Below are 60948 nucleotides of genomic sequence, written 5' to 3'. Positions count from 1 at the left end.
TGGTCTCGCAACACTCAAAAACTCACACGATTTTCTCACCCATTTGAATGCACCCTAAGACGTCCTACACACGGCAGAGAACAATATCGGGACATGAAACTCAGGCATGTCGGAGGATTGGCAAGTATTTCCACTTGTTTTGAATTGGAAACCTCACATTGCGCTCACGTGCACATTGTACTCCGTGCAATGTGTTTTTTGGTTCCGTTAGAAACACCCAAAGATAGGACATGCCTCGAGTTTTTTATGTATATGACCCCATTAACCCTTTCCAATCCATTTATTTTTTCTCATCCATTCTCCTCGGCTCCAAATAAATTGGAGCTGGGGAGAATGGATGAGAAAAAATAAATTTTGCCTTCACCCTCCTGATCTGACAGAGTTCAGGAGGGTGCAGGTGGTCACTACACCGTGGGCGAATGCGGAAGTATTACTTCTAGAGATGAGCAAGTATACTCGCTAAGGCACATTACTCGAGCGAGTAGTGCCTTAGCCGAGTATCTCCCTGCTCGTCTCTAAAGATTTGGGGGGCAGGGAGCGTCGGGAAAGAGCGGGGAGGAACGGGGGGGAGATCTCTCTCTCCCCGCCGCAACTCACCTGTCACCCGCGCCGGTCCCCGAATCTTTAGAGACAAGCGGGGAGATACTCGGCTAAGGCACTACTCGCTCGAGTAATGTGCCTTAGTGAGTATACTCGCTCATCTCTAATTACTTCCTCATTCTCCCTTCTACCTCCCGACTCGGCGATCATATGACAGCTGGGATCAGGTGACACCTGGCGGTCACATAATCGCCTGTCGGAATGCAGAAGTAATACTTCCGCATTCTCCCTTCAGCCTCCCGGCTCGGCGTTCATGTGACAGCTGGGGGTCAGGTGACACCGGCGGTCACATGATCGCCAGCCGAAATCTCCATGCATTACATAGCGCTAATTGAGGACCAGTGCAGGAGTGCATCTGCACCCGATGTGTCTGACGGTCGGGAGCAGATGCACTCCTGCACTGCAGTGTCGGGCCTGCCCCGACATCGGAGCTGTGGAGGAAAATTATGATGTCGGGGCAGGCCCGACATTGGATTGGAAAGGGTTAAAAAAATGGGGTTCATATCAGTGCAAGATTTGTGCGTCTCGCAACACACAAAACTTGCACAATTTTCTCAGTCACGTGAAAGCGGCCCAAGTCATATGTACTCCAAAATGGTAACAATTGAAACCACAGGTTTTCCCACAAAAAACAATTCCTCACACAGCTGAATTGCTGGAAAAATGAGAAAAGGTTCTGGCGGTCAGAAGATGGTGACACCAAATTCTTACTTTTTAAAAGCAAAATATGATGTAACTTTGCTGTCACCGTAATCATATGAACCCACAGTATAAAGTTATGTCATTTTTGCTGCATTTTGTATGCCATGAAAACAAGACCCCCCCCCCAAAAAACCCCCAAAATGGCGCAGTTGCCTTTTTTCTATTCTTTGCTTAACTTATAAAATTTGTTACAGTACAGTACATTATATGGCACAATAAATTGTATCATTGCAAAATACAACTCTCAGACAGCTTTGTCGACAGAATATCAGAAAATGGCCCCCATCTGTCACCTATTAAAATGAATGGGCAGCTGTTTCAGCGCTGCCAAAAATGTGGCACCTCCAGCAAGAGATTGCTCTGATTAGTTCATCAAGCGCTGGCTCAATCAATCAGAGCTAACGCTCGATGAACCAATCACAGCCATTCAATGAATTGCTGTGATTGGTGCATCAAATGCTGGCTGTGATTGACTGAGGCTGCAAACTCAGCCAATCAGAGCAATTTCTTGCTGGAGGCGGGGTCTTCAAACCCTGGCACTAGCAAAAAAAAAGCTTTGTTGGCGATGGCAAGTGCCCAGAAGCCTGCCCAGAGCTCTGGAGAGCAGTGTCAGGGGCCCGGACAGCGCAAATTAGTTGAGTATTGATTTTTTTTTAGTTTCCTGACAATGTTCTGCAAACACCTGTGTGAGGGAGGCCTTTCTGAAAAATCATCGTTTTATTGCAAAAAATTCAGTTTCTTTACAGAATAGTAGATACTGTGGCGTAGCAATAGGGGTCGTAGGGGTGGCAATTCCTTCTGGGCCCCCCAGCTTCTGTGCTCAGTGTGTAATGTGTCCTCCTTAACAATCCTGCTATATGTGTTATACCTGCTCAGCAGTCCTAGAATGTTCACATTGAATATCCCTTAAAGGGGTTGTCCCGCGGCAGCAAGTGGGTCTATACACTTCTGTATGGCCATATTAATGCACTTTGTAATGTACATTGTGCATTAATTATGAGCCATACAGAAGTTATCAAAAGTTTTATACTTACCTGCTCCGTTGCTGGCGTCCTCGTCTCCATGGTGCCAACTAATTTTCGGCCTCCGATGGCCAAATTAGCCGCGCTTGCGCAGTCCGGGTCTTCTGCTGTCTTCAATGGGGCCGCTCGTGCAGAATGCCGGCTCCGTGTAGCTCCGCCCCGTCACGTGCCGATTCCAGCCAATCAGGAGGCTGGAATCGGCAATGGACAGCACAGAAGAGCTGCGGTCCATGGAGGGAGCAGACCCCGGCGGCCATCTTCAGCAGGTGAGTATGAAGACGCCGTACCGCTGGGATTCAGGTAAGCACTCTCCGGTTTGTTTTTTTAACCCCTGCATCGGGGTTGTCTCGCGCCGAACGGGGGGGGGGGGTGTTTAAAAAAAAAAAAAAAAAACCGTTTCAGCGCGGGACAACCCCTTTAAGTTCATAACTAATTGTACTCACTTCTTCACCTCTGTGTAAGAAGCATGTCATCATCTCTTCAGCAGTGAAAGGGTTACAGAGAGCCAGCTTCTATTCATATATATATATATATATATATATATATGTATATATATATATATATATATAGTAAGTGTGTATGTATTTTGGGGGCCATGCAGAGTAGCTGGGGGTCCCAAGCTAAACTTTTTCACAAAACTTTAGCTATGCCCCTGAGCAGATACATATTTCAGGGGCTAGTGTAACATTACTAATGTGATCTGTCAATGCGCCTCCTGTTGAGGTACCGCCGCTCCATTCACATGTGGCATTCGGGTACTTCGGTCCTTGGATCACTAAAGGCACCAGCACTCAGACCCCCAACGATCTGACATTTATTCCGTATCCACAATATCTTTAATAGGAAAACCCTTTTAACAGCACTTAAAAATATATTTTACAGCTGCCTCATGATTCATTGACTTTTATGGAAACGTATTGTGAGCATGCTCTGTGACCTGTGCTGGGAGGGGAGGAGGTGAGCTGTGACCATCACTTGTTGTGAATGGTGTATCCAATGTTATTTATATATAGCTGTTACCAGTCATTGTAATTCTACCTGTGATGATAATGAGATGTCTGCTGAAAAGTTTTTTCTACAGAACAGGAGGTCAGAGTTTAGGATTTTCTTTTTTAATATAGATCATGACAACCAAAATTGAAAAAAATCCACAAAAAATGTTATATATGTTGAACATAAAAAATTGGTGTATACAAGAGGTCATTAACTGATGATACATTTCTTTTAAACAAATCACATATTTATGCTCGAGTATAATTATGTGCCAATGGCTAGCAAAAAAAAAGATAAATACTGTACTATATATACAATGAATGAAAATGAAGATATCATGCAGTACCACTTCTGGCCAGCAGATGGTACAGCAAACTGTTTTCTGATGTGCAATCCCTAAGGTTTGCATGCTATTTGCTGGCATTAAAGTGCGTTATGTTTGTAGGTGGGCAGGAAAAGTGGCAAGTTTGCTTAGTATCCATTAATCTTTTTCTTCATTTTCCTTGTTATACCAACTAGACTTTTCTGGGAGAACCCTGATGGCAGCAAATTAACCGTCAGCGTATCCGTTTTCGGTATAAACCATGTTAAATCTACTACTGTTTCGGGTGTCCAGCTGCTATGTTCAGTGCATGCTGTAATGTTTTCTACCATGATTTGTAACACAATAGTGCCCTAGTAACCTAACAGTGTAATATCGCCATATACCACACGATGCACAGGATTCCCACTGCTATATAGTGCAGTGATGGAAACACAAAGGCATTTTCAACCAAGACATTGTGATATCTTCTTTCAGGTCACATTTCTATATCTGCAATATCTGTGATCTCTTTCATCAGACGGCAGAATGATGGACGATGCTCTGGGTTCTGTCAAGAAACAAAGGCCAAAGGGAGTTAGTTGTACAGTAAATGATAGATTTTGACTATATTCCCCAACAGTCTGGCGTCTATGAGAACTCGATGATGGACTCTTAAAGGGGTTTTCCAGGGTTAGAAAAACATGGCTGCCTTCTCCGAAACACAGCGCCACACTTGTCCATAAGGTTGTGTATGATATTGCAGCTCAACTCTATTGAAGTGAATTGGAGCTGAGCTGCAATAAAAGACACAACCCACAGACAGGGGTGGTGCTGTGTTTGGAAGAAAGCAACCATGTTTTTCTAACCTCTTTAATGCAACAAGCATCGTACAATGCTGTCTTCACTTTGTGGGATAAGCACTGTCAGAGTTGTCCGTCCAATGTCAACCTTCAGCTAGATGGCATGCCTTGTAGAATTTCTCCCCCCCCCATAGAAAAAAATGTGTGTGTGTATGTATATATATATATATATATATCACTGACAGGCAGCAAGATGGCAACATATCCACACTAGAACAGCCAAGTTAATAAATGTTGTGCAAGAGCCAAGCTTGTATCATAAATACAGGCCCAGAACCAGCTCATACCATAAATACAGCACCAGTACAAAGCTCATAACATAAATACAGCACCAGGACTAATCTCAGTACAAGAACCAAGGTCATAACATAAATACAGTGCCAGAACCAAGCTCATAACAATTGTAGCATAAGAAACAAACTCATAACATAAATACAGCATGAATCAACCTTAGTACATAGATACAATACATAACATAAATACATAACATAAATACAGTAGCAGAACTAAGTAACTGGGGATGAGAAAGAGTCAGTAGGAGAATTATTCCGTTAGCCCCACATGATGCTTCTGCATAGAAGAAGAAGATTATCTGGTAGGGCAGACCTAAGGGGGACAATCACCCCTTCCCAACATCCACCTGGAGCTAGTGGCCGGCAAGTTGTGGAACCAGATGGGTTGCACATAGCTCAGGCTGGCCATGTGTTTGGAGCGCAGGCCGGCCCTGTGTTTGGAGCGCAGGCCGGCCCTGTGTTTGGAGCGCAGGCCGGCCCTGTGTTTAGAGCGCAGGCCGGCCCTGTGTTTAGAGCGCAGGCCGGCCCTGTGTTTGGAGCGCAGGCCGGCCCTGTGTTTGGAGCGCAGGCCGGCCCTGTGTTTGGAGCGCTGGCCGGCCCTGTGTTTGGAGCTCAGGCCGGCCCTGTGTTTGGAGCGCAGGCCGGCCCTGTGTTTGGAGCGCAGGCCGGCCCTGTGTTTGAAGCAGAGGCTGGCCATGTGTTTGGAGCTCAGGCTGGCCATGTGTTTGGAGCTCAGGCTGGCCATGTGTTTATCTGCTGCTTACCTCTCTATTGAGATAAGGGAGTGACTAAAAACTGCCAGATTAATGACTATCTTCTTGACACGTATAACACGTCTATTACTGACTATGAATTAGATTTTTTGAGGTTCACTTTTAACTTTGTGAAATTAAATGGTGGTTATCTTTTCACACAGAGCTCTGTAGTCTTGTTAATTTTTCAGGATTTGGTGGTCCACACACCACATATAATAGAAACATGATCAGCATGAGGACTGGATGGCGTGCGAAAAATGTGTATGGGATGAATATAATGAAGCAAAAGCTGGCACCTGCTTGGTAGCAAACTTCAGGGATTGGACAAACACAATTAGGTATTTTGGATCACAAGTTATTCTCTATCTATTATTGAGTACGTTGAATGGCAGCATTGATAACTGTGTCAGGAGTGGCCAGATGTTTCCAATATGGAGTCTTTTGTATTGAATCCTGAAGAAGAGCAACTTGGTGGCCTAATATCGAGATGACCACCAAGTGTGGTCTGTCGGTGGTTCACAGTGAATGATTTGGCCACCACTAGTATAGAATATGGCAACAAAAGTTTTAAAACATTTCACTTTTTACTACATACCAGGATTCTGGCTGATTCTCCAAAAACAGGATGCGGATGGAAACACAGACTTTCATTGTTCAAACATAGACCAATAAGGTCAGCCTTCCATTTGTACTGTAGAGAATAAAGTGGTTGACCAAGCTATTCTCTCCGGCACAACTCAGAAACTGTGCCAGAACCATTAAGCATAACCTACTCTCTGTACCAGAAGTGTAACCATTAAGCGTGTACAAGTAACCAATTGCTGCTAAAGTCTTGTGTCCTCAATTTTGTAAGTACCATAGAGCCACACAACTACACCCCCAAGTACATTATAGGCTTCGGTATAGTAATATTCACCGTTGGGTAATTCAGTCATCGCATTGGCTTGGAAAGTTTTCACCCATTCACCATACAGAAGTTTGTGCATTATACTTTTCAGTGTATATATATATATATATATATATATATATCTACTCACTTCCTGCCAGCAGCTGTTCATAAACTGGTACAATTTCTCCGATGCCAGCTTCGGTTTGAAGAGTCTCAAGCCATTTGATATTTCTTCCACAGTGTCCGCATTACTAAGGTGTTCAAATGGTGTCTTCCCCTCGCTGAATACCTCCCAAACCAGCACACCTGCACAGCAGAAGACATGCATCGTATTGTCATGCACTTACACAGCCATACCTTCCTATAAAACTGGTGCAGCTGCCAATGACAACCATGAAAATTAATGGCCTTCCAGACTGGGGCATTTTTGGACTTCAGGACCACACTAAATTTTGGTAATTCTGGTCTTGCCTTTTTTGAACTAATACATTTTGTAATTTGTTCATTAATTCAAAAACATGGAGTTTTGTATATTTGCGGAACATGTTGTAGTTTCTATATGTACTATTTTTGGGTACATAAATGTTAACTTTTATATAATTTAGTTATGGGACGACAGGCAAAACACCTCCCACAATTCCGATGTTTCCCCCTTGTAAAGTGTCAGGGTTGATCACTGCACTAAGAGGGTTAGCTTCCAGTAGCAGAGTTTTTTTTGATCCCGGATACCAGATTACAGTCGTCTATTACAGTTGTCTCCCCAGCTTTGAGTGTGTGGTCACACTGATAGTGCTCACACAATCACCATGACATTATAGTACATCAAGGTGCCCTACCCTTGTGTGTGTTGCCCTTAAAGTGGTCGTCTAGTTGCAAACTGCTGATGGGCCCATCAATAGTAAATCAGCAGGGGTCCATCCCTGGAATCCCTGCTGATCAGCTGTTTTCCAGACCAATGTGCTTGTGCACTGAACTGAGCTCCAAAAACATGGCCAGCCTGAGCTCCGTTTTCACTGCAGTGGCAAGTTTTGGTATTGTAGGAGTGCATAAGAGTGAATAGGAACTTTGCCTGTAACATCAAGCCTGGCCACTGCAGTAGGAACGGAGCTGTCTGCTTCTTGCAGAAATTAGCTCAGTGCACAACTAACAGGCTTGGTACACAGCTAATTGGTGGAAGTCCTGGGCAGCAGAACCCCAACGTTCTACTATTGATGGGCTGCCCTGCAGATAGGCCCATTAATAGTTTGTAACTGAACAACCTTTTCAAGGAAGGGGTTAAAAAAGTAATTAGATTGGTATGCTCCACTTTCCCCTAGCATTAGTTTTGATAAATTTGCTCCTTGAAATATGCCATACACAATATACAGAATACAGAAATATCAAGCAACTGACTTGACAATGCAATAATATGGATGAAGGATGAGTAGAACATACCATAAGCCCACACGTCAGACTTGCTGCTGTAGCGTCCAAATCGAAATACCTCTGGAGCTGACCATTTCACAGGAAACTTAGTGCCTGTTGAGGTTGTGTACTGGTCATCAAGGACGAACCTAAAAAGGTAGGAAAATCACTAATATTCCAATGAATACTGTATGTGGATTGCAAATGGTAGCCAGGTGAGTGGGCCTACATGATTATGTATGTGAAAGGGAACCACCGGCAAAGAGACAATGGGCATTTGTTTTAGATCTGTGGCTAGCTGGCTTCTCTTGTCGGCAAAAATAAATGAACCATGACGGAAAACTGGATAAACCCATTAATAACTGGCAGGATTTGTCGATATCCATATAGAAATTGATCCAACATAGCCCTGAAATGATTTTCAGGGAAGGGCTTATATTTAAAGCACTTCCCTGAAAAATCATTTCAGGGGTTGCTGGCATCCCATTGCTTTAAATGAGATGCCGGCAACACATGCACAGTACAATTTCTTTTCAACTACTGCTTTCCCGTGGAAACCGTGGCCCGTCTGCAATTTAATTGCGGACAGGCCACAGATCGGACGGCTTCCATTGACTTCAATGGAGGCTGTGCATGCGGGATCCACACTGAAATGGAGCATGCTGCGATTTGTTTTCCGGACCAAAAGGTCCGCAAAAAAAATCTGCATTCTTTAATGCTAGTGCGGACACTCATGTTTCTCCATGGGCGGCTTGAACTGCGGATCGTCCGCATGGATGCCCTACGCAGATTCCGCAATTCAATTCGACTCAGGGACGTTGGGGCTTAATTTATTTAATGAGCATTATGTAATGCTTTATTTCGCCTGTGGGGTCTATGATCACTTCCTATTAGGTTCCTCTGCAGCAGTATTGTTGCAGAAATATCGATTATGTGCTCTTTTTACATTTTTTAATATTTTATTATACTTTTTTATATTTTTTGTCAGTCCCAGTAGATTACTGCATCACTAATATGCACTGCAATACTTCTTTATTGCAGTGTTTTATTCTTGTCAGTGTAAAACTGCTGTCAGGGCCTAATAGGAGTGCAAGCATGGCAGGCAGCACAGGGGCATACATTAGGGCCTCTGGTATAATGAAAACACCTCGACACATTTGTATAATTCTGGAGAACCTGTAAACTAAAGAAGAAGTTGTGAAATAAAGCCTGTAATATATTTCTCCACATTTCTTCGTTACCTGGTCATGCCAAAATCTGATACTTTAACGACCAATGATTCTCCAACCAGACAGTTGCGAGCGGCCTGTAGACAGCAGATAACAGATGTCATGCATGGATTAATCAGGCATAGATTACTATTCCTAAAGCAGATCATTTGTCACTAATCCATTCATTTCTCGGTTATATGTATGGCACAGGGAACATAATCACTCATAGCGCCCGCTGGGCCCATTATCTTCCGCTCTCTGCTGTTAGCCTATTTTAAGCATCAACATATACTGTGCAATGAGGCTGCCATTTAACCCCGTCCAGACCAGAGACTTTTCATTTTTTTTAACTGTTGTTTTTCATCCCCGCCTTCCAAGAACCATAACTTTTTTATTGTTTCATCGATGCGGCTGTGTGAGGGCTCATGTTTTGCAGGGCAAGCTGTGGTTTTTATTGTTACCATTTTGGACACATACATGTTTATGATCACATTTTTATTTAATTTTTTGGGGAGCCGGGTTAACGCAATTCTGACATTCTGTACTTTTTTTTTACTGTGTTCACCGCGTGGGATAAATAGTGCAATATTTTAAAAGTTTGGAGTTTTACAAACATGGCAATCCCAAAATATGTAAGGGGCTTTCATTGTTACCGTAGATGTTTTCTAGGGAAGGGGGCATTTTTGAAATTATATATATATATATATATATATATATCATATACACACACACACACATATATATATACTATATATATATATATATACCGTATACACACACATATATATATAATATATATATATACCGTATACACACATATATATACTATATATATATATATATATATATATAGTATATGCACACATATATTTTTTCCTCTAATGTTTTGATATTTTGTTAAACGTTGCCTATTAAGCCCTGCTACAGGAGGCAAGGCTTAACAGGCATCCATGCATGGCAGCCCTGGGAACCTCTGGTAGGCTCTGGGCTCTCATGCTAGCTTATCCGCACCCCGCCAGGGTGGGGTTGAGGCCAATTGAATACTGAAGGGACCCCTCTCTGGTTGACAGTTTAGATGTGTAGTCAGCTTTGGCCACAGAATCTAAATAGTTAAGGCTGCATGTCCACGGGTGATGATCGATTTATCGCTGCGGATCACACTGTGTGAAGCTTTCCATAGCGTTGCTATGGAAAGCACAGCGCCAGCGCGGCTTGCCACGATTCTCTGTGGTGAGCCTACCTGTAAGATAGGCTTACCGTTGAGATCTTTCAGCGCTCCCCCCTCCTCCGCCGCGGCTGATTATCGCTTACAATATTCCGTCACGGCCGTGGACAGGGGGCCTAACTGCCACAAATGGAACTAGCTTCGATTGTGGCAATTTTTGGTGGCTGTCAACTGTCAAAAATAGCGGATAGCCAACAGGTATGGAGTGGACTCCCTAAGCCATTCTATACACTTGGTATGCAGTCAGGAAGGGGGTTACATGCTGTCTCAACCCAAGCAACTCCTTTAATTTTACACTCTTGGCAAACAGCTTATGTGGCTAATTTTTCATTAGGGGAAGTTGCTGGCTGCTATTTATTTTGACTGCAGTGACCACTAAAGGAGAGATGTGGTATTACATGCTAGATCGCTGTGACCTGTTAATTGGACCAGGGGCACCAAAAAGAGACGTTGCTTTTTACCAGCTCTTTGCATATAAAGTGGGGTTCAAGTAAAGGGAACCCCACTCTAACAGGGTACGTGGAAAGGCAGTTTGTTGAGATGAGGCAACCTTTACCCTATTGTGTTTTGTAATATGAAGAAAGAAAATTGTAAAGGTGCTTACAGCTATTTCCCTGCCTCCTTTTTGCAAAACAGGTTTAAATAGTTTATGTTGAGGTCTTACAAGGTGAGACTGGAAATGACACTTCTGCATTTTCTGGATTTTCTACTACATTGTAATTAATTATTATAGTTATGTCCGTGGCAGAAAAATTGATCCCTCCTGACTTCTGGAAATTAGTTCCATTGTTTATAACCGATTTAAATGTTGATCTAATTGTTTCAGACCTTAAAGGGTTTGTGCGAAGATACAAAGGATAGGATAGAGGACAGGATTGGGACAGGAATGACCGGTGGGACCCACACGATCCCAAGAATGAGAATCCTGAAGGCTCCAAAATGAAGTTCATGTGCTCGGCAATCTCTGGTGTCCCCAATTAAATGAATGGCAGTGTGTGTTGCCCAATTGCTGCTCTGTTCATATAAGGACCTTCATGACACCCGTTTTTTTGGATTGGGGTTATCCCAATGCTTAGACCTCCCCCAATCAGACAGTTATCTCCTATCCTGAGGATAGGGAATAACTTTCTATCTTGTCTCAAATCTTTTAAGCCTAGGACTACATAGCAACTTTCACCACGACACAAGTCAAAGATCATAGTGTAGACCTGCAACCTCGCAATCTAATCGAAATCAATGGAGTCATGTAGCAGCTTCCAACTAGCCACAACCACAACCCACAGATTGCAGGAAATCAAAAACCTATGGATTTCTTGTGAACTGAGAATCACAGCTACTTGTAAGTCGCAATGTAGCCGCATTGATTTCCGTCAGCTGTGAGTAGTATTCAGCAGCCGGGGATTTAAAATCCCCGCCTGCTGAATGAGCTGCCTCTGATTGGTCACAGCCTGACCAATCAGAGGCAGCTCTCACTCACACCCATTCATGAATGGGTGAGTGAGTGCTGCCTCTGATTGGCTCAGGGGCAGCTCTCAGCTGAATGACAGCTGAGAGCTGCCCCTGATTGGCCCTGCGCTGAGCCAATCAGAGGCAGCACTCACTCACCCATTCATGAATTCATGAATGGGTGTGAGTGAGAGCTGCCTCTGATTGGTCAGGCTGTGACCAATCAGAGGCAGCTCATTCAGCAGGCGGGGATTTTAAATCCCCGGCTGCTGAATACTACTCACAGCTGTTCAGAGCAGTTCAGGAGAACTGCCGCCTGCCGCGCTGAACTCCGTCTGCCGGGACCAGGTGAGTATATATATTTTTTTTATTTTTACACATTTCTGGATGAATTGCAGGGAAGGGCTTATATATTTAAGCCCTTCCCGACAATTCATCCCGCGATCGCCGGCAGCCCATTGCTTTCAATGGAGCCGGCTGTATTGCCGTCTCCATTGAATTCAATGGGCTAACATCGTTCTGCCAGGACAAGGTGAGTATATATTTTTTTTATTTTTACACATTTCTGGATGAATTGCAGGGAAGGGCTGAGCCAATCAGAGGCAGCTGTTACAGCTGTGGCAGAGGAGGCAGAGGAGAATGATCGTTATGCTGACAGTGCGGCGGAAGGGGGGGGGGTCTCACTCTTGCCACTATTGTGGCTTAATAGTGGCACCTGGGAACTTGAGATGCAGCCCAACATGTAGCCCCTCGCCTGCCCTATCCGTTTCTGTGCCGTTCCCATCTCTTTCTTGAATTTCCCAGATTTTCACAAATGAAAACCTTAGCGAGCATCGGCGATATACAAAAATGCTCGAGTCGCCCATTGACTTCAATGGGATTCGTTACTCGAAACGAACCCTCGAGCATCACTGAAAGTTCAACTCGAGTAACGAGCACTTGAGCATTTTGGTGCTCGCTCATCTCTAGTAGGCACCCTAAGAAAATATGTAGAATTGTTTTTTGCTGAAAACAAATATTTACTAAATTATGGATATTGGTACATATTGACTGATTTCAGAATGTTTCTTGGCTCTGCTTATATTATTACACATTCATAGTTACTTAGGCAGCAGAGATGTACTACATACCAGGTCTCTGTGGATGAAGTTAGAGGCTTCCAGATACTCCATCCCTTCACAGACATCCTGACACATCCCCACAGCCGTGCTCCGTGTAAGAGTGCCTCGGTTCCTGCGCAGGAAGTCATTCAGGCTGCCATGTTCCATAAACTCAAATACAAGAAAGATGGGCACTTGCTGGGTACAAACTCCCAGAAGCTGCACTAGCTTGGAATGGGAAAGCTTCCTACGGAGCAGAAGAGCAAGACAATGAAATAAGATATTTACAGTGTGGATACTTTTGGGTCCAAGAGTTGGAAGCTAAGGAAGGCCGACAAAAGGAGAATCGATGCGTTCCAAATGTGGTGCTGGCGGAAATGATTAAGAATACCATGATCAGCCAGGGTAACTGTTGGATCGCATTAAACCAGGGACATCGCTAGAAGCTAACGTCACTAGGCTGCGAGTAACTTACTTTAACCACATCATGCATGAAAGCTGGCTAGAGAAGCCAATAATGTTGGGAATGACTAGTAAAACCAGAAGAAAGGGCCAACAAACATGCCGGCTCGACACCATCAAAATGGATACAAATATGTGCATCAAGCAGTTAGAAGAAGTAGTGCTTTACAGGGAAGCATGGAGAATGCTTGCCTATAAGGTCGGACATGACTAAATGCATAGATTGATTGATACTTTAGGATATTCCTGCTTTATCTGACAAAGTTTTCTTAATAAAACAGCGCAGCTTGATGTAACACGTATTTCATCAGGGGTTTACCAAATAAAGCCTCCAACGCAGATGTAAGTGTAGCCTACTTATAGTGTATGTGCGAGTGCAATAACACGGCACATGTATGTAGCTTGTTCCTCCCATCATAAATGGTCCTTACATTAACACCTGTGCTTCCTCCACAAAGTCTTCCTCTGACATCATTCCTTCCCGAATCATCTTTACCGCCACTTTTCTTGTGCCTTGCCAAGTTGCCAGCTTGACCACCCCAAACTGGCCACTGCCGATCTCTTGAACACACGTCAAATGAGTTGGGTCAATTTCCCATTTTCCTGAGGAGAAGGCAAAACATATAACTTCAGCATTTCAAGTGAAATGGTAACTCTCACAGTTGTACCTGCCAGGTAATAAATGACGTAGAACATGGAGGATTGAGGATGTGTCTTTATGGCTATGCACCATGGAACCATGAACACTTAGGCTTCCCAATCTACACAATTATTATTAGTACTTATATTACTATTAAACATTTTTATCTCTATTTAGTAATTTTTTGATTACTGGTGTTTTCGGGACCCCAATATAGACATAGAATAAATACAAATTCATCTTTATAATGCACTTTCAGTTGCAAGAAAATGTAAGGCCCCATGTCCATAGGCACGCATGCTTTCCCAGTGCAGAATCCCACAGCGGATTCCAGACGTGCTCGCAGCCATGGGGCAAAAAATTAAATTTTACTCACCTGTCTGGAAGCAGCGTCGCAGGCGGATCTGCTTTCTTCTGTACAACAGTAGCGTTCGGGCGTTCCAGCGGGGGGCAGTGCGCATGCGCCATGCCTTCTTCTATTTCTTTTAAACTCCTGCTTTCCTGTGGATTCACGGCACAGCCACAGTGTCATCTGCAGCTGTGTCTCGGATCGGATAACTTCCATTGGCTTCAGTGGAAGCCGTCTGTGCGGGAGAACCACAGAAAATGGAGCATGCTGTGGGTGTTTTCTCGTGCAATCCGCACGCCGGGGAAAAATTACATTCCCCAGTATTTGATTATGTGCGTGTGCCCAATGATTCCCTATGGGCGCGAATCGCACGCACAGGAGACTCACGCAGATTTTTTAAATCCACTTTCCCCATGGACCTGAGGCCTTACTGAATCCTTTATAATTAACTGGATTTCTGCATTGGTTGCTGATTAAATGTTGTCATGATTGTTAATTAACAGCTAATTGTCAAAAGATGTTTCAGTTAACAAAATGAGATTAGAAGTGTGTGTTTCACAGGTGTTTAACCCACTAAATAAAAGCACACAAAGCCTGGTTACTGACAACTCTGTTCTTCTCAAGAAAGGTTGGTTCATGTGAATAGGTTTTGATTCTATACTGGAATTTTCATCAGGTAAAATACATATGTATATAAGTAAATACAGACATGCAGCAAGTATGGACCCTCTGTGCCATGGACTGATGGACTCTGGACGACTCCTGAGGGCAGCACCTAGGGGTCCTCCTTATTTTAAACCCTACAACTAGTATCTGGTTTTAGCTGCAGGTGCCCCCAGATAGTTACACCAAGAGTAGTCGCATTGTAGTGGCAGCTATCACTTACAGGCCAGATGCACTGTAGCGCAGTACTGGAGGGACAGACAGAGATATAGTCAATACACAGGCGGAGGTCAACCTCAGCGGAGTTCTTGCATAAACAGAGGAATAGGCAGAAGCTCAGAGCTGGCAGCAATCAGATAAATTGTGGTCAATGTATAAGCCAAGGTCAGGACAGAAGAAGACAGGAAAGCTGGGTGAGGAGGCACAGGTCAAAACCAAGAGTCAATCATGAGACAATATATAAACCTAATGCGACCTACTGCTTAGGCAGCTTCCACTGGGGGAGGGTGCCTTAAATAACTTGGGAAAGATCAGGATTAGTCAGTGCCATTTGGCCATCTTTACCGTACAATATTACACTAGGACGTGCCTTTTGTGTTATTCTTTTTGCACATTGTGAAGACTTTCTGAACTTTATACAGTTGGCATCTTATAAAGGTATATAAATCTGTTATATAGAGTTAGGCTGCCTTCCACAGTCATGATGGAATATCGCTAGCGATATTCCGCCACGGAGGAGGAGGGGGGAGCACTGACAGGTCTCCGCGATGAGCCTAATAGATAGGCTTACCGCAGATAATCACAGCAAATCACAGCATGCCGCAATTTGAATCCCGCGAGCAGAGAATCGCTATGGTCCTCCATTTGTGGATGGGCTGCGCTTTCCATAGTTAGCCTAGGTCCGCAGGCGAATTATTGCTGCGAATCTCACATTGAAAACTCGCCCATGGACAGGCAGCCTTATATTCCCTCTTGCTTCATGAAGCTCAGGGCAGATTCAGAGGAGCGTAGTTTTCCCCCCCTATACGGTTGTGATAATTACAGCCATATAACGGGACAAAACTAAACCACTGATCTCTATGGAAATTCAGTGGTTTCGTGGTCATTGCCTTTTTTCCTGGCCGTGATTTGTAGGGCTGGGAAAAGATAGGACCTGCCCTATGTTTCCCACATGTAGTTAAACTATGTGTGGCAAAGATTGGGCAGCACCTGTCTCCTCGCTGTTTTCAAACTCCAGTGCAAAGTTTGCAAAGCCGGCGAAGGGATTCCCTTTGTACACGCGCAACTACACTCCATGCCGCCAGGGGTAGTTGCGCCTACGGCAGTGGATATGGGCTCTCAGGATGTATAGTGTAATAATTGTGCTTCACATGTAAAACCCAAAGCTGACTATGAAATATTGGCCTCACCGTAGCTCAGTCCTGCTGTTATAGGGGTTGTCTCTTTCCAGCTACACACCGGATGCCGCAACCTTGTTACCAGACCTAAATAAATTACATAGTTACAATCATTAGAATTATCCATTCTAGGCCACAAGTTTACTATTTTACAGTCATAACTAAATAAATTTTCCTGGAGAGAAAACTTACCAGCTCCATTGTGTTGGTGGTAATGAATGAGCTGGGGGATAGTGCGGAATGCAGTCTTCTCAGCCAAGTAATATTGGGGAGGACAATCGTTGGTTTGGCGAATATGATAATGTTTCACCGTGTGAATGCCGTCCCTGTGTAGAAAATGAGAAAATGTGACATACTTGAGTTGAGCTGCAGTACTAGATACAACCAACGTGCAAAAGTGGTGCTGTTCTGGAGTAAACGCAGAATGCAGATCTTTTTTAAAAATCTTAGAAAATCCCTATAAAACAACCAGCTTTCCACTATCTTTATATTTAAAGAGAGACCATGTCAGAGCTTTCCCTTTAAGTATTCTCAATTTGGTCCGTGTTCTTGCCTCACCGTCATGGAGTTGGACTGATTATTTCAGTGGTCTCCAAACTGGGGCTCTCCAGCTATTGCAAACGTACAACTTCTAGCATGCCCTAACAGATTGTGGCTCTCAGAGCATGCTGGGTGTTGTAGTATTGCAACAGCTGGAGAGCCCCAGGTTGAGTTACTATGTATATGTGTTTTACCATCTATACTTTGCTTGACTTTTGCAAAAAAAAGGTTTAATAAAGTTTGATAATGAAAAATGGGGTGCTGTTTCTTTAAAGGATCCGTCAGCATGAATGACAGCAACAGTATAATAATAATGTGAACACAGGATATTGGATCCTGTCAGAGCACAGTGCTAACTTCTTAAGCATTTCTTTATGATGCACATGAGGAGGAAGAAGAAGAGGATCTGTGGTGAGCTGATCCGGGGGACTGGAGAAGATCAGCGAGGAGAAGATACAATAAGTAGACTGCCTGGGGAGGAATAGGTGTGTATAGATTTTTTTTTTTTATGACAAAACCCCTTTAAAGAGATTTCGCCCAGTTAACAGAGTCTGAGAGGGGCCCATTATTGGAATGTGAGAAGCTGGATGGTCGTATCAATGAATCGCCCACCACCTTGGCCATTCTGACCAGACTGTTAGGAGGTGTTGGGACTAGTGGATATGTGAGGGCACACACACAAGGCGACTGGACTCAGGATACCCTCAACAGACCACCAGTAGAAAGAATTGTTTGATCATCCAACAAGCATGAGCAGCTTTATCTGTTTTATTGTCTGCCATCCAAAGAAAAATTGCACCATCGTTACAGGCCCCTGTGTCTGTCTGAACCATTTCCAGGTGCTTGGTTGAAGTGCTGCAAAGAATATAATGCAAGGTGGATATTGCACACTTGCAGCTGAGGATAGTCAGGATTAGAGATGAGCGAGTATACTCGCTAAAGGCAATTGCTCGAGCGAGCATTGCCCTTAGCGAGTACCTGCCTGCTCGAGACGAAAGGTTCGGGTGCCGATGCGGGGGAGCGGTGAGTAGCAGCAGTCAGCAGGAGGGAGCGGGGGGGAGAGAGGGAGAGAGAGAGATCTCCCCTTCGTTCCGCCCCGCTCTCCCCTGCACCCGAACCTTTTGCCTCGAGCGGGCAGGTACTCGCTAAGGGCAATGCTCGTTCGAGCAATTGCCTTTAGCGAGTATACTTGCTCATCTCTAGTCAGAATCCATGAACGATAGTGGTGTGAAGAGCATGGACAAAATTCCTTGATGGAATGATAATATTAAGGCTGGGTTCACACAGGATGGATTTGCTGTGGAACCTCCGTACGGATTGTCGGAACGGAAATTCCGCACGCGGCTCCTAATCCTGGGATTAGCCAGGAAAGTGGACAAGATTTTCAAAAATCTCGTCCACATGCGGCAACCAATCTGTTGCAGCCAAACCATACGGAAATGGCCATGTAGTGTGGAAATTAAAGACGCAGCATGTCAATTCTTTTTTTTTCTGCTGCGGCCTCTCTCCTCTCTATGGGTAGAGATGGCCGCTGTGAAAAATGCAGGCGGCGAAGCCACTCCAAAAACCACAGCTGCGGTTTTCCAGCTGAATTCTCACTGGAGATCCGTCCCGTGTGAACCCAGCCTAAAGGGCGTTGTAAAGAAGCAGTTGGTATTGCAGTTTAGTTCTAGTAAAGTGAATGGGCTGAGCTGCAGTATTAATGGACGACCAGGGGACAGGTGTGGTGCTGTTTTTAGCAGAAATCTACTATATCTATCTAATCTTGTCCAACCTCTTTAACTCTTTCATTTTAGATGTAGAATGAACATTCACTGATACAACAGAGTCCTGCAAGCTTGGACAATTTAGCAGTTTACCCTAATGATTTGGTGAAGATGGATACAGTGTACATTCCTGGATGTCTTGAATCCCGAACCATAAATGCCCCTTCCTTGTCCTGTGTAATAAAGAAAAGAGCACAATGAGAAGTATTTCTATCTCTAAATACAGAGTCCACTTCCATCTACAGTACTAGAGACGAGCACAATAGTTCGCTGACTGTGCCAAAAATAAAAAAGAAGCGTTATCTATTAAAATTCATACTAAAAATACCGCAGATAATGTGCTTCTGTGCAGCGAGATTAGCAACGATTCACCGAATATATAGTTCAGCAATCTTGAGTCCACAGCGTGCCAAATACTTATACAAGAGATGTGCCAGTTCTAATTTTATCTCTGTTTCTGGGCAATCTGGGTGACAACGGGTATTTGTCTAATGCCAGCTCTTACAGGGGTTGTGGCTTTTCTACAGTGCTGAACATTAAATCTGACCAATGATGATTCCTCCTGGTTCCATATCATTTCATAACCCGCCAGATATGACATTAAAGGGTAAGAGATAGATGTCTGATCGCTGGGGTCCGGCCGCTGGGCAATCCCAAGCATGCTGCACCTCGAATACCCCATGTGAATGGTGTGGTGCTGTCCATGTATGACCACCACTCCATTCACTTCTATAGGACGGAGAGAGAGTGATGTGTTCAGCTATCTTCTTTTGTCCCATAGAAGTGAATGAAGCAGTGGTCACGCATGCATACTGCTGCTGCATTCATATGGGGCATTCAGGGTATACCATTCTCGGGATCCCTGGGAATCCCAGCAGTTAGACCCCCAGTGATCTGAAATATCATTATGCTGTGGGTATGTGATAAATGTATATAGTGGGAAAACTCATTTAAGGATCCAGTCATGTGCTGATGGCATGTGTCAACCAACACTCCCAATGTATACTTCATACAGATGCATATACTCCCCATTGACTCTCATTACAAAAAATGTAGAATGCCTTTGCATAGAACAGGGCAGTCACCTACAATATTTGATACAGGACTCTGTTTAACAACCATTCATATACAAACTCTTGAACTTTATTGACAGACTGATATACCCCGGACTGTCACATGTTACCATTTTCCTGTCAGCAATGGCGATTCCTGCACCATATGTCCATTACGATGACAATAACTTGGAATACCCCAAACCCGCTGCCTACACTCCCTTACAAGTGCACCCAGGTTGCTAACCTGTGGTATGTATACCATAAGGCTGCTGTCACATAGCTCGCTTTTTACCGCAATTAGAGAGTCGTTTGAAACCGCGGTACAACGCCTCCATTGATTTCAATGGGGCTTCGCAGACCAGCGTTTCTAATGCCGCGATTTTCGAGCACTGTCTGTATATTTTCAGGCGTTTCACCAATCACAATAATGGAGGGCGTTAAAAAACACTGCCAAACTAAAATGCTGTGGTTTCATTTTGTGAACACATGTGTGAGAGCGGCCTAAGAGGTACACTCTAAGTCTCCAGGGATACTTGCATGGTCCTCATTCCAAGTTTTACAGTACAACATGGTGTATGGTCATAGCATTGGGGGTACTCGGATGCAATTTATTTCAGTAATGGGTACCAGGAACAATTTAATTGAGTAGAGGGCGGAAACACTGAGCAGCGGGACACTTATGGTCACAGATAGCAAAGTGGCCATTATGTATATAGATTTTAGATATGAATACAAACCGTATTGAGGAGAAGCTTTTCAGCCTGATTCCTGCTAATGTCTCTGTTGTACCACCTAGAAAAGTCAAATATACACTGAATGTTAGTAAGCAGTAAGGGACAGATGGAAACAAGTATGAATATACAGAGTGGCTTAGGTCTGCCTTGAAGCTGTAGACACAAAACAATAGATTTTCAATTGAGACTATTGCCAAAGCTGTTTCATTTTTTCCTTAATTTAGACAGATTGAAAGACTTTAAGAAACTCATTGTGAAGGTGGCCATATCCTATAATTGAGGTTATGAACAAGGAACCTGTGCTCTATTAATTCTGAAATTCCTAATAGGATATTTACAAATTGGGTTTCTAAACCAGACAACCCCTTAACCCCATTGAGTGGCGGGTTTCCTACCCCCCCTGTCGTGCCCATCAGGGCAGGTTTTTTAAATGGGCCAATCATTTAATTTCAACTAATTTTGCAGTCGCGTTCCAAGAGCCATAACTTTTTCATTTTTACACTGACACGGCCATATGAGGGCTTGTTTTTTGCTGGAGAAGTTGTACTTTTTGATGGCATCATTTTTGGGTATATATGATGTATTGCATAACTTTTGTGAAAAAATTTGTAGGGAGATTAGGGGAAAAAAAGTAATACAAGTTAAATCACCCTCCTTTTGCCATATCTATAATAAAAAATCTAAATCATAAAAGAAAAATACATATTTGGTATCGCCGTGTCTGTAAATGTCTGATCTATCAAAATAGCGCATTATTTACCCCCCACGGTGAACGTAGTCCAAAAAAAAAAAAAAAGAACGCCAGAAATGCACTTTTTCAGTCACCCTGTCTCACAGAAAAAATGCAATAAAAAGCGATCAAAAAGTCATATGTATTCCAAAATGGTACCAACGTTAACTAAAGGACGTCCCGCAAAAAATGAGCCCTTGCTCAAGTACGTCGACGGAAAAAGAAAAAAGTTATTGCGCGCAGAAGATGAAGCAGAAAATAATTTAAAAAAATTAAATGACTTTGAAAAAAAATACAAGTGCTATAGTAAAAAAAAGTATACCCATTTGGTATCGTAGTAATCGTACCAACCCATAGAATAAAGTTATCAGGTCATTTTTGTTGCAGTTTGTGTGCTGTAGAAACAAAACGCACTGAAGCATGGTGGAATGTCATTTTTCTTTCATTTTACTCCACTTAGATTTTTGTAAAAGTTTTTCAGTACATTATATGGTACTTTAAATGGCACCATTGAAAAATACAACTCATTTTGCAAAAAACGAGCCCTCAGACAGTGACATCGATGGAAAAATAAAGGAGTTATGATTTTTTAAACGGGGGAGGAAAAAAAAGAAATGGGGAAAGAAAAAAAGGGACCGTGTCATTAAGGGGTTAAATAATGTACTAACTTCCTTCTCTGGGTCATTACAACGCAGGGATACCACATGTGTGATTTTATTTTTAATTTTTCACAAAGTAAAGGGAGACAAGTGTTTTTTAATTTTATTTATTTAATTTTTTTAAATAATTTTTTTTTTTTTTTACTTTTTTTTTTTTTGTCCCTTTAGGGGACTTCCACAGAGACCCATCAGGACTCCCTGATCACATTCTGGGGGGGTCCCATGGTGACAGCCCTTTACGTGACTGCAGCATGTAAAGGGTTAACACAGCAGAGATCAGAGGTTTTCTCTGATCTCTGCTGTAAGAGCTGGTACCTAGCTGTCCTCTGACAGCCAAGCACCAGCTCTCCCTGCAACAGAGACCATCGGCTTGCTTCTGACAAGCCGATGGTCTCTATAGCAACCTGTAAACAAAGCAGGAGATTAGAAGCAGGAGATTGCCGGCATATCGGCAATATCTTCCTGCTTCTCAATGTCCTGCTTTTTGTTCTCTGTGGGACTGTGCAGGCAGAGCACACTGTCACAGCTTATGGCATTATGCTCTGCAGCTCCCATAGTGATACATAGCCCGGAAATCTTCCCGGCTATATCGCTATGAGCAATGGAGCTCGTCCCGGAAAATTTCCGGGCGTGCCACTCAAGGGGTTAATGCTAGGAATATGGGAAAAATTTCCAATGTATATTCCTTATTTATTCATAAAACGTTTCAGTTATGTACAGAAAGTTCATAGGAACTGAAAAAAATAACAATAAAATACAAAAACACTTCCCTTTTTCTGAGGACCCTTCCGAGTCTATCTCTTCAATGTTGTGAACATGTGAATGCCACTAACTATAACTAATATACTGTACACTGAATAACCACTTTACGAGAGCCCACCATCTAGTACCACGTTGGACCTTCTTTGGCCTTCAGAATCACAGTTATTTATCATGGCATTGATTCCCCAAGGCGTTGAACTCGTTCTACAGGAATATTGGCCTCTGCGGACAGGAAGCTTCAAGTAGTTTTCATAAGTTAGATGGAGATAGTGACATGTTCTGAACTGCCAGGAATGATTAATCGATTCCTGCTGCTTGCACCAAATTCTGACCTCCAATCAGCATGGAGTAACAGAAATCTGGATTCATCTGACCAAGCAATGTTTTTTCTCTACTCAATTATTCAATTTTTGTGCACTTTTGCCCACTGGAGTCTCGCCTTTCTGTTTGTCTTAAAGAGCCATGAACGCTGGAATCGATTGTAGCCCATCTGTGCTAAGGAACTTCTGACACCCGCATCCCCTCTAGTTACACCAGTGACTGCAATATTTCAGTACTGTAGTATATAACGTGGCAGGGCTTGATAGGTATCTATTAGAGATGAGCGAGCATACTCGTTAAGGGACAATACTCGAGCGAGTTTCGTCCTTTTCGAGTACCTGCCTGCTCGTCAGAAAAGATTCGTGTGCCGGCAGGGGTAAGTGGTGGGCTGCAGGAGCAAGCAGGGGGGATCGGGGGTGTGGGGGGAGAGAGAGATCTCCCCCCCCCCCCCCCCCCCGTTCTACCACGCTCTACCCCGCCGGCATTCAAATCTTTTCTGACGAGCAGGCAGGTACTCGAAAAGGACGAAACTCGCTCAAGTATTGTCCCTTAACGAGTATACTCGCTCATTTCTAATAGATACCTATCAAGCCCTGCCACGTTATATACTACAGTACTGAAATATTGCAGTCACTCGCGTAACTAGAGGGGATGCAGGGGATGCGGGTGCAAGTGATTGCAAGTTCAAGTCCCCTTTGGGGACTAAATAAAAGTGTAAAGAAAAATTAATAACGTTTTCTTAACAGTAAAAAATAATAAAAATGTTAAAACTTCAAAAAAAAAACTTTTACCATTTTTCCCATAAAAATCTAAACAATAAAAACACATATTTGGTATCACCATGTACGTAGAAATCTGGACTATTAAAATATCACAATTTTTATCCCACACTTTGAAGGCTGTGGAAAAAAACCCAGAACGGAACGCCAGAATTGTGTATTTTTTTTTGTCATCCTAGCTCAAAAAAAATGTGAATAAAAAGTGATCAAAAGTATATACGATTCCCAAAATGCTACTGATAAAAGTTAAAATTCACCCCACAAAGATCAAACCCCCACACAGCCCAATCGACGAAAAAAAATAAGGTTATGGGTCTCATAATATGGTAACAGAGAACAATTTTTTTTAAAGAAAAAATTGTACTTGCATTTTAAAAATAGAAAAACATTACAAAGCTATATAAATTTGGTTTCATCGTAATCATACTGATCCATAAAACAAAGTTCGATGTAATTTTTACTGCATTGTAAACTGTGTAAAATCTAAACTCCCCTAAAATGGTGCAATTGCATTTTTTTTTATTGCTTTCAAGTTAAATTTTTTAGAATGTTTTTGCGATATGCACTATGTGGTACATAAAATATTACCATTGGAAAGTACAACTTGTCCTGCAAAAAACAAGCCCTCATATGGCTATGTCAATGAAAAAATAAATAGGTCCTGGCTCTTGAAAGGTGGGGATGAAAAAACAAAAATTAAAAAAATTAAACATTTCTGGTTCTAAAGTAGTTAACAATAGTGGCCAATCAGGACTCTGTAATGCTTTGGGTATGAGTTGATTTTTTTTGAAGGCAGGAGACAGAAGTGTCTGAGAACTATGGACTACAAATCCCAAATCTCATATACTATCAATATATGGCATGGCTTTTCTGCAGACAGTTCGGAGGGACAGTACACTTACTCATAGGTCAGCAGGCTGTTTTCACTCTGCCACGCTAGATAGCTGCTCGGGGCGTAACCAACATGTCTGAAAAAAATGAGTATATTTTAATGATTCACCTCTTGTTATATGATCATGGGTATATAGATACTATAATTACATCATTCTAGTAACCCATATATATATCAAAACCTTTCCTTGTAATATGGATGTTGTGGCACTGATGCGAAATCTGTAACCAGGGCCTCTGGCTATCATGTACCATTTATAATACTGGTGTCTTCCTATGGGGAAGAGGGGTCGTTGGTTCCCCATTATAGTGGTCATGCCAAAATAGACTTTTATCACCTATCTATAGGTTAAGTGATAAAAGTCTGATCAATGAGCGTATCATCACTGAGACCTACACCAACCTCAAGAACGGAAGTTCTGTGAACCCCTCCTCTCAGTACTGCAAGGCTATGCAGATCGAATGGAGCGGTGGTCACATAAGAGGTCGGCTATGTCCAGCAGTCTCATTGAAGATGAATGGAGCGGCACCATGCATGCACAACCACCACTCAGTTTCCTCCTCACTGTGGGGGGCGCCATAAGCCCAAAGTGACGAAGAGAGGGGAACAGTGGTGAGACATCTACTGATAAGACTTATATCACCAATCCTATGGTATAACTCCTTTAAGCATGAGGACCCAGGTACAATTGTAACTTTTGCACCCCTGTAATTAACCTGATGATTCTCTTAAAGTTAAAAACTTATATCGCGACACAAAATTTAAAGGGGTATTCCCATCCCAGGCAAACAAGGCTACGATGGGAATACCTATCTGTAGGAGGTGATCGGGACAATGGAAACGACTGAGCACAGCCTTGCTGTGCTGTTTCCATGGGCCCCATTCACTTCAATGGAAGCTTGGGAAACAGCACAAGATAGCCTGCTCAGCTGCTTCCATGACTCTGACCAACCACTGGCCACCATATACAGCCAAGACGGTGAAGTGTTTTTTGTGTTTTTTTATCAAGATGGATGCAATTAACTCAGGCCTAACTAGAATTAACTAGACAAAAACCCCAGGGAGAGGAAAGTGGGAGAAAAGAGCAAGTGATTAAAAGTTGGACCTTGTTTGGGGAACAGATACCTCTCTGCCTAATTGGCAGGTATGGCAAATAAGATCTCTCACTCACTCTCATAATAAGTCAATTGTAATAAGCTATTCATATGTATAAGTAAGTTGTCTCTTAAGCCTCATTTTCAATGTCTTTGTCTAAAAACCGTATTTATACTTCTGCTTGTTAACAAATAAACTAGAAATTGTCTTGATTACACAAGTTTGTGTGACCAGTCAGAGATTCTGCGAGCAGCTCGTGCTTAACTCTTTGAATTCAGGACATAAGAATATACTTATAGCGCTTCATTGCGCTAACACGGGCTATAATGGGTCTGTGTGCTGTCCGTGGAATACATGGAAAACACACAGATGGGAAAAACAGCCATTAAGTACCCACAATCTAGTCCTGTCCATCCTTTATAGGGTTATCATTAAGAAGGTAAAGACAGTTGACAACAGTTCAATCCGTTACGGGTCATAAACTATGCAAGTCAATCCTACTGATCTGGCAGGTCACTGTATGGTTGATTTCCAGTTGGTAACATAGTAACATAGTTCGTAAGGCCGAATGAAGACAATGTCCATCTAGTCCAGCCTGTCTATCCTATTGTATTATTGATCCAGAGGAAGGCAAAAAAAACCCCCAAGAGCAGAAGCCAATTAGCCCTTTTGGGGAAAAAATTCCTTCCCAACTCCCTAATGGCAATCAGACTGTTCCCTGGATCAACCCCTAATAGTTCCTACTGTGAGGGTATATATATATATTGCCATATGTGTTTTTTATGCTTTTATACCTATATGCAAGTTTTATTCAATTCCAAATGAGAAAAAACTTAAATGTCGCCTTAAATCAGATATGCCAAGGCTTTGCAAGAAGATGTTCTAGAAGTTCAGAGAAGATACCGAACCAGACGCAAGGACGCATGTACTTGGCCGATTTCCCAGAAGCGCTGGAACAAGATATCAAGATGTTCAAATGTATATGACTGTTATATGATTTTCACTGTCTCAGTCCGCAAATCCGGACTGCCCATATATGGTTATAAGCCCATCACCCCCTAGTGGTGAGAGGGCAGAGGGTATAAGATCTCATGTAATCTGTAATAAAGTGCGCAGTTTTTTTCTCCCGTGTGAGGAGCTAGACCAGACTCCTGTGTGTGGTGTCTCTTCTTACGGCCGGCAACGGGGCAAGTGGGGTGGGCCGGATTGGTGTTGCACTTAGAATTTTTAACCCTCATAAATGGCGCAACCAACTGGGGCGGTAAAATCGGAGCTTACAGCGCAATTCACCCGGATCCACGCTACTGAGAAACCGTCCTACTGCAAACCGAGCCTGATCAACTCACTTAGAACTCCAGGTAAGACAAACATATATTTATGTTGTGTTTTACACTGCGAAGTCTTGCAGCAGGACTGACTATCTGTGGTTTGTGACCGGACGGGTTGGGTTAAGAGTTCTACACGGTAACTCGTGTGGGCTCCGGGTTTGCCGTCATGGACCACTGACCGTGATATGCGCACCAATGGCTCACCCAGAAACTAGTCTGTAGTCTATTTGTTGTTGAAGTCCGTAGTGTTTTAGCGATAGTGGAGATTGTTTGATTGTTTGTTGTATCTGCAGAATTTTTTTTCTCTCTTACTTTTCATTTGGTCTCACAGAAGGAGGAACCCTCGGTTAGTTTAGTTGTTAATGGTTTAGAGGAGAGGGAAGCACTCTGTAAGACAGGTCCCATTGACGAAGGAACCCTCGGTTAGTTTAGTTTAGTAGTTAATGGTTTAGCTGAGGAGAGGGATGTACTCTTTGGGACTGGTTCCATAAGAAGAAGATGCCTTCGGTTGTATTGCCATATATAAGGGGCTGACAATTCGGGTCAGAAGGATTCACTCTATGGAGCGTGTTATTATTTTTATTATTGTTGATGTTCTACTATGCGTAAGATCTTATTAAAGAAGATAGAGCCCCTCAAGGGCTGCCGCCGTGTGTATGAATCTGTAAAATGTAAGAAAACTCTAATGAAAATGTGTGACACCGACCTGCATGGCAAATTACAAAATGGTGTCTGGGAGGAGGTCTTTAGGACCGAGAGGTGCCTTGGAAGACCAAGGTTTGCTAGAAGCAGAGAGAGAGACAGTCAGAGTAAGTTACGTATATACACATTATTTGTTTAAGAAAGTGTCCGTAAGTGAAATGTTGAAAAGTACAGTAAGTGATCAAGAGGGCGTCAGGAGAGTGTCTATTGAAGGTTATATTGGCAGTTAGGTAGGGGAGAGAAGTACAATGCACGTGATTTGTTGGCAAAGAAAGGAAGAAAATGTGTATAATACAAGATAGATAATAGATAATATGTATAATCCATACTAGGTGGATATATATGTGTATATATATATACTGTATGTGCAAATAGTTAACAGCTTGCTCTTAGGGGAGAAGAGGTTGTTGACATATAGCTGCGACTCTGTGTAGCCTTCCAAGGTCAGGAAGATAACAGCGAGAGAGAAAATGTAATAACATCCTTGGTTAATATCTTGGCTTGCTTGCAATGAATTGAAATGAATTTAATTAGTTATACTGTCTTAGTAGGCAGGGAAATATAGTAATTTCTAATGTATATTCTTACTTATACAGGGGTTGAAAATGAATGTTGCAAGGTCCCAGCATATGTGTTAATTATGATTTCAAAATGTTTTTTCAATAGTTTGAGCTCAAAATTATTCAGTATGTGTTTCATAGTCGCGGAGAGATAAGAGGTTTGTTTTAAAAAAGGGTGGGGGCTTTCAGAACTCACTCCAAATTCAGGGTCACAGAAACTAAATACTTCAGCGTTTAATACAGCATATAATAGCTTCAGTAGATAAGAAATATAGAATGTATCAGCAAACTTTTTTTCACATAATTTGTCAAAAATAGCGCTCATTCACAATCTCATCTCAATAGAATTATGTATTTTATAAAAATTATAGCACTCACCTCGGTGTTTTTCAGCTGATGTATGTATGTTTGTCAAACTTTTTTTTTGTCCGTGCATCTGTGTGTACTGGTATACCTTCAAGGGGGGTGACGGAGCAGGCTTGGGAGCATGGATGGATGTGAGTTAGTGACCCGTGTTCAAGCTGTGGTGGAATGTGTGATGTGGAAATTGACTGGGGGTAAAAGTCCTACCCCATGCATGGGACTTTGCTTGGTTGAGATGTGGATGCTTGGACTGTTAAGCTGAAATTAAGTTGAGAAGACGGACGCAATGTGCCAATATCGAAGGGGTGGAGCTAGATGATGTAATAGTACGTAATAATGTTTCATCCCTCCTGCACAAGGGAGGGGGGAGAATTTTGAGCAGCTAGTTTTTTTTGTTTGTTTTTTTTTTTTTTTTTCTCCTGTCTGAGATTTGATAAGAAATTGCAGGCAGGAACAGACTAATAATGAATTCACTTAAAGGGATATCACATTTCAAATATTAATAGATGTTTTGTAGATTATTCTTCCCCGTTGTAACTCATGTTTCTGTTATTGGTGTTAACATCTTACAGGCCTTATCTGCATCCATCAAATCTTTTTACAATGTTGTACTACCTTGAAACCGGGTGCTCTTGTTCCAATTGCGTACCCTGTTTCAAAGGGGGGGAGGAATAGGCGTAGGTGATCTAGGTATTGCAAGTCAGCCATTTTAGGTATTGCAAATCAGCCATTTTTAAATTTTTTGCAAGTCATTTTTACATTTTTAAATTTTTTGCAACAAGGTTCTGATCTTTTTGAAATAGAATATCAGCCTGATTGTCTAGCAGTGATGCAACAAGAAAATTTAAGTTTAAAAAAAAAAAAGTTACTCAAAGCCCTTGTTAATAATGCATATTTTGAGTTGTTTTTTATAGATGGTACCCAGGGTGATTGACGACTCCACACTGGATATACGGTGGTTACACAACAAGATGTCCCAAAAAGCAGAATGTCTCCGCATGTCGCAGTACAAGAAGCGGAACTAAAAGCACTCACAGAGGCGTGTAGAGTGGAGGAAGGTAAGACGGCAAACATTTACACTGACTCCCGGTATGCATTTGGCATAGCTCATGATTACGGCCCAACATGGAAGGCCAGACAGTTTTTTACCTCAGCAGGACAGCCAATTAAGAATGATGCAGCGGTGCAGTCTCATGGAGACCCTACTTCTACCTGACAAAGTGGAAAGCTCACACCAATTCCTACACCGGAGAAACAAGAGGCAACGCCATCACAGACCACACAGCAAAAGCAGCGGCCCTCAAGCCGTGGAAGAAAGAAGAAAAGAAGAATTTGATAATTTTGGACTTTGACTACACTTGGACTTTGATAACAACTTGACCTTTGATAAAAACTTGAACTTTGATTTGAACTTGGCCTTTGATATGCTAAAGACTTTACAGTTAAGAAAAAGACAAATGGACTAAAAAGGGACGGCGTATGGTGAACAGTCAACAGAACTTGTTTACCATAGTCCCTGTGCCTCATAATGGCCCAGCTGACGCACGAAAAGACGCACCTCTTAAAGCAGTAATGATGTCGATGCTTGAACAAGGACGAGTGGCTCCTTGGTTTTCTGTAGCTGCTGCATCATTTGTCCAGTTTTGCATGATCTTTGCCGTAAAGCAACAGGGCAGAAGTAAAATTTGCCACATCACACTTGCCTAGACCACTCTACCCACTTCAGGGATTGCAAATTGGCTACACTCAGCTCCTACTTGTTGGGAAGCATGAATATGTGCTTGTTGTTGATGTTAATGTTTTTCAGGTTGGAGACCTACTCTGTTACCAAAGTAAATAAGCAGGTAACCGTACAGAAGCTCATGAATGAGGTAATCCGCAGATATGGGGTACCGGAAGTGATTGAGTCAAACAAAGGTACACACTTCACAGGTGAAATAATGCAACACATCATGTCTGTTTTGGGTATTTTCCAGGCTTTTCACACACCCTACCATCCGCGGAGTAGGGGGAAAGTAGATACAAAAGGCAATAGAGGAAACGGGTAAATCTTGAATTGAGTGTCTTTCATTAGTTTTTTTCCTTAGGAGGATACATGCCACAGTATCAGAGTTTGGTGATTGATTTTCTTGTTAATTTTGTCATAGGCTCCTCCAAGGAATTGTTAGTAATGTATTCTGTAGTCTCTGCTTTTCTCCCAGGTCCTACAGATGAGTGTCACAATCTAAAACCAGGTGACAGGGTCTATGTGAAAAAGTTTGAGCGAGAAACCCGGTTTAAAGGTCCTTACCAGATGTTGTTCACCACCCCAACTGCAGTCAAGCTCGAAGGAAAGCCCACTTGGATCCACACTTCGCACTGAAAGAACTAATGATCCTGCATATCCTTTACATGCTATAATGTGGTACAATTCCTCTAACACACACCTTTGACTACTGTACACTAGCCCCCTGTTTCAGAACAAATTAATACAATCGAATGTGCAATATGTAGACTACACTGAGGGTAAGAATCCAACACCGCATCGTGCTAAGAGAGAAGTTAACGTTCAAGATGGTAACTTTGACCCACATGTATCAATAGGAGTGCCAAGGGGGGTGCCAGATGAATTTAATTCTAGAGATCAGGTTAAAGTAGGTTTTGAGTCCTTATTTGCTTTTGTCACTGTTAATAATAATGTAGATTGGATGAATTATATCTATTACAATCGGCAGAGGTTTGTAAACTACACCAGAGATGCTTTGCAAGGTTTAGCGGACCAATTAGGGCCCACTGCATCCATGGCCCTAGAGTGGCCCTGGATATGATTTTAGCAGAAAGAGGTGGGGTATGTAATTTCTTGTATGTGTATTATCCCTTTGATCAAAAAGAATATGAGTAAGGGACTGGATAATGTGACACCAACGTTTCCCTTGTTTGAAAAAGATGAAGAGCCAGTTCCGATAATGCCAACCACGTACGTTACCAGAAGAATGGAGAGATGGACTAGTACTGTGTCTGCCTCAGTCTCATAAGATGGACTGTCAGTGGACTTCCCATTTGCCTAGGGAAAGTGCAGAAGACCTTAGGTTCCGGCGAGGGCACACCCTGTGTTAACTTGTACAGATAGAGGGTATGGAGGCCCGGAAATAAGCCCAGGGAATCCATGGCCTCCTTCTGAGGTGAGGTAGGGATCCCCTCCCTTTTATGAGTAGGGACTTACGGGCAGTGGAGAAACCCTGACGCAAGGGAGAGACGACCGAGGAAGAGTGCAAAGTCTGATGCTTGATCTCCATATTAAGTTTTTTAGGGGGGTTTGTGAGGGTATATATATATATTGCCATATGTGTTTTTTATGCTTTTATACCTATATGCAAGTTTTATTCAATTCCAAATGAGAAAAAACTTAAATGTCGCCTTAAATCAGATATGCCAAGGCTTTGCAAGAAGATGTTCTAGAAGTTCAGAGAAGATACCGAACCAGACGCAAGGACGCATGTACTTGGCCGATTTCCCAGAAGCGCTGGAACAAGATATCAAGATGTTCAAATGTATATGACTGTTATATGATTTTCACTGTCTCAGTCCGCAAATCCGGACTGCCCATATATGGTTATAAGCCCATCACCCCCTAGTGGTGAGAGGGCAGAGGGTATAAGATCTCATGTAATCTGTAATAAAGTGCGCAGTTTTTTTCTCCCGTGTGAGGAGCTAGACCAGACTCCTGTGTGTGGTGTCTCTTCTTACGGCCGGCAACGGGGCAAGTGGGGTGGGCCGGATTGGTGTTGCACTTAGAATTTTTAACCCTCATACTACCTGCCTGTAAACCCGAATTAATAATTAACCTAAGATTTATAACCTATAATATCCTTCCTCTCCAGAAAGAAATCAAGTCCCCTTTTAAACTCCTCTATGGATTTTGCCATCACCACTTCCTCAGGCAGAGAGTTCCACAGTCTAACTGCTCTTACAGTAAAGAACCCCTTTCTATGTTGGTGATGAAACCTGCTTTCCTCTAAACGTAACGGATGCCCTCTCGTTACCGTCGTCGTCCTGGGTATAAACAGATCATGGGAGAGATCCTTGTATCGTCCCCTGGTAGTTTACATGATACTGCATCTCATTATGAAGACCACGGTATTCATGCCACTATTCCAATTCATTTCGACTGAAATGTCAACTACTGGGACAAGAGTGCAATTACTAAAATCCCTGGCCATTTTTAAAATCCTAATTTTCATGAAATCCAAATATATTATAAGCGTAGGTGTTGTAAATTCTAATCACCTACCCATTTTTATCCTCTACTTTCCACCAATTCAGTTCTACAGTGTCTAGTGGTAGGTATTCTTCCCCTCTGCGGAGTGCCAGCTCTTCTGGATTTTCTGTAATGTAATCATATAATGCCACTGCCCAATGGCTTCTCTGGAAGAAATGGAGAATAGAAGACGATAGTGTGATACTGAAGGGACATTGCTGAAGGAGCACTGAACATGAGATACATTTGCTCAGATTAACTTACCCTGTTGTCTTCTGGAGTGGGCGGCAGTGGTTTCCCTGCAAGGCAAGATACGTCATATTTACTGATGTATGAGAATAAAGGTAGACAAGATCTGTGTAGGAGATTGCCAAGTTAGGGCCCTTTCATAAGGGATGACTGTCAGGCACAGAAGGCGCCTGCCAGCTGTCCCAACGATGATCGATCTTGTGCTCTTACACAGGTGCGATCATCGTTCAGTGAATGGTAGTGGTGCGGGCCAGGGATCATTATGGTCTGTCTGCCTCCATTCATAGTAAACAGGCAGTCATTCATAGAAGATTTTTCTCCCTGAATTATCATTCATCATTCAGATGCAGTCATTTACAATGAACGATTATCATTCAGATTCCCATGATTCAACGAGAATCTGAATAATAAGCAGTCAGTTTAAAAGGGCCGTCAGGCGGAATTAATACAGAATTTTTTTACAACGCTGTGTAATTGTGACAAGGTGGCCTATCATAGCTACAGAAAACAGCACTACTGTGGAACCGCCAAATGGAAACTAGCGCATATATTCACTATCATTAGTGAAATGGATACCACTTTGGTGTTAATTTTACAAAGGTTCAGTTAGTTTTTATTACATTTGGAGTATAGCATAGCATAGTTTTTCTACTGCATAAAGAAGATGCCAGTATTATAAATGGCACATGGTAGGGGGGGGGGGGGGGTCCTTGTTACGGATTTGTATTCAGGTCCAGTAGGTTTAAGATAGGTTTTTGGACAAGAATACTTAGCTTTATGACACCCCAAGTAATGTTATGTTTGGTGTTTTCCTGTAAAAGTGCTCATACACCCTCAATAGTTGATGGGCGAATGTTCATTCGGTAGACAGATATTTCTATTGACTCCTTCAGGTCCCACTGAACTCAGTGGTTTTAAGTTACCAAAAACATTTGATGGGGAAGTGCTGTCTCGCTCTCCCACTTACTGAATTTAGCGGCTCCTGGCCACATTGTGCTCTGCCCCCTGCCAGACAGAGCAGAAGGAATAGAGAATAGAGGACTGTCTGTGTGCTAAGATGAAGTACATGGCAGTGAATTTAAGGAAAGGAAGTGCCCAAAAGTCACAGATCTCATTAAAGCTACTGAAGTACCTCAACTCCCATGCCTGAAACTTTATCAGCACCCTGGAAGCCCTATATAAAGGATTTATTTATGTACCACGAGCGAGAGTGCAGTACAGGGATTGAGAGTACAAGAGAGCTGCTGCTAGAGTTACACATGCTACTAGAGTTAGCCTGGGCTCTGTGGACTGCCGAGGAAAGTAGGGAATGTGAGCTGAGTTATTGCTGAGGCTGTCGCTGAACAGGTCGCGGTGATCTACAGAGAGGGTCATTGTCTGTGAAGATGCTGCTATCCAGAGTGCGACAATCTGCTGGAGAGAGGAAGTGAGCGCTGAGGCTACAACTACAAGAGGACATCTGTACGACCCCCAGTATCTCTGGGAATTATGGCCAGGGAATGCTCCTGATCCAGTGTAGCTTCAGTCAGTCGAAGCTAGTACTTCTGTGTAACATACGTAAGTGAGGTCGGCCCCAATAAAAACTGATCAGTGAGCATACCATTAAGGAACTGTTAGTTGGTCAACTGGCCTGCTGTCAGGATAGTAACAACTCGGACACTATTCATTCATTTGGGATAGTAGTGATCTGGTTGGGGATCGAACTGTTAGGAGCAGACTATTATTGGGATATTACTGTAACTGGAATCGAGCCTGGACACTTAGAGAAAGTGGCGAAAGACTACAAACTGAACTGTGATGTGTTGTTTCTTTACCCTGTATTGAAGTGCAACTTGTTTTAATACAGTAGGTTGCCAGTGATGTGATTATTCATATGAAGAGTGAAGTACTGTTACTTCTTACAATGTATAGGGTAATATTTCCAAGCCGTGGCTAGTCGTAGTTAACATTGAGTAATGGTACAGTAAAAGTTGATTTACATTCTTAACCTCATACTGTTGTTCTTTTACAGTTATTTGATCTAAGGATAAAAAGTGTGTATCTGGTTATCTCTGTCTGTTACAGCAAATCCTGAAACCTGTGTTTCACCACTAGAAACAAAGGCCTATGTAAAGCAACGGCAGTGTAATGCGCGTATTTGTAGCAATAGAAGTGCAGAATACAATGAATGTGTATTAAACTACTCTGGGAGAAAAAAAGAAAAACAATAGGATTATAGACAATCTTTCTCAAACAGACGGTCATTTTAGCTACCACTTGTGACATTTATGGTGATTTCTCACTGATACAATCTTTTGGTGAACGTTGCGAAACAAAGTATTCACCATGGAAATAGGAATTTCTTTGTGGTCAAACTCTTACACAGTAAAAACATAGAAGTGACTAACGTAATCTTCTTATCTTTATCGTGTCAAGAAGACATTACTCCAGATTCTTATACATTGATGTATCATGAGAATGTATCATAGTACCAAACTATGTAGGTCCGTGACTCAAGAACAAAGTGAATCATGACTGATGTGTTCACAGCTGTTACATCAGATCTAAGGTAAAAGGCACAACTATGAAAGGGCAAAAGACCCTCTGAGCTGAGAAGTGACTAAACCAAGTGATTTTCCTGCAGTATCACACACTCTCAATTTGTGTACAAGCAACTTTGAGTCATCAACGCAAATGTGTACACCAGGAAGGTCTCAGTTGAATGATTGATATGGAAAGTATCGAACCACAGAAGATGCAGCAGCAGTTTGCAAGTGCGAAGATATGTGCAAACATTGAATATACTGTATGAGTTATTTTAAAGGGAACCTGTCAATGGGTTTCCCCCTAGCAAACCATTCCCATGAGGTTTACAGACTGTACCAGGGGCGTAACTATAGGGGATTCAGAGGATGCGGTTGCACCCGGGCCCAGGAGCTTTAGGGGGCCCATAAGGCCTCTCTTTTCCATACAGAAAGCCCAGTATTATGACTAAAGCATTATAGTTGGGGCCCCATTACAGATTTTGCATCAGGGCCCAGAAGCTTCAAGTTACGCCTCTGGACTGTACCTTTCCAAATCTACAGTATATATATGCACAGAGGAAAACAGCTGACGGGCATATGTGCAGTTATTTTGACATGTTGTAAGCACGAGCACCAGGTTTCATCTATATACAATATGTCTTGCTCTGGTTGTCCAAATATGGTTTGCGGATGACACAGGGGACGTCATCCAAGTCAGTCAAAGGAAGAAGGACAGCTAAGAATGAGTTCAACTCATAGCTCATACATTCCAGATACGCCCACCGGACTGCTGAGAACCAATTAGCATACGACACAGGTCGTATATAAACTACTTTACCAGAGACATGCTGAAATTCTGAGCAGTAATATATTAAATTTGGAAAGGTATTTTACAGGACTGGGAATGGTTTGGAGGAAAGGAGAAACTTGTTGATAGCTTCCCTTTAGGTTACTCCTGAATTTACTATACTACCAGTAAATGTGAGGTTCTTTGTACACAGTTTAATCAAATTGTGTGAGGGACCCAATTGTATGAGGTCGCCCTATCATGGCAGGTGGGTTCATACAATTTGATCAAAATGTGTGCTAAGTATTGCACAATTATAAGTGTAGTGGCCTAGACCTTTAGGCCACTTCAGAATGTCTTTCATGTTTGTCTTGTGCTTTTGTATTGTCTGCAACTTCTGTGTGCATGAAGTATGTGTTGCACCTCTGCAGGAATGTAATGCTTAAAGGGGATACATCTAGCAATGTATCATTTTGTTTTGTGACTTGAGTCTGTGGTCACCTGACCATGCTATATGTTAGTGTTTGCTTAGTGTGAGTAAAAGAGTTCTTGCAGAGAGTTTTTGCAAAGGAGGAGATGAGTGAGCCTACTACACTTTAGGAGAAACCGTGCCTTGCCTTACTGAGGCCCAGAATGGAGGAGGCTGAGAGGATGGCCTTATGGCTGCTGGAGGACTACTACTCCCAGGAGTGTGCAGCCTAAAGTGTGAGAGAGAAGGGGGAAATCGCCATGTAGCCTTGAGAGATGCTTGAACGAGTGAGTGTTCACAGGTTAATAGTCCGGAGAAAAAAGAAGTCTGTCGTTTCCAGGAGCGGAGCTGCACAGATAACTAGGACTCTGGGCATGATATTCATCCTGTGTTCTGTCTCCCTGTCTCACTACCCGTTTTACTTGGACCTGTGCTGTATACTGGCATATGTACCATTGAACTGTTATTGTTGGAGTTTACAAATAAAGCAACATTGCTGACCATTCCCGGCATTGTTTTTAACTATACTCTGTGCGCGTGGACTATCATTTCAGCATCCAGCTTCACCCCAGGGGAAGGAACGGTGGCGTCACCCGTGACACAAGGCGTAAGAAGTAATCTATTCTGTCGGCTATCCTCCAAGTTTCCCCTTTCTCAAGCCTCCCCTTCAGGGCCTTGGACGCGCCTCTGGCTACCCTCCAGGTGGGAGACACTAGTGCCACCGTGACAAGGCCTGCAGCTCATCCCTGCTGTCTCTTAAGGCTAGGGCCTCCTCGGTAACTGTATTAGTCCAGTAAATATAGCATCCAGTGATGAGCGAACTTTTGAAAAGTTTGGTTTGGCTGGTCTATCAAATTTTTGAAAATAGTTTGGTTTGGTCCAAACTAGTTGGAACTGAACCAGCGGTTCACCAACACTCCTAAACCTGATGAATAAGGCCTCATGCCCACGGCCGTGTCAGACTCCACCAGTGGAATATCACAGCGGAGTCCGACACGCCGCCCCCCCAAAGACCCCATACTCACCTCTCCGGATCCGCCGTTTAAGTCCCGTCTGGTGAGCCAGTGCGCATGCGCAGTACATTGCATGATGCATCGGCAGTGGGCAATGACGTGGTGGGCAGTGACACATAATCACGCAAAAATCGTGTGACGGACGGCTTCTATTGACTACAATGGAAGCTGGCCACGCGTTTTCTTGTGACAATTAAAGCATGCCGCGATTTCTTTCACGTTGCGGAATTCTGTGGTGGAATTCCACAGCGTAAACATTAAAATGCAGCGGGATAACGCCACAGATTTCTGCCGGTAGAAATACGTCCGTGGGCATTAGCCCTAACACTGTCTAAGAGCTATAAAAGCCCCGTAAACTGTTCTGAGAGTGTTATACAGGACTTTCATAGCTTTAGACAGTGTAAGGCTGGGTTCACACGGGGCGGATTTGCTGCGGAATTTCCGTGCAGATAGTCCACACGGAAATTCCGTCCGCGGCTCCTAATCCTGGGATTAGCCAGCGAAGTAGACAAGATTTTGCAAAAATCTCGTCCTCACGCTGCGGCCAATCCGTTGCAGACAAACGGTGCGGAAAAGGCCATGCAGCGCAAAAATTTAATACGCAGCATGTCAATTCTTTGTTTTTTTCTGCAGCAGGCCTCTCTCCTCTCTATGGGGAGAGATGGCCACAGCGGAAATGCAGGTGGTGAAGCCACTCCAAAACACTCAGCTGCGGTTTTGCAGTGGAATTCTCGTGGATTTTCGGTATGGCCAATCCGCGAGAATTCTGCTGGAAATCCGTCCCGTGTGAACCCAGCCTTATACACCAGTGTTTAGGACAGGTGTTGAGTGAACCGAACCAATAGAATCCTATTTTAGATAGAACTTTGCTAAAAAAATCATTTCAGGATTGTACATTCATAGGGAAATTATGTACATTTCTGCAGTTTTGGTTGGCAGCGCCTTTGGACTCTTGGGGTCTCCAATTGATATGTTCATCAAAAGTATGTTTTCAAAGGTTTCAGATATCAGGCACTATTACTAAACCTTTTGTTACTGCCATTAAAAGTGAGGGCAGAAGATGACTATAAGGAGGGTGCGGTATGGACGTTTCAGTGGGCACCATAGGCCAGAAGGAGTAAAGTTTCTCCGTAGGAAGAGCGGCTGGTAGGTGTGAGGAGACTTAAGGCCCATTTACACTGAAAGATGATCACTCAAACGACAGTTTGAGTGACAGTTTTGAGCAATCATCTTTGCATAAACCATTAAGTAGCTAATTAGCTACTTAAGAGTTAAATGGAGGCTGATAACTCCAAGAACAGTAGCTGCTTTGTGTATGCAAACAGCTGCTTTGTTCTCAGAGCTTTCAGCTGGTATCCTGCTGAGAAGTCCAAGTGAGATACCAGCTGAAAGAATGTTATCAGCGCCGCCCGCTGAGAACTCAGCTCGCGGCACTGATAAGGCTCATCACTGACTCTTAGCTTGCTAAAAGTCATTGCTGAACGAACAGTGCACAATCACAGTGCATTTAGACACAGCTATTATCTCTCAAAGCATGACTTTTGAGCGAATTTTAAGCGATAATCATTGTGTCTAAATAGGCCCCTATAAGGCTCTACATGGGAAATTTATGCAAATGGAAAGATGAAACAATGCCTTTATAGCACCACCTATTAGAAGGTAGCATTTCTGTAAAGCCCCATTTACATGGGACGAATGTCAGGCAAACAATGCCCAACAATCGTTCCTGTGTGTCCTCGCTCCCATGCAGCTGCACAGGAACGACTATTGTTGGCTCTCTGACAGAGTGGCCAGCAGGGGGCGGGGCATGTGGAGGAGATTTCACTTTCACTTAACATAGCGGCTGTTCAGTACGATGTTTGATCATCATCTAAGCTGCATGAAATTCTGAATGATGAATGAGGAGTTTCAATAGCAGCAGTTCAGTGCTGAACAGCCGCTATGTTAAGTGAATGGAGAGGGGTGGGGGAGCGTGAGGAGAGAAATCTCCTCCTGCTGCCCCGCTGCAAGCCAATGATACTCGCTCCTGTGCAACAGCAAGAGGCAATTGTTGGGCATCGTTTGCCCAAAATTCGTCATGTGTAAATGGGGCTTAAGTCCATGTCTGACCTTTTAACAGGCTTTATAACAATGACTGGGAATATGTAATGATTATTTCCTCTTGTGCTAGCACGAGGGGAATTCAATATTTTTCCTTCCTGTAGACTTTTTGGTGTGTGGCCACATTCCCATATGGAAGTAGACCAGCAGAATAATGAATAGAATGACAGTGGCCTGAGTATCACATTGATATCGCATTACATACTGCGGTGAGTCCCCAGTATCTAGTGGTATATCCTGTGATCGATTTGTGATCAAGATGGCCAAGTGACGTGTACAGCGCCCAGTCACTAGTAAATAAAGTGGTCTGTTCTTGGCGATCTACGTATGGATTGAATGTTGGGATAATCCATTGTAAGCAAGTGGTATCAACTATGGGTAATATCTGGTCGTAACACCATATTGCAGATTATTCTGAGCTCTCCTTGCTGTTGTATTAAATATACTTGCAGACAAACTGCTTTCATAAACTATTTCATCCTCGTCAGGAAATCCAGTCTAGAGATTTTATACGTAATCTGTGAATTTATCTTCACCCCCACTAATTATCTTGACTTCATGCAACGTCTCTATAATACCGTAGACAGTTCGCACACAGGACCTTATTTATCCAGATGTGCTACAAGACTTTTTTTTAGCAGTTTGATGAACTGATACGATTAAAGCACGAACTACAGATTTACAAGTGTCACGGACAATACAGTTCTGGCCTCCTGTATACCATTTGGACCTGGTGGTCATGGATCTGCTTGGCTTTGCTACACTGCCTGGTCCAGCCCGGCAATACTATTTATTCAGCTACTAGCAACTGAATGGTTTAAGCGGCACTGCGGTTTTGGAACAAAATTCTGTCCGGGGACTGGAAGGGCCAGGGAGGTTTGTTACCTGCAGTTGTTCTTCTTTGCCATCCCACCGATTCACCTGTTTTGGTCTGTGTTTCATCCATCCAAGTTGGCTGCAGCAATTTTCTAATTACCTACTGCACACTGTTCATTGCTCTCTAATTGGCCAGTGCTGATCACATGAGTGACGCTCGTCAATCAACTTATGATCTGTAGTTTATTTAGGTGAATATAGAATACAGACAGTAATGACAATGCCCTCCTAGCAGGCAGAGATGGTACTGATTGTAACTAGTCATGTGATGCTGTACTGATGCATCATGGGAGTGTTTGCAGAGCATAAAGTAGGTGAGCAGGGAGAAATCTTAGCATCAGGATGGTGCCGGATAAGTATAACACAGGAAGTTGCACTGCATAGAAGGGACTGCAATATACATAGGAGACATCCAGAGTATGATAGGTAATCAGGTGAGGGGTTGGGGATGGAAAAATATGTTTTCATGACAGTAGCCTTTTAATGGAACAAAGTACCCTGTCATCCACAGCAACCAAGCAATAACAACAATAATAGTATGTAATAGTATGTAATTTATGACTTCCATAGCAACCCTGTTCCCTAGAGCACTTCTTTTCCTCTTTTTTGAGAGTCAAATTAACCACAGACCCCATTAAAGGGCTATGGAGCTGTGATTTGGTCACCTGGTCATGCAGGGTATCTTAAACCAGGCAAGTTTAATATTTAAGTGTACAATTGTGGGGGTAAATTTAGAAATAATCATATAAAACATTTTAAGGCAAACTAAACAAAATCATCAAGAACATCCCACTAATAAAAATGGTGATGCCAGTGTGATGGCTTGGGTATATTGATGAGTTATTACTTATGGCATACTGTCTAGAGGAAAGGTGCCGGTTTTGTTAAAATAGTTCACAGAAATGTACCCGTACTGCAATTTCTTATGGTGAGTGGACTATATTCATGATTAATATGGGGTTCATGCAGCAGTAATGTGCACAATAATCTGTTTTTCACGCTCCCTCTCTTTATACAGGACCTCTTTAATGGGGGTAAATATACACATTTATGCCTAGCAAATACCAAATAGGAATAGAGTGTTGCAAAACTACTCACAGCCAACACTTGGGTCATATGCAGTACATCCTGCTGCCATCTTCTCTGTCTGGCAGCAGCATCTCCATCGTCCTTCCACCCAGAGGTTGGGATGATACTTGGACACCAGACAGTGGTTGTCCTTTGTCACTGGGTGTAGAGTTAAAATTATTAGTCACATTCATTAACATGTGCAAGGCACAATAAATTGTTAACACCTTGAGCTTTAATAATCTAACAGAATAGTCATATTTAGATAAGGCAGAGCTGAATCAGTCATTAAAAGTGGTATTCCGATCTCAGCCCATCATGGCCAAGATGAGAATGCCTCCCAAAGTGGTAAGTAGTATGGAAACATTTTAGCGGGATGCACTACGCTGTTCCCGTAACTCCCATAGAAGTGAATCGGTGTCATGGAAACAGCGTAGCACAGTGAAGTTACATAAACAGCGTAAGACAGAACGCTCAGTTGTCTCCATAACTCTCAACCACCACCGGCCACCGCATAAAGCCGGTCCAGAGGTGGTTGGGTTCAGATCTCAAGATAGCTGCGAGTCGCAGAGATGAGATCTGTATCTATCAGACTTTTATGGCATATCCAATGGATAAGCCATACAAGTTGGGAACTGGAATACCCCTTTAACTCTTTGGGGCTTCATTCATAGTGTTCTGTAATAATCTATTAAATTTGGTTTATCCCTGCAGACCTATGTATGGCCCAGATAAACCACTGCTTTGGCATCGGAGAAGACAAAGGTAGAAATGTGTCTTATCACTTACTATACCTATGACTAATACCAGCAAAGGAAGGAAGATTTATCTAAACTAGTGCAAAGGAAAGGTGGAGCATTTACTATAGTGTCCATTAAGTAGCAGTGGACCCGAACGATTCCTCTGGTTAACTGTTTTTGTGCACTAATTATGATAAATTGGCTTTCTAATGTTATAGATTTGGGTAGAGATGGTCTGTAACTTTGCAGAATATTCGAGAATAACTGAACATATACTGCGGGTTTAGAGGCTTGATGGTTTCATCACCTTTGCTAAGACTCTTGCTATGGTTTGTGTCTCTACATCCTGTAGGATAAAATACGTGTGATGAGGTACATCACTCTTGACTTCCCCTATAGAACTTCATTAACTCTCAGAGAAATAAAGGATGGGGATTTATAAAATAAAAGACAGTGCCAAATTACATTTCTGTTCTTACTGCTAATATTTTCACTTTCCAAGAGTCTTCGGCAGGAGCTCACCTATACAGATGTAGACGTTGCACTAGAGCTCTGGTGCCTGAGGACCCCATACAACATACTGCAGTTTTGCAATAGTGCATTGTAGGTGGGGACCTTTAACAGATTTGGCATTGGAACCCAAGAGGTTCGAGTTACAGCTCTGTTATTTGCTGTTGCTTCCAGTTTATAAAGTAACTCCACTGAAATAAAATATCTCTATATTTTACCTTGCCCTGCAGACATTTTATGCGTTAACCATACCTTCTTTTAGAGCCAAAACCCATTGTTGCCGACTCTCTTTGTCGGGGGCGAAGATGTATAAAAAATAATTATCATGGATGACCTGAGGAGAGGGAAAATACATATTAGCTGGAATATTATGAGGCCAAGAATCCAACACCAATGGTTATTTTCATTGGTCAGGGGTAAACAGCTTCAGCGAGGTAGAAATCTACTACTGTAACTGCAGAGGATCTTAAGATCTACTTGTACTGTGTTGTTACAGGACTATGGCAGCGACTCTCCCTAAATGACAGGCCACATGCTCCCAGACCCTTCCTAAAAATGGTTTCCCTTTCCTCCCACTGCCTTATCTCCCTCCCCAGGCCCATGGACAGCCTCCTACGTGTCCTCCAAAGAAGGGGTGATGTCTTTTAGTACCTGCTCCCTTCAGTTTGTTGCTACCATCCACAATCTTTCCTTCCCCTTGGTGTTGCCTCTCTCTCACTATTCTCCCCAGGCTGTGTATGCCAAGGTCCAGAAGGGACTTGACACACTGAATGAGAGAACCCATTCCTTGTTCAATCAGTACTGAAGAATCAACTTTATTCTGCAGCACTAACTGAACTTGCTCTTGTGATTAACTGAGCATCTATCAACAATCAACGGGTTACCAAGCCCTGTAAATTTGCAGCTCTTGTTCTTTACTGGGTGTGGAAACTGGCCAAATAATAAGGAATGGCCTTAAACGTTGCTCAGGTGATACGGCCAACATGGCAGCAGTGGTATCTTTCCTGTGGATGCTTCACAGATGGGCACATGGCATAGCCCCTGGCAACTTGGATATCGGTGGTACTAAATTGCTCATATACCGCTCTCTTGGTTCTACTAGAATTCTGGGCTCACTCTACAGCTCTTCCCCGTATGCAGATAATCGTTTCGGGTCTGCGTCCTGAAGCCCAGCCACAGACTACTGTGCCATATTATCTCCAGACTTTCAGATCAAGCCTTTACAGCGTGTATCCTCACTATACCCCAAGCACCAGGGTAGGAACCAGCCCCCCCAATCACTGAGGCATGCAATGCGTACGAGGGTCATGTAAAAAATTTTGGCAACACCTCGCTACATTTGCAAGGTCAGAGAAAATGTTGTATATAATACAAAAATAAAGGCCACGAGTGTTATCTACAGTATCGTTAAATACTTCGTCCACCAACTGAAAGGTATCAGCACCCATCAAACGACACTATCTCACTAAATACTGCCCTATAACATATCGTTCCCTAGATGTGAGCAGATTTCATTTGTGGAAATTCAGGTTGCTCATGCTTTCTCAACTCATGCTTGTTGCTCCATGCCTATGTCTCATCAATTGTGATAATGTCCCTCAGAGAAGACTCTTTCACATCAAGCAGATAGGATCCAGACACTTCCATTTGGTGCCAAGCTTGAACCTTTGAAAAGTTGTGTGGAACCCATCTGCCAGTGTCCTTTTGCATTTTCTGGTGTACTGTCAGAATTGTATGCACAGAATTGGATGAAATGTTAATCCTGCAGCCAAATCACATGTCCATCGTTGGTCCTCTTCCAGCAGCAGGTAGACTGGAGCAATGTGAGCTTTGTCCATGGCCGTCACATGCCTGCCTGCTCCGCCTCATGTTCTACACGTTCACGTCTCTAATAAAACACTGCTACCCATGTCGCCACGCTCCGGTATAGCAGTGTCAGTTTGCCACATGCTTCTCGAAGGCCTTGGTGCCACTTTTATGCATTCCTACCACAAGCAACCTGAATTTTCATGAAAGAAATCTGCTCTTGCAGAGAGATGACATTGTTTGACGGGGGCTGACACCTTTTGGTTGGCGGAAGTATGAATGATACCATAGATAACACTTTTGACCCTGTTTTCATTGTATATACCACGTTTTCTCTGATTTTGTTATACTGCAGATGTAGAAGGGTGTTGCCAAAAATGTTTATATGATCCTCGTACTCACGTTGCCCTGGTATTTTAGTGCCCCCCACCTTCCAGATCATGACATTCTCACATATCTCTACATGCTTCTACCAAGTGAGGATGCCGATGCGCCCGTGTGACTGAGCCCTTACTATTAATGTAGCATTCTGCCGCTGTAATGGTGGAATTGCCATAGGGCACCCAGGTCATTGTTATAGGTACATTTTATTGGTTATTATAGGGCATGGCCTATATAGGATGGCTGTTTTTTACCATTAAGATCATTATTTAGTGCAACAGTTACAACATAATTATTTACATGGTAACAACATGGTTGCCTATCTCTTACCTGGAATGCGTATTTGTTTCTGCAGGCAATCGTGACATCTGTTACTACTATTTCTACACATTTAATACGAGGCACTTCCACGAAACCACGAAGATTGCGCACTTTCTAGAAAGAAAATAGTATTCAGCAGTGGGAGAAGCAATCGCACTTGTAGTGATAGGCTTAGACATGTCTCTAGGGATGAAGCAATCATCAGGAAATAGAAGTTCTTCATATGTAATTTTTCTACAATTTTGTTAAAAAGAGATAGCCCTAAATGGCAAAGCTGCCAAATTTTGCGAACCGCGGATTATGGAGCTATCATCAGGAACAAACTGTGGTGCAAATCTTAGCATAACTACTTTTACATGGGCAGCAGCCCAAGAATGAAAAGTAGTGTCAAGCAGGACATCAGATATTTTACAGAAAAAACTCCTATAGTGTAATATTACGTAGCGTCATGGTATGGCTTTACTGTCTTAACTATTGTACATGACTATTCTGACAGATAGGCTGAACGCAGAGAATCGCGGTAATTCGCAGCATGCTGCGATTTGCCAACCACGAGCAGAGAATCTCAATAGGACATGTGGCTATTAGTTTACCGCGCAAGTTTTCATGCGGTCAAATCGCGGCTGTTTTCATAGGATTGCGTGCACGCATGCAATCCAATGGCAGCGTGCAGGGGCGGAAATTCTGCAGAAAATCTTGCCGCGGAACGTCCGCCCGTCTGCATTCACCCTAAGGGCTTCCACCCACTGGCCATATTTTCTTTCATGCGCTGCGAGAGCACGAGAAAAATCTCGCATCGCAGCGCAAGAAAGAGGCCGGTATAGAACTGGCATATCGCAAGTGCTTTCAATGGGGCCAGCGGCAGCAGTGCTAGCCCCATTGAAAGCATAGGGAAAATGCCGCGGACTTCTGCCACAGCTGTGACAGCTGTGGCAGGAGTTTCCTTCATCCCCGCAACCTTACTCTATTATCTATTATGTGTTATAGTTGTATTTCATTCCCAATCTTGCTTTGTGAAATGGCAATTTGAATATTAATGAGCATTAATGAGGATATACGGCATTGCAGTGTAGTGGACCGGAGTTAGTGAGGCCTCTCAATACTGTCGTATGTCTGTCTCGTACCATTGTCTTGTCAGTGTCTTATGTGTAGCATACATTTGGTTTATGTGTATTACACCTCTGCAGGATTGAATGGGTTAATGCCTGTTTTTTTTTCTGGAAAATGTGTCCCTTTTTGTGTCATGTGATTATGTTTTATATATGTGTTTGCAAGGTGGATGCAAGTTAGTTTGCAGGCAGTCTGCAGCAGTCAGTAGTTGGAGTCAATCTGCAAGTCAGCAAGAGAGAGAAGTTAGTGAGTGAGCCATACAGACACTGATCGGCGGAATGGAGGAAGCCGAGCAGTTCCCTTCTGCTTGGCCTGGGACCAGTCTACCCGGGATATGCCAATGGTACCACTAAGCACTGAGTGCGAGAGAAGGACCGCTGCATGGCTACAAGAAAAGACAAGTAATGTGAGTGTGGACCGGTAGACAGTAAGGGCTCATGTCCACGGACGGAGCAGAATACGCCCGCGGATTTATGCTGCAGGAGTACCGCAGTGGTAATCAAAAAGTGCCTGCTGGTGATTGCGGAATAATACTATATTAATGGAGATCTCCGCTGCAGAAAAACGCGGCGAGATAGAACATGCCACAATTTTTTTCCCGCAGTGGAAATCCGCAGCAGAATCACGCATGTGAGCTCTGACAGGCAGATAAGCCATTAGGCTCACTAGATGTCCTATGACATTAACAAGCTGTCGCTAAGTGTTCCTCTCCTGCTATCTGGGATGACCACAAGTCTATGTGGTTATTGCTACTTAACAATCAAATGTGTATTATGTTTGTAAATACCCCATAGAGTAGTTTCACACCGTATGGTAAACATGCCAGGGCTCACCATTACCAGCGATCACACCAGTGTTTGGTATAAAATGGGCAAAAAGTAAATAATGGCATAACACAATGCACAACAAATCACAACTATTCTCATCAATGGGATGACAAGAGCGCCTGTGGTCTAGTTTTATTTAAATGTATTAGGCCTTATTCACACAAGTGTTTTTACGTGGCCGCGCCAAAAACTTGCAACCATCTGAAGCATTGATTCCCAATGTACTCATTCAGACAAACATTTCTTTGGCGAGCAAAAATGTCCGTCCGAAAAATATAGCACATAAGCGCTTGAAATCAGCGACCGAAATGTCATGCTGCAGATAAATACAGGCCTTGCCCTATCTTTTCAGGGCTGCAATATGCCGCATGTGAATTGACGAAAAAAATCGCAAATACAAGGCACGGCTATTCTTCATTCATGCGATTTTGGGCAGAGACATGGGCAGCGATAAATTGCAACGGCCGTGTGAAGGAGACCTTAAAGCCGTGATGGCGAACCTATGACACGCGTATCAGCACTGACACACGTAGCCATAGTCGCTGACACGCGGCCACTGTCTGCCCTTCACCCCGTTTGTGAATACTAGCAGGGGCCGCGGCTCCCCTGCTGGTATTCACTAACCAGCGCTAAAGGTAGCAGCGCTGATCACGGCGCACACTGTGATGTCAGTCTGCAGCCGGGATTCTCCTCCCCCCTCCCCCGACGTCTCTTACCACAAGAGCGTCTGGGGAGGAGGAGTCCGGCAGCGCACTGTGTGCGTCGGAGATCATCTCTGCTAGCGGCGCGGTGGCCAGCGGAGGAGCAGAGCTTCCAGGACGTGGATGGGGTGAGTACATGGGTCTCGGGAGGCACTGTCACTGCTGTGGGGGCCACTGTCGCTGCTGTGGGGGCCACTGTCACTGCAGGGGGTCTGCTGTCGCTGCTGGGGGGGCCGCTGTTGCTGCTGGGGGGGCGCTGTCGCTGCTGGGTGGCCGCTGTCACTGCTGTGGGGCCGCTGTGGGGAGCCGCTGTCGCTGCTGTGGGGGGCCACTGTCACTGCTGTGGGGCCGCTGTGGGGAGCCGCTGTCGCTGCTGTGGGGGGCCGCTGTCGCTGCTGTGGGGGGCCACTGTCGCTGCTGTGGGGCCACTGTGGGTGGCCGCTGTCGCTGCAGTGGGTGGCTGCTGTCGCTGCTGCGGGGCTGCTGGGCGGGGCCACTGTTGCTGCTGTGGGGGGCCGCTGTCGCTGCTGGGGGGGGGCGCTGTGGGAGCCTCTGTCGCTGCTGGAGGGCCACTGTTGCTGCTGTGGGGGGCTGCTGTCACTGCTGTGGAGCCGCTGTGAGGGACCACTGTCGCTGCTGGGGGGCGCTGTGGGGGCCTCTGTCACTGCTGGGGGACCGCTGTGGGGGCCGCTCTCGCTGCTGGGGGGCGCTTTCACTGCTGGGGGCTGCTGTGGGGGGCGTTGTAGGGGTGCGCTGTCACTGCGGGAGGCTCATTATTACTAAGATAAGTAAGGGGAAGGCTGGGAGAGGCGAGGGCCTGTGCGATGGGTGTTTTAGGTTTACTAAATACAGTTATACATTACAATTATACTTTTTTGTTATTTAATCTATAAATATCGCAAATTTATGGATTTTTTTTTGAAGTGACACACCACCCGAGTTTTGCTCGTTTTTTTGGCGAATTTTGGCACACAAGCTCAAAAGGTTGCCCATCACTGCCTTAAAGGCATATTCGCATCTCTGACATTTATGACATATTCACTGGTTACGCCATAAATGCATGATAGATGCAGGCGTCAATTCTGGGACCCACAAATATCTCCAGAACAGGGTCATCCCCTGTCCTGCCTGCTGAAGTGGCCTCTGTGAATAGAGAGGTGGGCGGACGCAGCAGAACTCATTATGCTTTGCTGTTTCCGTAACTCACATTCACTTCTATAGGAATTGCGCCAGTCTAAGAAAGGAGAAAGCTGAATAAAATAGAAGGTGCACACATTTGAGACTGTCTGTCAAAAAATGGCTTTTTTTTGCGCCAAACTTTACACTATTCTCTGTTTTTCTTGTTAATACGGTAAATCTAAGCCCAGTTTCATGTATTATGGGTGCATTTGTGTGCCTGCAATAAGGACGAGTGTTCCCACTTGATGGCAGTTCTACTGACCCAAAATTACAGCATCCTGGATTCCTATGATGCTTTGAGTTCAGAGAAGTAGACCTGCAGTTGGGTCAGAACACTTTGCCGTGTTAGGAGTGCATAAATGCACCCATAATACATCCATGCATCACTTCTTTTTGACTATAAAGCGTTTAAGCTTCAATTACATAAAAGCAGGAAACTGTTGAAGTTTGATGTGTGAAGAATAAGATATTCTTATTTTAGGAAATGATTAACATACTTTTTCCATTTTATGGTATAAGTGTGACTGCAAGCAAGTTTCGACATGTAAAAAGTTTTGCTCACAATAAGTTTGAAAGTTTCATTGACTTTGATGCAAAAGCGGATTCTTGTATAAGGTTAACCTGGATGTGGCATTGGGCGTCACACGGAAAGTGTGAACTCAGCTGGCAAGATATCCAATTACAATGCTTGTGACATACTATATTATTAGAACATAAAACGTTGTGGAGTAATATACTATATTCATAACGGCGGATAAAAAGTCAGCACTGTCAGCGTTCCTGTTCAGTAAGTGCGTCTTATAAAATAGCAGTTCAAGAGTATTCTCCGCATTATGTACCGTATATACCTGAGTAGAAGCCGAGTCAATTTATTTTACCACAAAAAACTGGTAAAACTTATTCACTCGAGTATAGCTAGGCTTATACTGGGTAAAGAAAAAATGCAATACTTATCTCCCAGCCAGCATCTGTGCCCCTGGCACGATGGTCTCCCCGGCGGTGCGGCAAGGTGCTTGAGAATTCTCCCCGCTGTGATTGGATCGAGCGCCAGCCAATCACAGCCGGCGTTCGATAAACCAATCACAGCCATTCAGTGATGACATCCACTGACTGACTGTGAATGATCGAGCGCTGGCTGGGATTGGCTGGCGCTCGATCCAATCACAGCGCTTACCTACACAGCGCTGACTGCGGGGGAATTCAAAGCCGAGCAGGGAGATGACAGCTTGCTGGGAGGTAAGTATTGCGGGTTTTTTTGTTGTTTTTTTTACCTCACTCGAGTATAAGCCGAGGGGGGCTTTTTTAGCATAAAAAAATGTGCTGGAAAACTAGGCTTATACTCGAGTATATCTGGTAATTTATCTTGGAGATTTATGAATAATTAACTGAGTGTACCTGTACTGTCTGACATTAGTGGCACTAATTGGATAGTATCAGTGTTGAGACACATTCAGTTGGCAAGAAAGAGGCTCATTTTCGTAGGGCGACCCGTACCTTTTATTGGTACCATTTTTCATAGCTTTATATTCATTTTTTTTCTTGTAGACAGAGTGACCAAAAAGCCCAGTTCTGCCACTGCATATTTTTTATGCTGTTCACTTTGCGGTATTAATAATGTGATATTTTATTAAATATTTACATTTTTTGATGTGATGATAAAAGTCCAATTTATTAAAACGATGTATTATTTATTCTGCACAGTGAACACTATCAGAAAAAAAATACACAATCCAAAAATTGCGCCTTTTCGGTCACCCTATCTTCAAGAAAAAAGTGTTACAAAAAGCATTCAAAAAGTCATATGTACACCAAGAAAACAAATACTCAAACAACCCCATCCACAAAAGTTCTGGTGGTCTGAAGATCGCGGCAGAAAGCAATTAGGAAATATAAATATTTTTAAACATGCAGCAAAAAACCTATATAAGCGCTTATTTACACAAGCGTATATCGGCCGGCGGATATACGCTTCCACCTAAGCAGTCCCCCCCTACCTCCCCTCACCAGCTCTCTGCCTCTCTCCTCCCCTCCGACTGGTTTGCAATGGGAGTGGACCAATCTTGCTAATCTCCTGCCCCTCCCCGCCCCTTGCCCATAGCCAGCAATGGGTGTGGCGGGACAGGGCAGAGCTTAGCTCCGCCCCCCCACTCTCATTGCAAACGCTGGACTGGAGGAGAGAGGCGGAGAGCCGGTGAGGGGGAGGGAAGGAGGGAACTGCTTAAATGGAAGCGTATATCGGCCGGGTGTGAAAACCCGACCGATATACACTTGTGTAAATAAGCCCTAAATTTGGTATCTCTGTAATCGTTCTGGCCCACAGAATAAAGTTAACATCTATTTTTTGCTTCATGGGGTACAACGTAAAAACAAGTCCCACAAAATGGCAAAACTTGTTTTTTTTTTCCATTGCTTTCGCTCAACATCATCTATCAGGGGAAAGTTGGAAGACCCCATACACGTCGGAGAGTCACCTATGGCAGGTTCAGACAAGCCTTCAGTAACATGTATGGGGGCTTTTAGTTGTGTCCCACACTGTCCTGACTGTGAGTTCAGCCTTGGTGGTTCCACTAATGCCAATTATGGTATAAAGCGGGTCCTCCCGCCATCAGCATCGAACTCAGTAGTGATTGGTATCTCTGATCTCTGCCGTAAGACAGGAAGTACAGCTATATGTATCAGCTTAACTTCCTGGGTAGTTCAGTGGGTGTAAGAACATTAACATGCCATCATCTGTTAAGAATTTGGATATACAACACACACATCCAAGTGTATGTGAGTGTTTTGGGGCTCATTCACACCTGCGTATTTACGCACGGTGCGCAATACACAGAGAATAGAAAGCATTTATTTCAATGGACACATTTATATTTCGTTTTTTGCGCGCATTTTTCGTATGCACAAAAAAAGGACTTGCTCTATTTTTGAGCGAATTCACGCAGCAAAGGTCCCCAGAGAATTCTATGTGAGGTGCGCAAATGCGCGCAGAGATGCAATGCACTGCACAATTCCGTGAAAAAAAGAACACATCTGGAGCTCATTAGGCTAAATAGGCATTTAAATCAGTAGGTGTTCGTCTGCTGCGCGTAAACAAACATCCCCGGCATGTGCAAAACGTACAGTAAAATACGCCGTTACAAGTGCAAAAAAACCTTACATAGCGCAAATACTTAAGCACATCTGAAGGAGCCCTTAATGCAGATCAGAGTTTTATGTTTTGATGGTTCCATTTAATGTGCCATATAAATGTTAAAAATTTTTGAATTTTTGAAGTGGAGTAAAATGAAAAACATGCAATTGTGCCATTTTTTGGAGGGTTTAGTGCATTCACAGTGCAGTAAAAATGACATGTGAGCAGTGCTCTGTAGACTAGAATGCCTGCTGTGTTACCACATTTGTGACTTTTTAAACAATGTTTTACTACTTTTAAACTAAAATTACTTTCCATCACCGTATTCTGAGACCCAAAACACTTATATTTTTTTGTCGACTGGGCTGTGTGAGGGCTTGTTTTTATTTAGGCAAGCTGTCGGTTTTACTAGTTCCATAGATCTTTTTGATCACTTTTTATTCATATTTTTGGGAGCAGAGGTAACATAACAGCCTGCAATTCTTGTGATCTGTACTTTTTTTTACAGTGTTCAGCATGCAGGATAAATAGTGCGATATTTTAATAGTTCTGACTTTTATGAACATGATGACCCCAAATATTTGTGTTTTTCATTATATAGGAAAGACATATACAAAAGACCACTTATGGGCAAAAACACATGGGCGCATGCACTAATACACGCGCCGCTATGAAGCGTAATAGCGCATGAAAAAAAATTGGGAGGATAGGTGCTGTCCTATCTTTTTCTCGTGTAGTATTAACGCGCGAGAATACCGCTAATGTACACAAAACCATTGAAATCAATGATTTTGTTTCATCCCGTGATTTTCCCGTAAACGGGACAAAATCACGCCCATCTGTTTAAGCCTTAATGGGGATGGAGTATTACTTCCAACTACCAGGACCCCATTGATCTTGAGTATTAAAAAAGTTTTTCAATGCACAACGGCACTTCCAAGCACTCATTATCAGAAAAGATGGTGGCTCAGACAGTCGGATCCAGACCATTTAGAAAGTAACGAAGTGTCCCAATGATGTTCCAATATATGCTTTATAAAATGAGAAAACCACTTTTAAGAAAGTCATATCTTGAGCAAGAAAACTCCAAGGGGATAGAATGCCGTTTTAATAATTATAATTGGTAAGTAGTATGCATTACGTAATTATAAACTAGAGTAGTAATATATGCTATTTACTACACTGTACTAGGCCCCTGTGTTGGATAGATAGGGCCACTCTTACACTCACTGCTTTTTACCGCAATTAGCACGGTGTCCCGAGTGCTGCGCTAACCACAGTACAACGCACCTATTGATTTTAATAGGGATTCAAAGACCTTCACTTGAACCTGGCGTTTCTAGCGCTGCGATTTTTCGAGCGTTGTCTGTTCTATTTTTGTGCGTTTTTGTGTTTTTTAATGCACGTCATCACCCATCACAAAGCGATGTCAAATGCTGTACAATGCGTTCAAAAGCGCAGCCCGAAATAGCGTTAAAAATGCGTTTTCTGAACACATGAGAGCAGCCTAGGGCCTTATAAAGCATTTGTTTCCATTGTATTCATTCAGACAAACAACGTTTTTGACCCACAAAAATGTCAGACCGAAAAAAAATAGCACATAAGCGACTCAAATCAGTGACCAAAATTTCATGCTGCCAATAAATATAGGCCTTGCCCTATCTTTCGACCGAAAAATGCTGGCGGTTCCATAGACTTCTATGGGAGCCGTTGGAAAAGGGAGGGAGTTTAGCAGCAACCAGCGCTGCTAAAGATTGACAGATGCCTCTAGTGAGGCATTTAAAAGTAGTCCATGTGTACACCAGCGCAGGACACATTGACTTTTGGAAGCTTAACATTTTCCATCAGCAACAATAATGACATCCCATCTCGATTTCCTCATGCTGAAATCCCCAACAGATACAACATTGGAGTTACTAATATTTAAGAGGGGATATCATATAATTTGGAGAGTGGAAACATGAAACTTTTGACCACAAACCTAAATTTCAGGAAGGTCTCTTAAGGTCAATGATGGTCAATACTGGCTACAGAATTAAGATAAGTGTTAGGTAAAGTATCAAGTCTCCAGCTCACTCTTATACAAGGCTATTGATCTTTCATTGATCAAGCATGTTATATTTATGGCGGAAGAGTGATAAGTGGTTGCCAGACATCACTGACACTGCTTATTTGGGGAAAACAATTCAACTTGATGGGCTGAATTACACCCTTTTAACATGATAAGAGACACTTGTGGGGGGGGGGGGAAGCAAAGTCTATGGACAAATTTAGACCTACCGCTTGATGGGACTATGTCTGCCCATACTGTTGATAATACAAACGACATAAGGGCAGCTACCAACAGAATCGACGGCATTATAAAAAAATTCACACCCCATATCATTAGCTTTAAAAGAAGCCTCTCAAGCAAAAGAGTTGCATGTTTCCCAAGCCAATTACAAGACGGGTTTAGTTTTGAGGTTGGAATTTCAATGCAACATATAATAGACATACCTATAATAGCTAATTCATGACTTCAGAATAATATATAACTAAACATACAAAGAAAATATGGCAAAAGCTAAGCATATTTAGAACCATATTTTTGAATTTTTGTTTTTTCCCACTGAAAATGATTCCCACTCTAGAAAATGGAGAACTCAAAGGATCTTCGCAATAAACCATTAATGAGATGTTTGTCTGATTTTGTGTGAAGAAATATCTTAGCATGCCAAGCTCAGCCTTAGTAGACCTCTATGCTTACTCTATCCCATCAACTTACCCCATTTCGATGTTCATAATAGTTGAGTGAAGTGCGAGTAAGGATGAAGACCCTTGACTTGAAGTTGGCTGGAGATGTTCTCCTTTTCTGCTGAGACCTCTTTATAAGTGGCTGTTGTAATATGACTGAGCTATTCATCTGGAACATCAACTGATAATCTCAGAGTCATCGAGAGACCCTGAGATCCTTACATACACATAATCCTGTGATTCCACTCACGATGAGGAACAAATCCAAAAACAGACGGCACAATGACGCTTGGACACCATAAGCTCTGTGAGAAGAAACGTTATATAGAAAGGGGGTGTGAAACAGACATGGTGAGCAGAGGTGGCACTCATGAAGTCTTATCGGAAGATCTCGGAGCGCAGCAAAGATGTTAAACCTGTATAATATGACCTCAAACTATAACCACATCCTCCTTTCGACTGAGTTGTTGCTTCTGTCACTGAGCCTCATAAATGTTATGTACTTTTCTTTCTGAACTCAATATGTATATAGTAAATTTACTAAAGACAAAAATTTGTTTCAGCTGCATTTGGTCAATGAACTCCTTGACCAACCAGACAAGCGCAAATTTTTGGCTTGTGTATTCGCTATAAAACGTTGGCAAACTAAACCTATTCTCTGACTCTGTATATTAGTACACTATAATGATAATTTGCAACTATGGTGCCATTGCTTCAACACATCTTAAAGAGAAAGTGAAGCATGTTCAAACATTCCTGTATTACCATTTGGTGTATACGGCTCAGATGCAGATCTACCGTAATTGCCTTTGTTGATATAGCGGTTGTTATGTAGTCTGGTCCGCCTTCTTGGTAACCTTCTGCTAATCATTGTAATGCAGTATCCTGGAGGAGACTCCTGAACTATATTTTCTTGTAGAATATCTATCATATAGTATTGGTGTGAGGGGTAGGAGATAGAGTTGTATAAGCAATAGCACTGAAAGATGAGAGGGAAAAAGGAAGCATATTTACCGTGGAACTCCCATTGAGCACTGAACTTGCGTCTGCACAACCAGGTGTGCAAGGATTGTCAAGCACAATGTTCTGGAATACAAACAGCAGGGAGGCTTTAAAGGGGAAAGAAAGCCTTCAGTGGTGACATGTTCCTGGTATCAGTGACATCATTGCTGCAGCAGGAAGAGAAGAGTAGTGGGTGACCAAACACTAGCAGAATGAGAGCGAAAGGGGATAGGGTGAGATGAGTATGATTTTATGTTTCTTCACTACCTCAAACAAGCTGTAACTATTTGATAACTTCTTTAATGGATGCATACAATTCTCAGTTAAAGATCTCAGAAAAATTACCACTGATCTCCAACTTACAGGTACTGGTGTACCTTGACGCCACCACAGTATTGGGTGGACACATGGGCTGGGCTGCTGGAACTAGAGGGATTGCCCACAACTCCAGATTGGCTGTGGGGTACACACACACACTGGAGGCCGCTGCTGCTGTAAGTGTGCCGCTGGCATCTCCCTGCTGCTGATGTGACTTTTGGGAAGCTGCTGTCCGGCGGCCTCTCCCAGCTCCCAAACATGCTGCCTTCAGCTGCCCTGGCAGGTTCACTCTGACGTCCGGCCTCGCATCTCCGCTAGCGGCAGCCTCCCCGCTGTCACAGTCCTGTTGGGGGAAGGAGGAGGGTTTGTGAGGTGTCCACGCACGACCCAGCGCACAGTCTCCCAGTGCAGCCCTGCCGGATCACTGCGAACCCTCTAGCTGCTGCTGGTGGTTTGTTCTGTGTGGCAGATGCTGAGTGTCGCCGTCCGCCTCGCAGCCCCCAGTCAGTACTTTGAGTCCCGATACACGGTCTCCTGCTCGCTCCCCTGCCCGTTACTCCTGTATCTCAGCCAATTCGAAGCTAGGGGAGTGACAGGGGTGTTCACTCCTGGTGACACCTGTCACACCCCTAGCTTCCGGTGGCATCAAGATACACCAGTACCCAACTTACATTTTACAAAATCTATAGACTGAAATGTTTTCAGTTTACCTCCCCTCTCATATAAAAATCACCAAACCTGGGGAATGTGCAATAACTCTCCTAGTGCACTAATTGTGGCAGTATTCAATATCACCAGAAATCCTGGAACCATTTTACCTATTTTTGACTGAACTGAAGAAAATACAGATGAGCAGCTGTAACTTATCGGGCATAGCCTACTTCCCTGGTTCCTTCACTGTAACTCATGTGCACACCACATATTATTCGCAGAGAGAAGCCAGCCTAGCTCCAAGGCCTGCCATAGATTTAAGCCTATTAATGTCTGCCTGGACTTAATAGGTTGACATTAAAAGTACAATACACTGCAATACAGAAGTATCGCAGTATATTGTTCGAGCAATCAAGCAATTACAAACTTGAATTCTCTAGTGGGAATAAAAAAAATTGTAACAATAGGTTTAATAAAAACATGCCCTTTTTTCCATTTTTGTTTTTTCCTCCCCCTTTTAAAAAATCATAACTCTTTGCAGAATGAGTTGTATTTTTCAATGGTGCTATATAATTTACCATATATGTACTGAAAACTTTTTAAAAATTCTTTATGACATGAAATCGAAAAAAAAGAAATTCCGCGATGTTTGGGTGTGTCTTGTTTCTACGGCGTACACACTGCAACAAAAATGACCTGATAACTTTATTCTGTGGGTCAGTACAAATACTATGATATCAAATTTATACAGTTTTTCTTGCTGTACTACTTCTATTTTTTTTTTAAAGACATTTAATTATTTAAAATTATTTTCTGCTGCCATCTTCTGACAGCTATAATTTTTTATTTTTTTCTTCAACATAGTTGGCCAATGTCTCATTTTGTGTGGGACGCCCTGTAGCTTCCGCTGGTACCATTCCGGAGTACATATGTATTTTTGACCTCTTTTTATTACATTTTCTCTCTGAGACTGGGTGACCAAAAACTGTAATTCTGGCGTTCTTTTTTTTTCCTGACGTTCACCGTGCAGGGTAAATAATGCGTTACCTTGATAGATCGGACTTTTATGAATGCAGCGATACCGAATACCGTATTTTCCGGACTATAAGGCGCACATAAAATGCTGAGAATTTCTCAGAAATAGAAAGTGCGCCTTATAATCCGGTGCGCCTTATATATGAACCCGGTTCATACAGGATCCTTTACCTCTATCGTGGGCGGCATACCACAGCACACACCATGCTCCTCCCCCCCCCCCCCCCCCGTTCGCAAGTCAAACAAGTAGTAGTATGGAGCGGGATCGCGGGTGGATCCCGCTCCATACAACGTCGGGTGCCGGCTGTTCTTACAGTGGGCACCCGGCGGCAGCAGTTCCGACGAGCCGCGCCGCTTGGCAGAACTGTTAACACTTTAAATACCGCTCTGACAGCGGTATTTAAAGTGTTAACAGTTCTAACGAGCGGCGCGGCTCATCAGAACTGCTGCCGCCGGGTGGCCGCTGTAAGAAACAGCCGGCACCCGACGTTCAGGGGGCCCGTACAGCGTCCCACGATGAGATCGCGGGACGCTGTGCGGTTGCTAGGCAGCCGGGGACCTCCTGAAAGGCCCCAGGGCTGTCTATGCAGAGTGCCCATCTAGCGCACGACTTGCATATCTGTGCTTTAGCGTTAACTATACCCACTACCCCAAAAAATGCCTCCTGTTAAGAGACATGCTTATGATGCAGGTTTCAAGCTTAAAGCTATAAGTTATGCAGTAGAGCATGGAAATAGGGCAGCTGCAAGAGAATTCAACATTAATGAATCCATGGTGCGTAAGTGGAGAAAACAAGAAGATGTCCTCCGCCAAGTAAAGAAGACCAAAATGAGTTTCCGAGGAAACAAAGCAAGGTGGCCACAGTTGGAGGACAAAATAGAACAGTGGGTTATGGAACAGAGAAACGCAGGTAGAAGCGTCTCCACTGTCTCTATTCGACTCAAAGCCACTGCTTTAGCACGTGACATGGAGATCAAGGACTTTCGAGGAGGTCCTTCATGGTGCTTTCGTTTCATGAAAAGGCGTCATCTCTCCATTCGCACCAGAACTACTGTGTGCCAGCAATTACCAAAGGATTATGAAGAGAAGCTGGCCATTTTTCGCACCTACTGCATAACCAAGATAAATGAAAAAAATATCCAGCCAGAACACATTATTAACATGGATGAGGTTCCCCTCACTTTCGATATCCCCGTAAACCGTACTGTTGAGAAAACAGGGACCAGTACGATATCTATACGTACCACAGGAAATGAGAAGTCATCTTTCACTGTAGTTCTCGCTTGTCAGGCTAATGGCCAGAAACTACCACCCATGGTAATTTTCAAGAGGAAGACTTTGCCTAAAGAAAATTTTCCTGCTGGTGTCATCATTAAGGCTAACCCAAAGGGCTGGATGGATGAGGAGAAGATGAGTGAGTGGCTGAGGGAGGTCTACGTCAAGAGACCGGGTGGCTTTTTTCACAAATTCCCATCCCTATTGGTCTGTGACTCGATGCGCGCCCACGTGACCGATACTGTCAAAGCACAAGTGAAGAAAACTAATTCGGAGCTTGCTGTCATCCCTGGTGGATTAACCAAAGAGCTCCAGCCGCTAGATATCAGCATCAACAGGTCATTTAAAGTTAAATTGCGAGCTGCATGGGAGCATTGGATGACAGAAGGTGACCACACATTCACCAACACAGGGAGGCAACGCCGTGCGAGTTATGCCACTATGTGCCAGTGGATCGTGGATGCCTGGAAGAATGTATCAGTCTCCAGTGTCATCCGAGCTTTCAGGAAGGCTGGAATCACCACTGAAGAGCCTAGCAGCAGCAACGAGACCGACTCGGATAATGAAGAGGAGGACCCCATGCTTGATGCCGAAATCGCCCAACTGTTCAACTCCGACACTGAAGATGACGGATTTGATGGATTTCTGGTGGAGGAATGAACTGAAAAAGTACGGTAAACGTTTTGATTTGCAATTACAGCTGAACCAGTTGCAAGTTATTGTTAAAAAGTGTAATAAATTTTGACTTGCAGTCTGAGCAATGGTTTATTTAACGGTAATGTGCTGCGCCTTATAATCCAGCGCGCCTTATATATGAAACAGGATTGCTTATAAGGCGCTCATAGAAAGTGCGCCTTATAATCCGGTGCGCCTTATAGTCCGGAAAATACGGTAGGTATTTTTGTTTTATTATTTAGATTCTTTTATTATAAATATGGCTTATTTTTAAACTTGAATTACTTTTTTTTTAAAATAATTAGTAAAACTGTTCTAAACTTAATTTAAACTTTTTTTTTAGTCCCCAGAGGGAACAAGAACTTGTCAGAATTGACAGTGGCATTTAAAGGGTTAAGAGCCCTGCTCAGCCGTGTGGCATATCGGAGCTGTGGCGGCAGCTGCCGGCTGGAAGAAACAGCTGAGGCCCGCGTGTATGGAGGGAGATCATCCTACCACCTCGCTTCATACACACCCTAAACGTGCAGGACGTAACCTTACCTCCTGTGTCGCTAAGAGGTTAAAGATTAAAAAAATGTAAAGTTAACACCCCCCCCCCCCCTTGTTCGCCAAAAAAATTGAAACATTTAATTTAATAGTTTAATTCAGTTTTG

At 43.2% G+C, this 60948-nt stretch overlaps 1 protein-coding gene across 1 annotated transcript; it reads right to left on the bottom strand.

Moving 5' to 3' along the window:
* Window positions 1-3421: 3421 nt before the first annotated feature.
* Window positions 3422-55651, bottom strand: ITK (IL2 inducible T cell kinase). The gene is made up of 17 exons (XM_066590471.1): window positions 55371-55651; window positions 45672-45776; window positions 43407-43488; window positions 41935-42063; window positions 33103-33137; window positions 32872-33005; window positions 24564-24629; window positions 20414-20468; window positions 18715-18794; window positions 16508-16641; window positions 16328-16402; window positions 13698-13869; window positions 12835-13051; window positions 9064-9128; window positions 7853-7971; window positions 6567-6724; window positions 3422-4189 (listed from the first exon to the last, which is right to left on the bottom strand). Exons 1-17 carry the CDS (start codon window positions 55515-55517, stop codon window positions 4118-4120), a joined length of 1845 nt encoding a protein of 614 aa, XP_066446568.1. The 5' UTR covers window positions 55518-55651; the 3' UTR covers window positions 3422-4117.
* Window positions 55652-60948: the final 5297 nt, after the last annotated feature.

This window comes from Eleutherodactylus coqui, chromosome 2 (genome assembly GCF_035609145.1).
Source record: "Eleutherodactylus coqui strain aEleCoq1 chromosome 2, aEleCoq1.hap1, whole genome shotgun sequence".
Taxonomy (NCBI): domain Eukaryota; kingdom Metazoa; phylum Chordata; class Amphibia; order Anura; family Eleutherodactylidae; genus Eleutherodactylus; species Eleutherodactylus coqui.
The sequence above is the reverse complement of the archived record's forward strand: the minus strand, read 5'-3'. Positions and strand labels throughout refer to the sequence as shown.

What these genes read in the sequence shown, in the direction of transcription:
- ITK (XM_066590471.1), bottom strand. Translation starts at nt 55,517, where the DNA reads ATGTTCCAGATGAATAGCTCAGTCATATTACAACAGCCACTTATAAAG. An exon ending in GAAACAAATACGCATTCCAG is followed by an intron (nt 43,489 to 45,671) that starts GTAAGAGATAGG and finishes CCCTCTCCTCAG; the next exon opens with GTCATCCATGATAATTATTT. An exon ending in ATCTTCACCAAATCATTAGG is followed by an intron (nt 16,642 to 18,714) that starts GTAAACTGCTAA and finishes TTTTCTACACAG; the next exon opens with GGACGGCATTCACACGGTGA.